General features: G+C 40.2%; 3 protein-coding genes and 1 long non-coding RNA gene across 5 annotated transcripts in view; 3 read left to right on the top strand and 1 right to left on the bottom strand.

The window, feature by feature from the left end:
- Nucleotides 1-10,932, top strand: part of LOC128615554 (probable ATP-dependent RNA helicase ddx6) — a 12,764-nt gene extending 1,832 nt beyond the window's left edge. The window contains exons 2-13 of the mRNA XM_053637742.1: nt 1-233; nt 348-411; nt 1,855-1,959; nt 2,042-2,171; nt 3,723-3,869; nt 4,925-5,019; nt 7,121-7,243; nt 7,345-7,473; nt 7,574-7,690; nt 7,812-7,875; nt 8,218-8,319; nt 8,427-10,932. The exon at nt 1-233 is cut by the window's left edge and continues 677 nt beyond it. Coding sequence (XP_053493717.1) covers nt 55-233; nt 348-411; nt 1,855-1,959; nt 2,042-2,171; nt 3,723-3,869; nt 4,925-5,019; nt 7,121-7,243; nt 7,345-7,473; nt 7,574-7,690; nt 7,812-7,875; nt 8,218-8,319; nt 8,427-8,620 — 1,449 coding nt within the window. The 5' untranslated portion in view covers nt 1-54 and the 3' untranslated portion in view covers nt 8,621-10,932. The remainder of the gene's footprint in view (nt 234-347; nt 412-1,854; nt 1,960-2,041; nt 2,172-3,722; nt 3,870-4,924; nt 5,020-7,120; nt 7,244-7,344; nt 7,474-7,573; nt 7,691-7,811; nt 7,876-8,217; nt 8,320-8,426) is intronic.
- A 7,072-nt stretch (nt 10,933-18,004) lies between these two features.
- Nucleotides 18,005-20,428, top strand: LOC128615997 (uncharacterized). 2 transcript variants are annotated; one of them, XR_008387331.1, is made up of 2 exons: nt 18,005-18,061; nt 18,184-20,428. It is a non-coding gene; the product is annotated as an uncharacterized LOC128615997 (long non-coding RNA). The 2 variants fall into 2 exon arrangements; XR_008387330.1 differs by lacking the exon at nt 18,005-18,061 and adding an exon at nt 18,087-18,115.
- Nucleotides 20,429-22,619: 2,191 nt separating this feature from the next.
- On the top strand, nt 22,620-32,209 carry tomm40l (translocase of outer mitochondrial membrane 40 homolog, like). Its single transcript, XM_053638708.1, has 10 exons — nt 22,620-23,232; nt 24,080-24,276; nt 25,018-25,085; nt 26,211-26,303; nt 27,750-27,851; nt 27,960-28,065; nt 28,258-28,380; nt 29,780-29,856; nt 29,989-30,091; nt 31,946-32,209. Exons 2-10 carry the CDS (start codon nt 24,081-24,083, stop codon nt 32,083-32,085), a joined length of 1,008 nt encoding a protein of 335 aa, XP_053494683.1. The 5' UTR covers nt 22,620-23,232; nt 24,080; the 3' UTR covers nt 32,086-32,209.
- Nucleotides 32,210-37,347: 5,138 nt separating this feature from the next.
- Nucleotides 37,348-70,575, bottom strand: cers2a (ceramide synthase 2a). The gene is made up of 11 exons (XM_053638496.1): nt 69,841-70,575; nt 53,587-53,760; nt 52,455-52,572; nt 50,455-50,573; nt 49,539-49,596; nt 49,401-49,451; nt 47,748-47,840; nt 45,032-45,160; nt 42,095-42,201; nt 41,752-41,905; nt 37,348-40,274 (listed from the first exon to the last, which is right to left on the bottom strand). The coding sequence occupies exons 2-11, from the start codon at nt 53,757-53,759 to the stop codon at nt 40,119-40,121; spliced, it is 1,158 nt and encodes a 385-aa protein (XP_053494471.1). The 5' UTR covers nt 53,760; nt 69,841-70,575; the 3' UTR covers nt 37,348-40,118.
- Nucleotides 70,576-71,314: the final 739 nt, after the last annotated feature.

Below are 71,314 nucleotides of genomic sequence, written 5' to 3'. Positions count from 1 at the left end.
AACTGGTGAACTTTTGATAAATTAAACAAAGAAGAAGACATTAGAGTAGACTTGATGGCTACTGCAAAGATGGAGAGCGTAGGTGCTGTTGCAATGGGGATCAGCAAGCAGAACGGACAGCTCCGAGGGCTGAGCTCTCAATCAGGACCCAGTGTTCAGAGCAATCCGTTTGCAAGAGTTTCTACTGGAGGCCAAAAACCCGCTGCAGACTCGCAGGAAGGACCTGGAATCCGGTGAGTCATATATCGTCCATTGAAAGTTTTAAGTGCCTCTGTGCATCTGTATAAGTAAAAACTAATTATAGACCTATCTGTTTTTGTCTTCCTGAACTGTTCATGCTGTCCCAGGTTTGGTGAAGACTGGAAAAAGAGCCTGCAGCTTCCACCCAAAGACAATAGAATGAAAACTTCAGTAAGTCCTACACAAGCTGCAGTATTCGAATTATGCAGTGATGCTTGAAAGTTTAGAGTTTTCACACAAGTCCTGAAAGTAGATAAAGGGAACCCTATTAAACAAATGAGACAAAAATATTATACTTGATCATTTATTTATTGAGGAAAATGATCCAATATTACATATCTGTGAGTGGCAAAAGTATGTGAACCTTTAATTTCAGTATCTGGTGTGACCCCCTTGTGCAGCAGTAACCGCAACTAAACGTTTGTGGTAACTGTTGATCAGTCCTGCACATCGGCTTGGAGGTATTTTAGCCCATTCCTCAGTATAGAACAGCTTCAACTCTGGGATGTTGGTGGGTTTGATTACATCAGGTGTTTCCACAACATTTCTATTAAGGTCAGGACTTTGACTTGACCATTCCTAAACATTAACTTTATTCTTCTTTAACCAATCTTTGGTAGAGTGACTTGTGTGCTTAGGGTCGTTGTCCTGCTGCATGTCCCACTTTCTCTTGAGATTCAGTTCATGGACAGATATCCTGACACATGTCCTAAACATTTTTCCAGTAGCCTTCTGGGTTGTCCACGTGATCTTTAGCAAACTGCAGACAGGCAGCAGTGTTCTTCTGGAGAGCAGTGGTTTTCTCCTTGCAACCCTTACATGCACACCATTGTTGTTCACTGTTCTCCTGATGGTGGACTCATGAACATTAACATTAGCCAATGTTCTAAGCCTTTAGTTGCTATGAAGTTACCCTGGGTTCCTTTGTGACCTTGCAGACTATTACACGTCTTGTTCTTGGAGTGATCTTTGTTGGTCTCCACTCCTGGAGAGGGTAACAATGGTCTTGATTTTCCATCATCTTTACACAATCTGTCTGACTGTGGATTGGTGGAGTCCGAACACTTTAGAGATGGTTTTGTAACCTTTTCCAGTCTGATGAGCATCAACAACTCTTTCTGACGTACTCAGAAATCTCCTTTATTCATGCCATGATGCTCTTCCACAAACATGTTATAAAGCTCAGACTTTGATAGAGCCCTGTTCTTTAAATAAAACAGGGTGCTCACTCACACCTGATTGTCATCCCATTGATTGAAAACACCTGACTCTAATTTCACCTTCAAATTAACTGCTAATCCTAGAGGTTCACATGCTTTTGCCACTTACAGATATGAAATATTGGATCATTTTCCTCAATAAATAAATGACAGAGTGTAACATTTTTGTCTCCTTTGTTTAATTGATTTAATTGATTTAATTGTCTCCTTTGTTTAATTATCTACTTTTAGGACTCGTGTGAAAATCTGATGATGTTTTAGGTCATTTTTATGCAGGAATATGGAAAATTCACAACCTTTCAAGCACCACTGTATATAAAACTGGGTCTGACTAGTGTCTTTATTTTCTCTCAGCATGTTTAACTGCAGTTAATTACTCTTTATATCTCTTAAGGATGTGACGGCCACAAAGGGAAATGAGTTTGAAGACTACTGCTTAAAGAGGGAGTTACTCATGGGGATCTTTGAAATGGGGTGGGAGAAACCTTCCCCAGTCCAGGTGAATATATTCATATTCTTTATTTACTGAAGTGTCTGAGACAGGGGTTTATTTAACAGTTTGTTCTTTTTCATGCTTTCAGGAGGAGAGCATCCCCATTGCCCTGTCTGGTCGTGACATCCTGGCTCGTGCCAAAAACGGAACAGGAAAGAGTGGAGCATACCTGATTCCCATGCTGGAGAGGATAGACCTGAAGAAAGATTATATCCAGGGTAAACTCATGCACTTCTGAACCAGCTCCAGTGTACCTAGAGTAGGAGTGGAAGTAATGGTTCCACTGGGGGGGGGTTTGAGAGGTGTCTGAGAGGTGTCTGTATTTCCTGTGACTGGGCTTATGAGATATATATAATTGCATAATTATATAAAATATTTTTCCCTGATTGTGATTTTCCATATTAAAAGATCATGATAATGTAATCGTTCTGAACCAATGGCCTAAAAAAAGAAAAGAAAAAATTTCAAGGAGTATTTTCACAATTTTAGGTTTTAGGAGACTATGGGACCATGTGGATTTTTAGGCAATACTGCAGTAATAAACAGAGTACACAAAAATCTAACAGTATGTAAAATTTTTCAGTATGGTAAATGCTCTGCACTTAGTCTCGTATCTTTTTAGTGCATTAAGTGATTTCGATGAAACTTCATCTGTATGTTTGGTACTGTGGGCTGAGCACATGGATATGGCTACTGTGAGTCACAGTCATAGCGCCACCAACTGGCAGCAGGAAGTGTGTGACTTACAGCAGATTTTGCAGTAATCCTCTTATCTTTACCTGAATCGCCTCAAACTTGGTCAGAATAATGTCGAGACACAGCTGATGTCGAGACACAGTAAAATTGCGAAAGTTGTCTTGATATTTTAAATAGTGTTGCTGTGGTAATGCATCAAATTGTGATACTTTTTCTTTGTATATTTAGGTGTTTATACATATGTGTCTATGTTTATGCTTTGGTTTTTATCATTTATTTTTTTAAGGTTGTTTTTTTTTGTTTGTTTTTTTGATTCGAAAATTGTTCAAAATTGTGTACTGTGGCCTACTGCATTCGATTCAGTACCTACTGCTCGGCCATTGATACAGTACATACTGATCAGTATAAGCATTTAGTATGACTACAATCTGGACATCCTACATCCGCCATGATGTCATTGTCATTTGACCTACAATTAAAAAGAGCCGACATGCTGCCTTGCGCCATTTGTGATTCTGACACCAGTCCCTTTGCCTCATGGGATAGTGAAGTGTGCGTTGGTTCCATACTGCAGAATCTCTGCTGAAGCAGTGGGTCATCCGGGAATTTTTAGCTTACTTTTTTATGTAGGATTATTTGTATTATTTCCTCAAATTATTATTATTATTATTATTATTATTAATTTTTTTTAAAAATCATTCTACATATTTTTCCACATTATTTATACTAGTAAGAAATAAAAATATTGACTACTGCACCGTTAACTGATGTTAAATATCTAATGTTAGCTAAGTGAAAGATACATTCGTAGATTTTATAGTAGATTCATATGAATGAGCTCGAATTATTCTCCGTTTGCGTTGACAGAAAGCGAGATTGCTCTTTTGGTGCATATAATATAACTGGAGTAAACTGCCTAATTATTATTCAGATCATTATTTTCATATTTACTCATAGCAGTATACAGGTTTATTGTTAAATCCTTAATGCAGAGCTCCTCAGTGAACATTTTTCTTAACTGGTTTATTTCTGATTTGGTTTATCTTTCTCTCTCTCTCTCTCTCTCTCTCTAGCCTTAGTAATGGTACCCACTCGTGAGCTTGCACTACAGGTCAGCCAGATCAGCATTCAGCTCAGTAAGCATCTCGGTGGAGTCAAAGTCATGGCCACCACTGGCGGAACAAACCTTCGAGACGACATCATGCGTCTGGATGAGATCGGTAATTATAGTTTATAGTGAATTAGGCACATGTGAACCAAGCTGTGTTAAAAATATTGTTGTTTTTCTTGCTTGTACAAACAATATGGAAAATTATATAGAACGTGATAAAAAAATGTATGGTTAAAGCAATGACTACAGAACAAGTAGGTTGTTTTTGGATGGGCCTCCCGTTAATCAGTTTTCTAGACACAACATAGTCACTGAAGATCCTGAGGGGTAGAGTTTCATGCATATACGCAGAATTGGGGTGGGATGAACTCGAGGATTAAAAAACTAATAATAATTCAAATGTCAACCCAACCTTCTTAATGTTTAGAGAACTACTCTTGAAAAAACATGACTAATCTTCCCTAATGCACCTTTTAATCTACACAACAAAAATCGCTCAGGTTAATGAGTAGTTCTCTATAAAAACATATTCAGGTAACACCAAGTTGGTTATGGTTAAAGGGTCGTGAGAACGGATAATTTAGGATACCAGACTAGGTAGTCTGACTAAAACAGAAATATGTAACAACTTCCTTTAGTTTAAAGGTGCTTTAAACCAAATGTTGTTCTTTCTTTTTTAAATAAAATATATATATTACATTAAATTAAAAAAAATAATAATCCTTGGGAGATTCCGCCCCCACCCCATTCCCGTTCCTGCACCATTCTCAAAGCTCTGCTCCCAGAATCTACAGTGGCCCGTGTCTATAAAATGACTGACAGGAGGTGCATCCAAACAAAAACAAGCATTCTGACCCAGAAAGCCAGTTCTCCTGTCAGGGTGTCTTGATCTTAGATTGTGTCTTAAACCATTATTTTGTTCATGTTTTCCATGTTATTTGTATAAGTAAGAAATTAAAAAATGTATTATTGCACCTTTTAATTTATTTAGTGATTAGCAAAGTAAAACAGTTTGAACAAGAATAAGTATTTACTCTGTAAAGCTAATTTGTCTGTAAAACCTGTTTATCCCACATTAAACCCAGATCTGTGTACATCCAGTCTGTAAAGATGAGCACAGTGTAACAGCGTGCTTGTCGTTGTGCTTTCTGTGTGTTCTTGTAGTGCATGTTGTCATAGCTACACCAGGAAGGATACTGGACTTGATCAAGAAGGGTGTAGCGAAAGTGGATAAAGTTCAGATTATGGTAATGGATGAGGTGAGTCATCATGATGCGCACTTTGGGTCATAATAATACAACTGGTTCATTATTTAACTTTTAATAGTCCTAATAGTTGTCTTGGTACAAATGTATGGTGGCCTGGGAAAACCCATCATGTTCTTTTGTTTATTAAAATGTCTAGTTTCTTCTCCTGGGGTAAATGGGAGTTAGGGTACTTGAACACAAGCCTTACCCATAACTTTATCCACAATCCTCTACATGATTGCCATTTCTTTGAAAACACACCACACTGTGACATTTCTCCCAGTTTTGGTAAGTGTGTGTGTGTGTGTGATGTGCTCACCACGTTTCATATTAAAGTCCACCGCAAGCTTGCGACATCTTCCCGATCCATCCATGAGAACGATTTTAATACATTCTTCTTTTGTCAAAGGCATTCTTAAAGGCTATCTGAAAAAATATGTATGATATATTTTGGAAGACATTTTGCTAAAATGTATAGTGCTGTGAAAAAGTTTCTGGTTTCTTTTGTTTTTGTGTACATCTCATACTAAATAGTGTTAGATCTTGAAACGAAAACAAAGGCAACCTGAGTAAACGCAATAGTTTTTATTTTTTTGTTTTTTTGTTTTTATTAAGCAAAAAAATTATCCAACACCTATCGACCATGTGAAAAACTAATTGCCCCCTTAAACTTAAAATCTGGTTGTGCCACCTTTTAGCAGCAATAACTGCAATCAAACGCTTCCGATAACTGGAGATCAGTCTTTCAGTTACTTCTAGGACTAGGACTTACTCCTATGCTTTGGATCATTGTCTTGCTGCATAATCCAGTTGTTCTTGAGGTTCAACTTGCGGATTGAAGTCTGGACATTCTCCTTCAGGATTTTCTGGTAGAGAGCAGAATTCAGGTTTCCATCAATTATTGCAAGTTTCCCAGGCCCTGAAGCAGCAAAGCATCCCCACACCATCACACTTCCACCACCATGCTTGACTGTAGGTATGATGGTCTTTTTGTAGAATTCTGTGTTTGGATTATGCCAGATCCCCTGTCTTCCAAACAGTTCCACTTTCGACTTATCAGTCCACAGAACATTCTCCCAAAAGGTTTGAGGATCATCAAGGTGTGTTTTGGCAAAATTCAGACGAGCCTTAATGTTCTTCTGGGTTAGCAGTGGTTTTAACCTCACCACTCTTCCATGGATGCCATTTTTGCCCAGTATCTTTCTGATAGCGGAGTCATGAACTTGCCTGTAGGTCCTTTGATGTTGTCCTTGGATCTTTTATGAATTCCTAGATTAGTCGTTGCTTTGCTCTTGGAGGAATTTTGGAAGGTCAGCTTCTTCTGGGAAGGTTCACTACTGTGCTGGGTTTTTCCATTTGGAGATAATGTCTCTCACTGTGGTCCTTTTGAGTCCCAGAGCCTTTGAAATAGCTTTGTAACCCTTCCCAGACTGATGTATTTCAATCACCTTCTTCCTCATCATTTATGGAATTTCTTTCAACTTTGGCATAGTGTGTTACTGGGTAAGACCTTTTAAACAACTTCATGCTGTTGAAAAAGTTCTATTTATGTGTTGATTTGATTGAACAGGGTTTGCACTAATCAGGCCTGGTTGCGTCTAGTCCAGCTGAACCCCATTATGAATGCAGTTTCATAGATTTGGGAATTAGTAACTATGGGAGAAAATACATTTTCACATTGTTGTATTGGATAACGTTTTTTGCTTCAATAAATAGCATTATCATTTAAATACTATATTTTGTGTTTATCAGGTTGCCTTTGTTTTATCTTGGATTTTATTTTCATTTCTTTAACTATTTATTGTGAAATATACACAAAAACAGAAGAAATCAGGATGGTGGCAAATACTTTTTCACAGCACTGTATGCTCTCTATGTATGGAGACTTTTGGGACACCCTGTATTTCTTGAAAAAGTTTTTTAAACGATTTGTAATGCTACAAGCTTTCTTTAGAAACTAAAGTTCGACCGATTGATGGTTTTTGCCCATAAATATTTAAATAAATTTAAGTAAAATTAAAATAAAATTTTAATTTTTATTTATTTATTTATTCATTTTTTTTATCCCTCTCCCCCTTCTCACTTCATTGTTTTAATCCTCTGTCTCTTGAAGGCTGATAAGCTGCTCTCCCAGGACTTTGTGGTGCTAATTGAGGATATCATCAGCTTTCTGGCCAAGAACAGGCAGATTTTGCTGTATTCCGCCACCTTTCCCGTCACTGTGCAGAAATTCATGGTAAATTAGAGTAAGCCACATACAAATGGCCGCCATTTAGCCGCGCTGCTCTGTGCTATGAGCTACAGCCGCTCGTGATTAACCTGCTTTCCTTTCTGCAGGCGAAGTATCTGAAGAAGCCCTATGAGATTAATCTGATGGAAGAGCTGACACTGAAGGGCATCACACAGTACTATGCCTATGTTACTGAGCGGCAGAAGGTGCACTGCCTCAACACACTCTTCTCCAGGGTAAACACACACACACACACACACACACACACACACACACGACCATAGTGTGTATACCATGTCCAGGTGTTCCTCCATGTTTTTCTTTCCATCTCCACAGCTGCAAATCAATCAGTCTATCATCTTCTGCAACTCGACTCAGAGAGTGGAACTGCTGGCCAAGAAGATCACACAACTTGGCTACTCCTGTTTTTACATCCATGCCAAGATGATGCAGGTGTGAATCTGTTCTTGGGAGTAAAACACATGAGCTGAGCATGATCTAATCTGAACAATTTACCTGGTTGTCTTTACTGCAAACATATATATATAAACGTTTTCTTTCTTTCTTTCCCCAGGAGTACCGAAACAGAGTTTTCCATGACTTCAGAAATGGGTTGTGCAGAAATCTGGTCTGCACAGGTACGTTTGTCTGTCCATATAATTCAACTGCCTGTTAATACTGCTGCGACGCATCCTTTAAATCTAAAGCAGAGGCCTACATGTATACAATTCAATTTACTTGAAATGTAAATCAGCTAGCATGTGCAAATTAGCCATTTAAATGTCATTTTAAATCAGCGATGTGTGAGACAAACCGAGAAAATAATGTGCCGCACAGTAGTCGATATATTGACGTTTTCTGATATCCCTGATGATCTTAGTGCTGTCTTTCCATCTTGCGGACGCTTTAGTCTGCACGACTCGATCGGTTTATATAAACTGGACTGAATACCTCATTTAATGATCGTATGTTCATAACAGATTTGTTCACGAGAGGCATCGACATCCAGGCAGTGAACGTGGTCATCAACTTCGACTTTCCGAAGAACGCAGAGACGTACCTGCACCGCATCGGGCGCTCAGGTGACAAAATAAATCTTGTGTTGGTTTTTATCTACAGAGTTGAGACACGGTACACTTATCTTTAGGGACCTGTACAAGTTGTCATGGAAACGTTGGTGTGTTTTTAGGGAGGTTTGGCCACCTTGGTCTGGCCATTAACCTGATCACAGCAGAGGATCGCTTCAACCTGAAAGCCATCGAGGACCAGTTGGTGACTGATATCAAGCCCATCCCGAGCAGCATCGATAAAAGTCTGTACGTGGCAGAGTTCCACTCTGCCAACGATGAGGCAGAGGAGCAGGAGACACCTGAAGAGCCCTAAAGTACCACCAGAACCGGACAGTCAGTGCCACAACGCAGCCGTGTGGAAATGGTGTTGAATGAATGAATGATGATGGATGGATTGATTTGTTTAGTGTGTGTGTGTGTGTGTGTGTGTGTGTGTGTGTGTGTGTGTGTGTGAGAGCATAGCTTAATATTGGTTAAGTATTTTACATTTTCAGTTGTATGTGTCTCTGCTCAACATTTTCTTTTCTTTCTTTTTTGCTCTTTTTTTTTTCTTTTTTTTTCCCCTCTTAGGGTCTAAACTTAAGATTATATATGCTCTCCTCTCCTCAGGACAAACCTGGCTTTGCACAAATATCAGCTTTTGCACACACACACGCACACACACACACACACACACACACACACACACACACACACACACACACACACACACCAGCATTTCGGCCCTGAATGTCCAGTGGTATCTTTGTGTTTACTTTTTATTTCTAAACTTTGTCAAGGATTGTATCACTGGCTGAGCTGAACATGTATTATGCTTTGCACCGGGGGGGAAAAAAAAGAAGAAATATAGAGAACAAAATACATTCCAGAGTTCAATTCAGACTTCAGACAGATGAGTAAAGATATGGTTAGGGCAAAGTCTGGAGTGGATAATTAGCATGACTATTAATTTGACTGGATGAAACAAGACAAGAATCTTTATGAATACTGCAAAATGCTGCATTTGCTAAGTTCGCTCAAGGAATTTAAGCCTAAAGGCCACGACTTGCCAGATACAGAAGCATTTTTATTTTGAACTCACTAAAGTGCCTTATTCCATTAGACACAACAATTTTTGTTTAAACCTATAGAGATCGAGTTAAAGCCGTAGTGGTGCTACTTTACAGTTAAAGATGCGTAGTTTCCACGTGTGATCCGTCACGCAAAGGGACATGATAAGGTGTTCGCGTCTTCCTAGGCTATAAAGTGGTAAGATGGTAGATCTCAAGAATTACACAAAAACGATTCGGTGCACAAATTGTTTGCGGAATATTGATGGTCTGTGGCGCTAAATTACCTTTCAAATTTATAAAAGGCTCTGAAGGAAACTCGTTCAGCGTTTTCATGTGTAGATCATCATTGCAATAAGTCATGGCAGCTAAAAACGCGTATGTGTGTTTGTGCTCGAGCCTTTTTTTTTTTAAATGGATCCTAATTTTTTTTGTTTAAATACAAACACTCCTAGCCTAAGTAGCTTAATACCATTTCTGTCTTTCTGCAGATCAAAGTTTAATCCCACGAATGAAAAAATATTATTAGTCTGGTCAATGGTAGGGGTCTAAAATATATATATCTCACACACACAGAGAGAGGGGTGTGTACACATTTGCAGGACAGTATTTTGAGGTTTATTCTCTTTTTTTTTTTTTTTTTTTTTTTTTTTTCTTTTTTTTGCCTGTTCGTTTTGTAATAGACGTCTGTGTGCAAAGCATAAAACCTTACTCTCACTTTTGTTTAAGGCTGTAGCCAGGTTGTTGTTGTTATTATTGTTGTTGTTTTTAAGAATAATAATAATAATAATAATAATCATGCGCTTTACTTTATCTGGGTATGTGTGAATGTATAAATGGGGGAAAAAATATATTTGTTATAAATGAGTCAGCAAATTAGTTTGAATGGCTCACCTAGATTTCGTTTTGAGCTTAGATTGAAGCGAATTTGTGGAATTTGAAAGCAAACTGTAGCATCGTTTTAATATTGTGGCAGCTGTGATAATTTCCCACTTCAGATCCTCTTTACTACCCCTGACAACCCCCTTGAGAATCTTGCTCAGAAAGATGTTGTAGTGTGTAGCGCTTGTATATCTTTTATATCTTTTTAATGCAGGAACCGGAGTTTGCTTTTGGTTCCAGCTCTTAACCCCCTAGCCTAGTCGGTGAAGCTGTTTTGTTATGAATGACAGTTACAGTTTTCAGAAGTTGATGTGAATTTGAATGCAGTTTCAAATTGCAGGGGGGGAAGCCTGGACAACTCTGATGTCATTTATTGTATATCAGAGTATTTAAAAAAAATAATAATAACAACAAAGAAACCTGGGATTAGATTTCTTCATGCTGATGTTTGTTTTTACTCTCAGTAGTAGTGTATCCTGTAACTGTAAGGATGGTGAGGGGGGATATTTTCCTTTCCTGTTGGATCTTTTAGTGTGCGTGTGTATGTGAGAGAGCGTTAATGTAAAATCTTGTTGTAGCTTACGGAAGAAAGAGTGTAAAAAATTGTCATGTCTTAGGGGATTTCTTTCAGCTGTGTGATAAAACTGCCTTTCAGGACTTTAGCTAAAGCATAACCAAAAAGTGAGATTGTGTGTGGGAGGGAGGGGAGGTGTGTGTGTGTGTGTGGGAGGGAGGGGAGGTGTGTGTGTGTGTGTGTGGGAGGGAGGGGAGGTGTGTGTGTGTGTGTGTGTGTGGGAGGGAGGGGAGGTGTGTGTGTGTGTGTGTGTGTGTGGGAGGGAGGGGAGGTGTGTGTGTGTGTGTGGGAGGGAGGGGAGGTGTGTGTGTGTGTGTGTGGGAGGGAGGGGAGGTGTGTGTGTGTGGGAGGGAGGGGAGGTGTGTGTGTGTGGGAGGGAGGGGAGGTGTGTGTGTGTGTGTGTGGGAGGGAGGGGAGGTGTGTGTGTGTGTGTGTGGGAGGGAGGGGAGGTGTGTGTGTGTGTGGGAGGGAGGGGAGGTGTGTGTGTGTGTGTGTGTGGGAGGGAGGGGAGGTGTGTGTGTGTGTGTGAGGGAGGGGAGGTGTGTGTGTGTGTGTGTGTGTGTGGGAGGGAGGGGAGGTGTGTGTGTGTGTGTGTGTGGGAGGGAGGGGAGGTGTGTGTGTGTGTGTGTGTGTGTGTGTGTGTGTGTGTGTGTGGGAGGGAGGGGAGGTGTGTGTGTGGGAGGGAGGGGAGGTGTGTGTGTGTGTGTGTGTGGGAGGGAGGGGAGGTGTGTGTGTGGGAGGGAGGGGAGGTGTGTGTGTGTGTGTGTGTGGGAGGGAGGGGAGGTGTGTGTGTGGGAGGGAGGGGAGGTGTGTGTGTGTGTGTGTGTGGGAGGGAGGGGAGGTGTGTGTGTGTGGGAGGGAGGGAGGGGAGGTGTGTGTGTGTGTGGGAGGGAGGGGAGGTGTGTGTGTGTGTGTGTGGGAGGGAGGGGAGGTGTGTGTGTGTGTGGGAGGGAGGGGAGGTGTGTGTGTGTGTGTGTGGGAGGGAGGGGAGGTGTGTGTGTGTGTGTGTGGGAGGGAGGGGAGGTGTGTGTGTGTGTGTGTGGGAGGGAGGGGAGGTGTGTGTGTGGGAGGGAGGGGAGGTGTGTGTGTGTGTGTGGGAGGGAGGGGAGGTGTGTGTGTGTGGGAGGGAGGGAGGGGAGGTGTGTGTGGGAAGGTGTGTGTATGGGTGAAGGTATGTATGTAAGTGTGTGTGTGTGTGTGTGTACAGGTGAAGTTGTGTATGTAAGTTTGTGTGTGGGTGAAGGTGTGTAAGTAAGTTTGTGTGTATGGGTGAAGGTGTGTGTGTGTACAGGTGAACGTGTGTATGGGTGAAAAAAAAGGTGTGTGTGTGGGGGGGAGGGGTGTGTGTGTGGGAGGGAGGGAGGGGTGTGTGTGGGAGGGAGGGAGGGGTGAGGGTGTGTGTGTGTATGGGACGGGGTGAGGGTGTGTGTGTGTATGGGACGGGGTGAGGGTGTGTGTGGGAAGGTGTGTGTATGGGTGAAGGTATGTATGTAAGTGTGTGTGTGTGTGTGTGTGTGTGTGTACAGGTGAAGGTGTGTATGTATGTCTGTGTGTGTGTACAGGTGAAGGTGTGTATGTAAGTGTGTATGGGTGAAGGGGTGTGTGTGTGTATGGGTGAAGGGGGTGTGTGTGTATGGGTGAAGGGGGGGGTGTGTGTGTATGGGTGAAGGTGTGTGTGTGTGTATGGGTGAAGGTGTGTGTGTGTGTGTATGGGTGAAGGTGTGTGTGTGTGTATGGGTGAAGGTGTGTGTGTGTGTGTATGGGTGAAGGTGTGTGTGTGTGTATGGGTGAAGGTGTGTGTGTGTGTGTATGGGTGAAGGTGTGTGTGTGTGTGTATGGGTGAAGGTGTGTGTGTGTGTGTATGGGTGAAGGTGTGTGTGTGTGTGTGTATGGGTGAAGGTGTGTGTGTGTGTATGGGTGAAGGTGTGTGTGTGTGTGTATGGGTGAAGGGGTGTGTGTGTATGGGTGAAGGTGTGTGTGTGTGTGTGTGTATGGGTGAAGGTGTGTGTGTGTGTGTATGGGTGAAGGTGTGTGTGTATGGGTGAAGGTGTGTGTGTGTGGTTGAAGGTGTGTGTGTATGGGTGAAGGTGTGTGTGTGTGTGTGTGTGTGTGTGTGTATGGGTGAAGGTGTGTGTGTGTGTATGGGTGAAGGTGTGTGTGTGTGTGTATGGGTGAAGGTGTGTGTGTGTGTGTATGGGTGAAGGTGTGTGTGTGTGTGTATGGGTGAAGGTGTGTGTGTGTGTGTATGGGTGAAGGTGTGTGTGTGTGTGTATGGGTGAAGGTGTGTGTGTGTGTGTATGGGTGAAGGTGTGTGTGTGTGTGTATGGGTGAAGGTGTGTGTGTGTGTGTATGGGTGAAGGTGTGTGTGTGTGTGTGTATGGGTGAAGGTGTGTGTGTGTGTGTATGGGTGAAGGTGTGTGTGTGTGTGTGTGTATGGGTGAAGGTGTGTGTGTGTGTGTATGGGTGAAGGTGTGTGTGTGTGTGTATGGGTGAAGGTGTGTGTGTGTGTGTGTGTATGGGTGAAGGTGTGTGTGTGTGTGTGTGTATGGGTGAAGGTGTGTGTGTGTGTGTGTGTATGGGTGAAGGTGTGTGTGTGTGTGTGTGTATGGGTGAAGGTGTGTGTGTGTGTGTGTGTGTGTATGGGTGAAGGTGTGTGTGTGTGTGTATGGGTGAAGGTGTGTATGGGTGAAGGTGTGTGTGGGTGAAGGTGTGTGTGGGTGAAGGTGTGTGTGGGTGAAGGTGTGTGTGTGTGTGTGTGTGTGTATGGGTGAAGGTGTGTGTGTGTGTGTGTGTATGGGTGAAGGTGTGTGTGTGTGTGTGTGTGTGTATGGGTGAAGGTGTGTGTGTGTGTGTATGGGTGAAGGTGTGTGTGGGTGAAGGTGTGTGTGGGTGAAGGTGTGTATGGGTGAGGGGGTGTGTGTGTATGGGTGAAGGGGGGGTGTGTGTATGGGTGAAGGTATGTATGTAAGTGTGTGTGTGTGTGTGTGTACAGGTGAAGGTGTGTATGTAAGTGTGTATGGGTGAAGGTGTGTGTGTGTGTGTGTGTGTGTATGGGTGAAGGTGTGTGTGTGTGTGTGTGTGTATGGGTGAAGGTGTGTGTGTGTGTGTATGGGTGAAGGTGTGTGTGTGTGTGTATGGGTGAAGGTGTGTGTGTGTGTGTATGGGTGAAGGTGTGTGTGTGTGTGTATGGGTGAAGGTGTGTGTGTGTAGGTGTGTGTGTGGGTGAAGGTGTGTGTGGGTGAAGGTGTGTGTGGGTGAAGGTGTGTATGGGTGAGGGGGTGTGTGTGTATGGGTGAAGGGGGGGGTGTGTGTATGGGTGAAGGTATGTATGTAAGTGTGTGTGTGTGTGTGTGTGTGTACAGGTGAAGGTGTGTATGTAAGTGTGTATGTGTGTGTGTGTGTGTACAGGTGAAGGTGTGTATGTAAGTGTGTATGGGTGAAGGGGTGTGTGTGTGTATGGGTGAAGGGGGTGTGTGTGTATGGGTGAAGGGGGGGGTGTGTGTGTGTATGGGTGAAGGTGTGTGTGTGTGTATGGGTGAAGGTGTGTGTGTGTGTGTATGGGTGAAGGTGTGTGTGTGTGTGTGTGTATGGGTGAAGGTGTGTGTATGGGTGAAGGTGTGTGTATGGGTGAAGGTGTGTGTATGGGTGAAGGTGTGTGTATGGGTGAAGGTGTGTGTATGGGTGAAGGTGTGTGTGTGTGTGTGTATGGGTGAAGGTGTGTGTATGGGTGAAGGTGTGTGTGTGTGTGTATGGGTGAAGGTGTGTGTGTGTATGGGTGAAGGTGTGTGTGTGTGTGTGTGTGTATGGGTGAAGGTGTGTGTGTGTGTGTGTGTGTATGGGTGAAGGTGTGTGTGTGTGTGTGTGTATGGGTGAAGGTGTGTGTGTGTGTGTGTATGGGTGAAGGTGTGTGTGTGTGTGTATGGGTGAAGGTGTGTGTGTGTGTGTATGGGTGAAGGTGTGTGTGTGTGTGTATGGGTGAAGGTGTGTGTGTATGGGTGAAGGTGTGTGTGTATGGGTGAAGGTGTGTGTGTGTGTGTATGGGTGAAGGTGTGTGTGTGTGTGTATGGGTGAAGGTGTGTGTGTGTGTGTATGGGTGAAGGTGTGTGTGTGTGTGTATGGGTGAAGGTGTGTGTGTGTGTGTATGGGTGAAGGTGTGTGTGTGTGTGTATGGGTGAAGGTGTGTGTGTGTGTGTGTGTGTATGGGTGAAGGTGTGTGTGTGTGTGTGTGTGTATGGGTGAAGGTGTGTGTGTGTGTGTGTGTATGGGTGAAGGTGTGTGTGTGTGTGTGTATGGGTGAAGGTGTGTGTGTGTGTGTATGGGTGAAGGTGTGTGTGTGTGTGTATGGGTGAAGGTGTGTGTGTATGGGTGAAGGTGTGTGTGTATGGGTGAAGGTGTGTGTGTGTGTGTATGGGTGAAGGTGTGTGTGTATGGGTGAAGGTGTGTGTGTATGGGTGAAGGTGTGTGTGTATGGGTGAAGGTGTGTGTGTATGGGTGAAGGTGTGTGTGTGTGTGTGTATGGGTGAAGGTGTGTGTGTGTGTGTATGGGTGAAGGTGTGTGTGTGTGTGTATGGGTGAAGGTGTGTGTGTGTGTGTATGGGTGAAGGTGTGTGTGTGTGTGTATGGGTGAAGGTGTGTGTGTGTGTGTATGGGTGAAGGTGTGTGTGTGTGTGTATGGGTGAAGGTGTGTGTGTGTGTGTATGGGTGAAGGTGTGTGTGTGTGTGTGTATGGGTGAAGGTGTGTGTGTGTATGGGTGAAGGTGTGTGTGTGTATGGGTGAAGGTGTGTGTGTGTATGGGTGAAGGTGTGTGTGTGTATGGGTGAAGGTGTGTGTATGGGTGAAGGTGTGTGTATGGGTGAAGGTGTGTGTATGGGTGAAGGTGTGTGTGTGTGTGTATGGGTGAAGGTGTGTGTGTGTGTGTATGGGTGAAGGTGTGTGTGTGTGTGTGTGTATGGGTGAAGGTGTGTGTGTGTGTGTATGGGTGAAGGTGTGTGTGTGTGTGTATGGGTGAAGGTGTGTGTGTGTGTGTATGGGTGAAGGTGTGTGTGTGTGTGTATGGGTGAAGGTGTGTGTGTGTGTGTATGGGTGAAGGTGTGTGTGTGTGTGTATGGGTGAAGGTGTGTGTGTGTGTGTGTGTGGGTGAAGGTGTGTGTGTGTAGGTGTGTGTGTGGGTGAAGGTGTGTGTGGGTGAAGGTGTGTATGGGTGAAGGTGTGTATGGGTGAGGGGGTGTGTGTGTATGGGTGAAGGGGGGGGTGTGTGTGTGTGTATGGGTGAAGGGGGGTGTGTGTGTATGGGTGAAGGTGTGTGTGTGTGTATGGGTGAAGGTGTGTGTGTGTGTGTGTATGGGTGAAGGTGTGTGTGTGTGTGTGTATGGGTGAAGGTGTGTGTGTGTGTGTGTATGGGTGAAGGTGTGTGTGTGTGTATGGGTGAAGGTGTGTGTGTGTGTATGGGTGAAGGTGTGTGTGTGTGTATGGGTGAAGGTGTGTGTGTGTGTGTGTGTGTGTATGGGTGAAGGTGTGTGTGTGTGTGTATGGGTGAAGGGGTGTGTATGGGTGAAGATGTGTGTATGGGTGAAGATGTGTGTATGGGTGAAGGTGTGTGTGTGGGTGAAGGGGTGTGTGTGTGTGTGTGTATGGGTGAAGGGGTGTGTGTGTGTGTGTGTGTATGGGTGAAGGGGTGTGTGTGTGTGTGTGTGTATGGGTGAAGGGGTGTGTGTGTGTGTGTGTATGGGTGAAGGGGTGTGTGTGTGTATGGGTGAAGGGGTGTGTGTGTGTGTGTGTGTGTGTGTATGGGTGAAGGGGTGTGTGTGTGTGTGTATGGGTGAAGGGGTGTGTGTGTGTGTGTGTATGGGTGAAGGGGTGTGTGTGTGTATGGGTGAAGGGGTGTGTGTGTGTGTGTGTGTATGGGTGAAGGGGTGTGTGTGTGTGTGTGTATGGGTGAAGATGTGTGTATGGGTGAAGATGTGTGTATGGGTGAAGATGTGTGTGTGTGTGTGTATGGGTGAAGGGGTATGTGTGTGTGTGTGTGTATGGGTGAAGGGGTGTGTGTGTGTGTGTGTGTGTATGGGTGAAGGGGTGTGTGTGTGTGTGTGTGTGTGTGTGTGTGTGTGTGTGTGTGTATGGGTGAAGATGTGTGTATGGGTGAAGGTGTGTGTGTGTGTGTGTGTGTGGGTGAAGGTGTGTGTGTGTGTGTGGGTGAAGGTGTGTGTGTGTGTGTGGGTGAAGGTGTGTGTGTGTGTGTGTGTATGGGTGAAGGGGTGTGTGTGTGTGTGTGTGTGTGTGTGTATGGGTGAAGATGTGTGTATGGGTGAAGGTATGTGTGTGTGTGTGGGTGAAGGTGTGTGTGTGTGTGTGTGTGGGTGAAGGTGTGTGTGTGTGTGTGTGTGTGTATGGGTGAAGGGGTGTGTGTGTGTGTGTATGGGTGAAGGGGTGTGTGTGTGTGTGTATGGGTGAAGGGGTGTGTGTGTGTGTGTATGGGTGAAGGTGTGTGTGTGTGTGTATGGGTGAAGGTGTGTGTGTATGGGTGAAGGGGTGTGTGTGTGTGTGTGTGTGTATGGGTGAAGGGGTGTGTGTGTGTGTGTGTGTGTGTGTATGGGTGAAGGGGTGTGTATGGGTGAAGGGGTGTGTATGGGTGAAGGGGTGTGTATGGGTGAAGATGTGTGTATGGGTGAAGGTGGGTGTGTGTGTGTATGGGTGAAGGTGTGTGTGTGTGTGTGTATGGGTGAAGGTGTGTGTGTGTGTGTGTATGGGTGAAGGTGTGTGTGTGTGTGTATGGGTGAAGGTGTGTGTGTATGGGTGAAGGTGTGTGTGTGTGTATGGGTGAAGGTGTGTGTGTGTGTGTATGGGTGAAGGTGTGTGTGTGTGTATGGGTGAAGGTGTGTGTGTGTATGGGTGAAGGTGTGTGTGTGTGTATGGGTGAAGGTGTGTGTGTGTGTGTATGGGTGAAGGTGTGTGTGTGTGTGTATGGGTGAAGGGGTGTGTGTGTGTGTGTGTGTATGGGTGAAGGGGTGTGTGTGTGTGTGTGTGTATGGGTGAAGGGGTGTGTGTGTGTGTGTGTGTGTATGGGTGAAGATGTGTGTATGGGTGAAGGTGTGTGTGTGTATGGGTGAAGGTGTGTGTGTGTATGGGTGAAGGTGTGTGTGTGTATGGGTGAAGGTGTGTGTGTGTATGGGTGAAGGTGTGTGTGTGTATGGGTGAAGGTGTGTGTGTGTGTGTATGGGTGAAGGTGTGTGTGTGTATGGGTGAAGGTGTGTGTGTGTGTGTGTATGGGTGAAGGTGTGTGTGTGTGTGTATGGGTGAAGGTGTGTGTGTGTATGGGTGAAGGGGTGTGTGTGTGTGTGTGTGTATGGGTGAAGGGGTGTGTATGGGTGAAGATGTGTGTATGGGTGAAGGTGTGTGTGTGTATGGGTGAAGGTGTGTGTGTGTATGGGTGTGTATGTTTTCGTGTGTAAAGTCCTTGGTGTACTTCTTGCAGAGGCTGAGTGTGAGGTTGAGTGTAGTTGTTGGCAGAATTAAGCTGTACACTTTGTGTGTGTGTGTAAGTGTGTGTTTTCATGTGTAAAGTCCTCGGTGTACTTCTCGCAGAGGTTGAGTGTAGTTGTGGGCAGAATGAAGCGGTACTAGCGGCTGTGTGTGTGTGTGTGTGTGTGTGTGAGAGATTGGAGCGTTCAGCCAAAACGAATCCAGCGAGAACATTCCAGCTTGTTGAAGTTATGTCTTCACACAGGAAGCTTTGCTGCGCTGAGTGTATACCGAGGCGTCGCGAGTTAAGTCCCAAATGATCGTATTCGCAGCAAACACAATTAACACTTTACACCAAGTCAAAATCTGAGCCAATAACTTCTAAATAAATCTGTGTGTTGCTGAGTATGCACCGTGACAATCGGGGAAGTGTTTCGAAAATGCTTTAGTTCTTAGTTTTGAGGCACGATAGAAAAGAACACTTCGTCTACAAAGTGAATCAAATAAACTCAGAATTCACTGGGAAAAAAACAATTTTCACTAATATACGATGGCATTTTAGGGCCACTGTTTAAAAAATAAATAAATAAACAGTATATTTTGAGAAAAGGTTGTAATTTTATTATTATTAGGAAAAACGGGGTGGGGGGGGCACATTTCAAGAATGACGTCATAATACTATGACAGAATGACACAGTGAAAATAAAGAAATGCTTCATCTTCTGGTGGATCAGCACCAGATAATTATTAATATTAGAGAATTATGAGACAACCCTGGAAGACATTTTTCATTTCACCACGAGAACCTGGAGGAACTGAAGGAGGAATCGCAGGCAGTATGGATATGACCCTCATGTGTTACGGCACATTAACTCATTATTAAGGTTAAGTTTATTGTACGAGGTGTACGCCATAAAGCGTTGGGCTTCAGGGTCGATCTTTCATCTACACGTCCTCGCTGAAGAGCACGCAGACGTAGTCATCAGTAGCGTTGTGGACGAACCCTGCCTGCGATTTCTCTTCCAGTAAGAGAGACTATAACGTCACCAAATCCTCATCCTCCCTCGTTTTAAACACAAACGCTTTATGAAGCATTGTGTCCTAACATTATGACTTTTTTTTTTTTTTTTTTCTCGTGAATCACAACTTTGTCTGTAGTATTCTGACTTTATTTTCCAAATATTATGAGTTTACTCTCAAGTTGGGGTTTTTTTGTTTTTGTTTTTTTCCTCACAATATTCAACTTCTATTCTCAAAATCTTACGTTTTTATTTTGGCCCTAAAACACACCTTTAAAAAAGAACTGCTCTATTTGTCTAAACCAATTGTTCTGTTCTAAACAATCTGAGCAGCATGTTTGTTTACTTTTCATTATTTCAATAATAAAAATAAAAGTTTTTTAGCGTGATTGGATGGGGTGGGGACGATTCTGGAGTTTGGTGGGTTCCTATTTTTTGTTCGAGCTCAGCTGTAGACATTGTATTGCAGATAAATTCCTTTTTTTTTTTTTCTTTTTCTTTTTCTAAACGACCTATCTGCAGCAGTAAAATAATCTTAGTGTTACTTTTATTTTTTACTTGTTTGTACACACATTGCAGCCCAGAATTTGTTGTTTGGGGGAAAAAAAAAAAAAAATTTCTCCAATGTTCTTTTCAAGCTGCCTCAGCAATGAGTGAGGGATGCTGAGCTTTGTTCACAGAAACTCGAGTCAGATAAAGGGGTGCTTTTTATTGTTTTAATCCACTGATGGAAAAATAGTTTGTGTCCAAAGCATGAATATCCTCAGAGCCAATTTTGCGAAGCATGAAAGATTCCTTGACCTAAACACTGAAATATTGGCATTGTTTCAGCGATGTATTCCAGGCAAATCTTGCATCTGATCTAGAGGAACGCATACGTCTATGGAGAAATCCCGTATTCGCTCAACATCACTGAAGTCTTGTGGCCCATGCAGAATACAACTGAAAACATGAATTTACTATGAGGACTTAAATAATGTTGATTTGGCTCAGAATTTGTGCACCACTGACCAACCAGGGTTCTTGTGAACACTGTCTCTCCCTCTCTCTCTCCTTCTCTGATTTGCTGTGTCTTAAAGTAAGCAAAACTCAAGCAGGGTATGTGTTTGGAAAAAAATAAACTATTACCTGCAACTCACTTCTTGTGTTCTCATTATTTCAGACCCCCCAATGTCTCCATGTCAAGCTCTGATCATGTGTTTTCATTTTATGAGTGGGTTACGGCATAGTTATACCTGCTGGATAGGTGAGTTTACGTTTGATTGTTTTATTCATAATGTGTGTAGAACTTTGGATAGAAGTATTGTTGTCCTAAAAATACCACGGCAAATACAAAAGCATTGTAACATTAAGAATAAGAAATTAAGCGGGAAAGATTACTTTTATTTAACAAGAACAACAAAAAAAAGAAATAAAATTATAACTTGGTACAGCTGTAAAGGTTTTGTTGTTACTTTATCAGTCCCTCCGGCATTTGACTATTTTGTGATCGGAGAAATAAACGCAAAATCAAGCAGACTCTGAAATATCTGGAGGAGCTTGCATTGCGTTTTTTAATTTATTTTATTTTAACTGGCGCTTTTCTGCAGATTTGGTTCGAGACACGTCATGTGACGTCATCACAACGTGCCAAAACCCTCTTCAATACACGTGTTGAACATGAGTACAGCTAATAAGTCTCATTCACCAACAAACATCACCGTGAAAGAGCGTGCACTACATTTTTGACTTTGCAATTGCAATTTTGCCAATTCAAGCAGTTTTTCACAAAAAAAACTCCCAAGTTGCATCGGAAATTTTGAAAAAAGCCACAGAAAATTACAATCGCAAAAAAAAACCCTTGCACTTACTCATTACAGGTAACATAATGTAATGTTTCTGTGATTTAGTTACAGCTACTACAGCTTTTCTTGCAGTTTAGTGTTAATCAAAATATTGACAATTACAAGCCTTATATAATTACTGGCACCCTTCGTTCTACTGAGCAACCATTGAAATATGAAAGTAATAACATGTAATATGTTATATTTTGAGCTCAAACATACATTCATTTTCATTGTATGATTTTCAAAATAAATTTAATTAAATGTTTTTATTTATTTATTTATTTATTTATTTATTTAAGTAGCGCAATTTCTTTCTACAAATTAACTAGTTTGAAAATTATGGCTGTGAAGAGAATAACGGCATGGAGTTTATTCCTGTAAGGTCTAACAAGGCTAAGCATTTCTGTGTTGATTTAGAAATATGTTTGACCTATTATCATCTCCTCAACCTTCTGGCAGAGGCAGCCAGGTTTTTGGCAGAAAATTCCTGGTAAGTAGCAGAATTCATGATGCCATCAGTTTCCACTCAGCCCTTGAGTGGTGCAACAGAAAAGTTGGCCCATTTTCCCACCATTTTCTTCCCATGAGATCAAAATTGGCCGTGCTCACTGGGTGGGAGGGATGTTATCCTTTCTCTACCCTGTCAATCACGGAGACACTAGCCAATTGTTGGCAGCAGTAAGCTCATGTAATGTGGAAAGGGATAGATAGTGCTTTCCTCAGCGTGTGTTCAGATGTCCTTTGACATAGCATGAGAAGCAGTTGAAAAGAAGTGGTGGCTGGTTATAAGTGTCTCCAAAGAAGCATGTGCTAGCCTTCACACTCGCTGGTTGATAGCTGGCATGTGATGGGTTGGGAATTTCCAAATACCCAAACTGCAAGAAAATGGACAGTGTTCTCATCATGTGTTCAATACCTGGTAAATTTCCAACAGTTTCTGGCATGTGAAATGGTTTTTTATGGCCCTAATTATGCCTAATGGTATTTTTTTAACATTTACATTTATGGCATTTCGCCCTTATCCAGTGCTTTGAAGTCTCATCACTGAATACATCCTGATACTGGTTCACTTGGTCACGGAATAAGAATACCATCAGTCTTAAAACTCTGGGAGGTAATATAGGTAATTTTTTAAAAATATGAAAAGTGCTAATTTAAGTACTTTAGGAAGAGGTAGGTCTTTAGTTTGAAGACCGCCAGTGACTCAGCTGTTCAGACATCTAGGTGCCAGAACAGAGAAGAGTCTTGATGCATGCCTTCTCTGTACCCTGATTAAAATTTCTCTGTTTTTTCCATGTCAATAGAGGACATTATAATATATAGTTTTTTGGAAATACTTCAACACATTCAAGCATCATAAACTGTTCAATAGTATCACTTTTTCACAGGAAAAAGGTTTTTTTTTTTTTAAATAATAAAAACCACATATCCACTTTAAACACTTCTGCCTTTAAACTGTAATGGTCACTGTGGGTCTCCACTGGTAATTTCTTGCCTTCTATTGGTGGCATGTTATGTCTAGTGGATACCATTAAGAACCACTAATGGTAATGGTTTTAATGGTTAACTGATGGTTTGTAATGGTATTTGTAGTGGAAACCATTAGAATTTCTGTGATGGTTTCTATTGTTTTTTTCAGCAGGGGTCAGTGACTTTGGCAAATACATTTTTTTTATTTTCTAATGAGTGTTTTTTTTTTTTGTTAGAACTAAGGTAAATAGTTTTTTGTTTGAGTCAACAATTTGAATTATTGTGTAATGTTTATTTTTTAGCTTGTTTTGAAGGGTGCCAATCATTCTGAAGGACAGTATACATCACCTGTGATTTTTGAAAAATCGTTTGTAAATAATAATAATAATAATAATAATAATAATAAATAGTAATAACTGTTTTAAAATAAAGCAGGTTAAAGTGGATTTTATCAGTATAGCCCCTATCTTTCTACACGCGTACACGCAGGAGCACACTAGCTTCCAATATGGCGGACTCGTACGTAATAGCGTTGAGATCCCTGCTGTCCAATCACAGAGCGCAATGTCGAAAGTAGGCAGAGCGCAGTCAGAACGCGTTGCGGTTTACTTCCGGGTGAGAACTCGTCCTCTGGGTGAAGTGCAACGTGAGTAGGGTTGACTTTAATATGAATTTGAATTAGCTTTATTAGGTTTTCTGTAGAGAGCGCTGGATAATAAACTCACCATTCACAAATGTTAAATAAAGCTGTTGAAATACCCGGATGTTCTGTGCTTTTAACGCGGCATGTCATTTCAATGGCGCGTGTGCATGTGATGCTAGCTAATTTTGTCAGTAGCTGTAGTCCTTGACAATATGTGTAAGATCATGTGACTTGCCTAGTAACTCCTAAAATATGGTTTTTGTATAACAGTCATGGAGTGTGTATTTCATACCTATTAATGTCCTGTTATTACACATTTTACACCCGATGTCCACTTTACTACACCTCTCTCTGTCTCTCTTTGTCTGTCTGTCTGTCTCTCTCTCTCTCTCTCTCTTTGTCTGTCTGTCTGTCTGTCTGTCTCTCTCTGTCTCTGTGTGTGTCTCTCACTCACTCTCTCTCTGCCTCTCTCACTCTCTCTCTCTGTCTGTCTGTCTGTCTGTCTCTCTCTGTGTCTCTCTGCCTCTCTCTCTATCTCTCACTTTTTCAGTTTTCATGTGCTTTATTGGCATGACAATTGTACATTTGTATTGCAAAAGCAAAGCAAGTACAAAGGAAGGCTAGTGTAAAAACAAGAGAAAAAGATCAAATTTAATAAAATACTAATAGATCAAATTTATACATATTTTATTAAATTGTATCTTTTTCTCTTGTTTTTACACTAGCCTTCCTTTGTACTTGCTTTATATATATATAATATATATATATATAATATAATATATGTATTAGTGCAAACAATGTACATAAATGTACAAATTAGTGACTCTCTCTCCCTGTCATGGATCCTCAGCATGGGTAATGTGTTGGCTGCCAGTTCTCCCAGTCCACCTCCACCAGTGCAAGCTGGGCCGGGGTTGCTTTCTGTGCCTGCTGGCTTCACCATGCCGGCTGTCTCCCCGATATCTCCTGCTTCTTCTGGGCAACAGGAGAGCGAGCCGCCTCTACCCAACCCAGGTGCTTTTGAGGAGTTCCACCGGAAATGTAAAGGTGAGCCAACCTCCTTCCATCATCTTCCTTTCTGTGTTGTAAAGGAGCTCAGTTTATATTCAGAATGGTTGAGTGTACCTAAAAACAATGAAAGGGCAGGACTTCGTCTTAGGGGAACCTTTCTTCAAAAAGCTTTACAGATATCTGGATAAAGATTTCGGTTTATCCCTAATGAGCAAGCTTGAGGCGATGGTGGCAATAAAAAACTCCCTAAGACACGAGGAACCCATCCTCTTCTGTGTGACACCAGATAGCAAGAATATAAATCACTCTCCTTCTATAACTGTATACTATGCAGTCAAGCAGTGCTGGAAAGATGTTCAGTATAATCATATCAGGGTCATTGTTGACTTTAGTAGAGTTTATAAGTCTATAATATCCAGATGAAGTTATTCCCTGTATAGTGAATCATTAGGCTCTCTGAGTGAGAACATCCACAGGAATTTTTAGGGTATCCATGGGGTGTGTGGTACCATCCACAGCAACCTCACTGCAAACTTTAGGTTATCCGCTTGGGCCATCCTCAGCAGCAGTGAGTGATCCTCATGTCATGGAAGCTCCCAGCAGAAGTAGAGCATCAGGATGGATCAGACTGTGCCGGAAAGCAGGCGTCTTAAAGCTAGCTGCATCACATCGCATTGAAGTTCCTAAGCGCAATGGCGAGGCCACCTTAATGAGAACGCATCAAAAACATCTCATTCATATTGTACAATGAAAATCCTTTTTTTGTTCACCTTGTAGAGGTGTTTCCCATGCAGATGGAAGGAGTTCGGCTAACAGTCAACAAGGGCCTCAGCAGCTGTTTCCAGGTTTGTCTGCTGTCTCATGTTTCTGTCCTGGAAAGTAAAGGCTTAGTCAAGATAAACATGTACAGTATATGCAACTACAATACAATGGTGCGTACAGCAACAGGTTAAGCATTAAATATCTAATGATGTGATAGCACAGAATGTGCTTCCCTGGCTAACATACTGCCATTCTTATGTCAAAACGTCCATCTTGGTAAAAGGGCACATCATTTAAGTGTCCCAATTTAACAGTCCCTTCACCGTACTACTGTATGTGTAGCTGTTCTGTGAGTTTTGCGTAATGTCTCTCGGATTAATATAATAGCAGCAAGCTCATGCTGAGATTAATTTTTTTTAAAGTCAAATTTAAACTCGCAACCAAAGAAGTCTATGACAGCAAAATTGGGCCAAAGATTTTACAGTGTAAAACCAGCTCAAAGGTGCTTTAGGTAAATCTGACCAATCAAAGCTTTATACAGATTACACTTACATTCCTGTCAACATGCATGCGACATCGCTAAGCTGCGTCCAGATTCATCCCCTTCACCATTAAAAATTACTCCATCATAGAAATCAAATGCCAATGTCCTAATTATTTTTTTGTTCACAGAAGAGTTATAAATGTCAGCCATATTTTTCCTTTCCAAACAGGCTGAGATGGAGGTGGAGTTTGGGGGGGTCGGGGTGGGAGGGGGGGGGGGGGTGTCTATTAAAATGACTGAGAAATGGTCTATGTAAACACTTTAAGGCTTAATCAGTGGTATTTTGGCCCACTAGGGGGCGATGCACTCTTTCTAGAAGAAATCTGCACTTGTAAGGACACAGCACAAGCCGGTTCTCTAGTTAGACAAATATGTCAACATTATGGAGAGGAAGAAGACCCAGAGGGTGGGAAAAAATTAGACAGGACATTAATGGTCATGCTGTAGTTACGAACCCGGTCTAGGTCGGGCCGCAACATACAAGGAGAAAAATAAATAAATAAATAAAAAGAAAAAGGGTTGGCGAGACCAAGATTGCGTTTGTTTTTTTTATATCTGTGTTTATTTACAGCACCCTCTGTGATCTGCCTTCTCGCAATGGGGTCTCGCACGCCTCGGGTGTTGTTCGTTGTTGTTGATGAAATTGTTTGCTGTTTCTTTGCAGGTCAATCACAACATCATGCTAAGCACCACGGGAGATTCCAGTTACAGATTTGGTGCTACATATGTAGGGACCAAGCAGACAGGACCTGCGGAGGTAAGATTGAAAGCAGTGTATGGTCTGTGTCAGAACAAGATCTTGGATTGTACACAAAGTTTACAGAGAAACATGGCATTTTGGACAAAAGTCCTTTATCAGCTATGCAAACAAAGCGCGTCTTATGCTGTAGACGGTTAATATTTTAGATTTTTATTCATTTGTCTTTATTTTGCAGCAAAAAATGACAACGATTCAACGAGATACTAAATGTAGGTCACGACAGTAATTTGTTCACATGATGGATTTTTTTTTCCCCCCTGTTCTCAATTTGCTATCGCACGTCCTCCAAATGAATTGCAATGACCATGTTTTGGTTAATTTGTTGGAATGGGATGCAGTGTTATGTACTAGATGTCGACCGATTGATGGATTTTGCCGATTAATCTGCACCGATAACTGATTGCTGGAACTATCAGCTATTGTCAAAAACTTCACACCGATAGTGTTTCCCGGTTGCAGGAGCGGCTGAGAAGGGTCCGCTGTCATTATACAGTACGAGAGCAACCTCTAGAAGCGAAATACAAACTATCACGACTCATTTTGTTGTGTTATTTGAAGTGTTCTTTAATTCATTTTGGTCGTCTCTATTTTTATTTGTTATTTGGAGTGTTACTTTTTGGTTCGGTTTGAATGTATATCTTTTATTTACTTTCATTATTAATAGTTAATATATATATTATTTATATATTTATTTTATTTAAGACAGTACATTTTCATGGTGCAATCAATACTGTTTATTGTGTAAAGTTCAGCTCATGTTTGAGTGTTATGTTTTCATTCAGTATCATTTTTAAAAACTATCAGTCGATTAATCGATTATCAGCAGGTCCTACCCAACTTAGTTATCGGTGTCAGTAAAATCCACTATCGCTCGACCTCTACTATGTCTCCTGGAGTTAGTGTAAGGTTACATTTTGTACATTTAAGATGTTATGAATTCATATGGATAAATTTACTTAAACCCTGTTTGTGTTGTTAGATGTTAGTTTTTTGACCTTGGTTTGCCACATTAAACTAAAGTGCACATGCATTTTACTAGTTTTACACAAAAAAGTCCCCCTTAACAAACATCCTCTTTAGCCAGTCATTGATATATCTGCCTTTTCCAGGCAACACGGATGCACACGTTTATCTCAAACGATTCTAATTCTGTTTGCATGAGCGTTTAGAGGACCCAGGGAACCTGTATGGGTTGGTAAATATGGAATACATCATTGTATTTTGTATTTGTTGAGAGATCTATGAATGTAAGTGTTTTAGTAGATCCTGGGCGTACACTGAAAGCTGTGATGATATGACGTTATGATACGTGATAAATCATAGCTTTCTCTGACAGTCTACTTTATGTGAAACTTCACTGAAAGTTTTACCTGACGCTTCCGTGAGAGCAGAGTAGATTGCTTGTTTTCTCTTTGACACATGCGAAATCTGTCTGTTCGCTAGGCATTTCCAGTTCTGGTGGGTGACATGGACAACAGTGGCAGCCTCAATGCGCAGATTATTCACCAAATAAGCGACAGAGTGCGCTCCAAGCTGGCCTTCCAGGTGAGTGGGTGATAAAATGACCACAATCTTTTATTCTCGCATAGATCGACTAATTCATTTAGCTCCTGTTGCTTGTGTAATTCCACCCATCCCCTCTTGTATAATCAGACGCAGCAACAAAAGTTTGTCAACTGGCAAGGAGATGTTGAGTTTAAAGGAGACGACTTCACTGCTACAATTACTGTAGGAAACCCAGACATGGTGGTAGGATCAGGTAGCGTACTCTACTATGTTACCTGATCATATACTTACATATTTATCATATTACTTTGCTATATATACACACAGTGTGTTTGTGTGTATGTTGGTGGATTTAAAGTTTACGACATTGTCAGATGTCACAGAGTTGTATGAACAGAACGCAGTATGAATGCTCACTCTATTATTTTCTTTCTTTATCTCTTAGGCATTGTTATAGCTCACTATCTCCAGTCGATCACGCCGTCCTTGGCACTGGGGGGAGAGCTGGTGTACCACCGCCGTCCTGGTGAAGAGGGAACAGTAATGTCGTTGGCAGGAAGATATACAGGTAGGTATATAAGATATCCAGAGAGACAGAAGTCAGCCAGTAAAAGGAACAAGTGCTGTACGATATCAAAAGCCCTGCACTGCTCACTGCATTTTAGCAATTGAAAGTATTTGAATATCGTCAAATTTATCTAGTATTTCCTATTATAAGATTACCATAAAGCAAATATGAGATTGTTAAACCTTTTTTTTTTTTTAAAACTAATTCCAAACTTGAACTAGTCTTGTTCTATTGGTAGATAATTTTGTTCTTTTTGAAGCATTTATTTCTAGAAAGATGCACAATGATCTGCCAATAGAATAAGAAAATGTCAGACTTGAAGCGCCGCTGTTATGTATGCTTTTTCAGATATGACCTTTCATGTAGTGTTACATTAGAGCTGTTTGCAAATGTAAAAAGTGCACTACAAAGTGCTTTAAGACGAGTAAAAATGTCTTCTTATGTTTGGTTTATTGTAATCTTATAATAGGAAATACTATTGATCACAAGACCTGGTAGTGCAAGTCTTGAATGCATCTCTGTTGATAACCTCTGATCGCATTTTGTCAGCGGGGTTCGAAAATCTGCCCAAAGCAACCACTTCTAAATAGAGGTCGAGCGATAGTGGATTTTACGGATCCTGACAACTAAAAATTGAACCTGCCGGTAACCGATTAAACAACCGATAGTTTTTAAAACTGATACTGAATGAAAACTCAATTTTACACTCAAAGTATTGCTTTATTACAAACTTTATAACAAAAATAAACAGTACTGACTGTACCATGAAAATGTACTGTACTTTTTTCAATGATATAAATATTAATATATGTTAACTATTAATAAATAGTAAGGTCGATAAAGGATATACATCCAAACCGAACAAAAAAGCAACACTCCAAATAACAAGTAAAAATAGAGACACTAAATTCACTTGAAATAACACAACAAAATTTGTCAGTGATGGTTTTTATTTCGCCTCTAGAGGCCGCTCTCGTACTGTATAATGACAGCGGACCCTTCTCAGCCGCTCCCGCAACCGGGAAACACTATCGGTGTGGGTTTTTGCAGATAGCCCGATAGTTCCAGTAGTCAGTTATCAGTGACGATTAATCGGCAAACAATAGTGTTCCTGTAACGCATTTAGACATTGTGTGTTTCTAGTACATGTCCAACTGAGAGCAGTTTCAGTGTTGTTATTTGCCTGCTTTCTGACCATTTGTGCATTTCTTTCCATATTATAATGTTTCCTTTTTAAAGTAACGTCAGCTATCGTAGTTTGTTGTTCTTAATGAAGCAGTAGGGCCTGTAAATTGCATTTGACTCAGTCCACACCTGTACTGAGTGTCATGATCCAACCGCCTGAGACGGATATGAACAGGTCCTAATCTGTGCATATCATTTTTCCTTCTTTCTCCAGGTTCTAATTTTATTGCCACTCTGACCCTCGGAGGTGCTGGTGCACATGCATCATATTATCACAAAGCCAACGAGCAGGTAAGATTACTTTCAGTACTCAGTATTTTCATTGCTTCTCCTGAAATTGCTTTGATTAGAAGCTCTGTGAAGATTATACCTGATATCGTGTACGCATTAACATAAAATCAAAGCTACTCTGGTGATGTGTAGCTGCAGATTGGGGTGGAGCTGGAAGCCAGGACTTGTATGCAGGAAACAAGTGTATTGTTTGGTTACCAGCTGGACATCCCCAAGGCCAATCTGCTCTTTAAAGGTAGGTAAAGCTTTATGCTTATGTTCTACCCATTTTACTCTTCACAAGAGGAAGAAAATCATTTCGGTTTCTAAACTATTAATGGAAAACACAAACGAGTCATGTACAGTAATTAATTAAACATGACGGGGCGGTGTGATGAAAGAACGATGCGCCTTGCGCTTTATCCCAATGTTTATAGTCACAAATATTGTCGTGGAACGTCTGCGAGACAAGTTCGTTCCTGTTCTCACTTACCTTAAAGCAGCTTTAAACTGTGAAGACTTTCCACTGGAGGAAGACTGAGTTCCAGCTTTACCTCTGACTAACACTGGAGACTCCTTCAATAATCGCCAAACAAACGTTTCCTTCCAAAAAGCTTCGCCTCATCAACGCTTACACGCGTTTTCTTTAAATCTCTTTATGCGCATCAACGATTCGATTAGCAGCCGAAAAGTCTGATCCGTGCTGTCATAGGAAATGTATCAACAGCGGTTTGATTATACCAAGAAACTAACTGAGAATGAACATTGTGAGATTCTGGAAGGTTCTGTCTTATGATTTGTAATAATTGCAAATCTTATTGTAAATCTGTGGCAATTTATATCATCATTCTGACAGTAAAATAGTACATAATAAAATGATAATTATGCAGTATCACCCGAGTAACAGCGCAGAGCAACAGCTTTTATACAGCAGTTCTATAAACAGGAAATTCATACAGAGCGACTGATATTTCAGGCACAGCACAGCCAAATGTTTTGACCGATGGCCTGTAGTAGGTGTAGTAACGGTTTCAGTGTAACAAACTGTTGCTAGAATTGCCATTTTATGTAGCAAAAAAGACTTTATCAGAGGTAAGAGTGTAAGGTATTTTGACTCGCGTCTACACCAATAAAAATTAATTTTAATTAACAGCATAGCAGTGCCTTAAAACGTGTATTCGCTGCTTGAGACACACCAGATCGGTTACTTATGAGTCAGCAGAAAACAGAACTGACTTTTATACCAGTATTTGATTCCATCCTCCTTTCCTACAGCTTCATTCTTGATGAAATCTTGAGTCTTGTGTCTTAATTTGTGGATTTGTTTGCTTACTTGCTTTTTTTTTCATATTTAATATTTCTTTGCTTAATGGCATTAATATGACAAGACTGGGTTTCACAAAATATTTATTAAATTTGTTTGTGTGTGTTAATCATGGTTTATATGATTTGAAGCCAGTCGAGGTTTACATTAGTTAGTGTTTTTTTGCGCAGATTTACACCCCCTCAAAAGCACGGGGAGGATACGAACGTTTTTCCAAAACGACTGGATTTTCATGAATACTTAAATTTCTTGTGTAAAGGCACCTGTGAATGATTTATGAATAAATCCGTAAATCCGAATAAATCAGCCAGCGTGCATCGTACATGATTTACCAGCACACATCACTGCGAAAACAGTTTCGGCAATTCAAGTAGTTTTCCACAGAAAACTTTTTTGAAAAAAGTAAAATCAAGCATTTTTGGCCGCAACGATCAGAAAAAACTCTGACTGCCCACTGAGCATAGCAAGAAAGGGCGACTATACTTATACATTGCACACACAGGATATAACTGCACAACAGTATTAGACAAAACAATAATGTAGAATAAATACTAGACAGTACCAACACGAAGATACACTCACTATGATCACGCTCTAAGTGCAAGCAGCATAAGGATCCTCTCTCCAAGTATGTGAAGTACTTCAGTAATTGAGTAGCTTAGCAGCAGTGACGTTGTTGTTGTTGTTGTCCTTGATTCAGAAACAAGACGTTATTGTACGGTAGTCCTGTTGTGTTAATATGGTGTGTTGAACATTGTATAATAAACACACCTTCATTTTCTGCAGGTTCTATAGACAGTAACTGGGTAGTAGGAGCAACGCTGGAAAAAAAGCTGCTGCCTCTTCCCCTGTCTTTGGCGCTTTGTTCTTTCCTCAACCATCGTAAAAACAAGTTCCAGTGTGGGTTCGGTGTGACCATTGGATGAGCCACCTGTTCCGAGTTGAAGTGAACAGGGGCTGAAATTCATACACTGATGTTTTAGGAATCAGCAACATCTGGACACTCATACAAAGTGCACCATCAATTTACCCTTTTTTTTTTTTAATATATATATATATATATATATATATATATATATATATATATATATATGAATGTTCCAGGAAGTAACTCCAGTGTAATTTTTTATATATATATATATATATATATATATATATATATATATTTCAGTGTTCATTTCATAAAGCATCATGCAAAACCTTGTCAATCAGCTGATTCCTGAATGAAGAAATGCTGGGTGAAGAGTCTGAATGGACAGACCATCTGCAATACAGCGAAATAATCAATACTGTCTTATTTTTTATTTGAAAAGTGATTGTAATCTTGTTTTTGTTAAGTTTCTCTCTCTATCTGTGTGTTTTTTTAACTGTATTTTGATCTAAATTAAACATTTATTTCTTTTGCTGTTAGCTCCGCCTTCATTTTTACCATTTCTTTTACTAAAGTTACATAGTATATTAAAATAAATCTACATAAATACAGTTTCCTATATAAAAGTGCTGTTAATAGTGTTGTTATTTAATCATGTGCGCTCAAGTCTTTGACGTTTCTGCGTGTGAATGTGTAAATGAGTAAAATGTGGTTTACTAGCATCCATACCAATAACATGAGGACATTAAGGACATTCTAATGTCTTGAAGGTTTTTTTTTTAACTTAATTAAAATTTACTTTCAATCTATATTTTTGGTTACATGGCACGATCTCAACAGTCAATATCACAATATTTATTTAAAAAATGAATGACAGAACTTTATTTATCGTCATCCTGTCATCTTCAGGAAGTTTCTTGATCTTCCTATAACTGCAATATTCCATATATTTGATAGGGGTGAATGTGTTCACTAAAATATGAATGAATTTTTTGTTGTAAGTTACTGTATAAATGGTGAGTCATGGGAAGGATATTTCAACATGAGATGTGAAATGAATGCAAAAATAAGACTTTTATAAATAAGTATTTTAATGTGTAAATTATGTATCTACATATACACATGGGTTGTTGTAAAGGACACTTAGCATATGCTTAAATGTTTGGGATTTTTTTTACGCTATAATGTAATTTACTCTATTTATACATTTAATATTGGGGAATCACAAAATAGGAGCCGAGGTCACTTTAGGTTTGGTCTGAATTCTTCAACACCAAATAATTTATGTTAGTATTGGACACCATTATATTCCAGTCCGTGTCATCATCGGTGAAAATGTCATCATAGACTGAAACAGCTGATATTGGGTTTTTGATATTGTGTTCTGGTTTGGTTTTATAGTGTTCCCTTATGTGTATTATCTGTCTGCAAGTCATTTCGGAGGTTTGCTTATTACCTTATTACCATTGTCCTGCTGGAAGACTCCTTTACAACCAAGTTTTAACTTTGATGATGTCTTGAGTTCAGAGTGCTGCTTCAGTATTTCTACATAATCTTCCTTCCTCATGATGCCATCTATTTTCTGAAATGCACCAGTCCCTTTTGCAGCAAAACACCTCCACAATATGATGCTGAAACCCCCGTGCTTCACAGTAGCAGGGTAGTGTTATTCAGCCTCACCATTTTATTCTTTGTACTACAGCGCTGATAATTATGTCCAAACAGTCTGATTTTTCTTTCCTCTCACAGGAGAATGCTCCAGCAAACTGCTGCTGATCAACTGAAACTGCAGTCTTTTTCTCTCAGGCTTTTTGATGCCAGGCTTGAAGTAGGGGCTTCTTCCGTCCATGAAACACTTTCAGGCCATGGTGAAAAGGAAATTCTTAATGGTGGGTGTACATACCTGATACCTCCAGGCCCTGCACCAGTTCCTGTTGTTCTTCTCTTGGGTTCAGTTGAACCTTTCAGACCTGGGAGTTTATTTGTGCCCTTTTACTGAATGATGTGTGGTCCCAAGATTTTTATATATGCATACAGTTGTTTGTACAAATGTTCATGGTACCTTTAGATGTTTGGATTCAGATTACTCCTAAGGTCTTGTTTATGTCCATTTTTTAAAATATTTTCTGGGGTCTTGCTTCGATGTTGCCAGATGTGCATTCCCAATTAACTCTGAATTATGACAGTTGGCCAATCAGATGTTTCTAAAAGTCAGTACATGAATTCATAGAATCTTCCAGACTGTTTAAAGAGACAGTCAACCCCGGTTCTACGGTCTTTACATTGGCTACCTGTTCTCTATATGATTGATTTTAAAGTGCTCTTACTGGTTTTTAAATCTCAAAACGGCTTATACCTCTCTGACCTGCTGATAGATCACCACCCAGTGAGAGCTCTTGGGTCTGCCGATCAAAGCCTTTTAGTTGTTCCAAAGTTCAAGTCTAGCGGTGATTAGGTATTGCCGTAACCGCTCCTAAACTGCCGGCCAATTCAAATTAAAACTGCCCCCACACTAAAGATTTTTAAATCCAAGCTAAAAACATTTCTATTTGATCTGATCTACAGTTTGTGATGTGATGCTTTACTGTATATGCTCTGTTTTTGTTTCATGTGTGACTTTGTGCCAGTCTTGATTGTATTTGATGGTAATTTATGCTTTAATGTAAAGCACATTGGACAATGGTAGTTGTTGCTTTATAAATAATACATTGAATAAGTTGAGCTTGGTGTATGCCACTAGACCAGAAGGGATTGGCAATAAGACAGTGGGGGCATCTAGTGGCTGGGCGGAGTACCTGTGGATCCCTCTAGTGGCTGGGCGGCATTCCTGTGAGGCCCTCTAGTGGCTGGGCGGAGCATCTGTGGCGCCCTCTAGTGGCTGGGCGGAGCACCTGTGAGGCCCTCGAGTGGCTGGGCGGAGTTCCTGTGAGGCCCTCTAGTGGCTGGGCACCATGTTGTCCACTCATATTTTGTATACATTCATTGGTTTGAATGGCCCTTTAATATTTTTAATTTGTAATCAATTAATTCCTTAGTTTTTGTGTTTTTAGTGGCCACTAGCTGGTGAGAAACAGTAATTAACCAATCAAGACCACGCATGTTTTCCCAATTTCTGTTTACAAGCCAATTTATTACAGTCTGAACTCAGGCATATCAAGGTGATGAGCAATGAAGTACCAAGGGGTTACTGTAGGTGGCAAAAAAGATCTGTTTCTGAGAGAAAATTCTCTCTCTTAAGTTTATTAAACAGGAACAATCCATTTTTATGTAAATATACAATACAAAATTAATAAATGACGATAATATAACTAGATGAAATTGCCAATTTATTTATGATATGAATTTGATTTAATATTATTAAAACATTTACTGCAACTAATGAACAATAAGAAATAGTGATAGGTCTTCAGCTTTAGGCCTGAATAAAAGCTAAAGTTTACATTCTATTGCAAATTGTGTTTTAGAGGGAGCTAAAACTATTTCGAATAGCATTTTCTTTACTTTTCCTCGCTTTTTTCCTCCTCACAGTAAACTTATTTCATATTAAAGAACAGAATAGACAATAGAGCTCTGACAACATCTGTTTGATCTAGTTATTGGAAACGATAGAACTGAGATATTCATGGTTTGTTGATCATAAAATGGATTTTTATGTTAAACAAGCCGGTGCAAAATTAAATTTCAATCCTACTAAAAAAGCTTTCACGTACAGTAATTCATAGGAAAGTGCTGTAAAACCCGGTATATAGGTGCTCTCTAATGACTTAATTGAAGTAAGTGTATTGAAGAGGGCGTCCAGGTGCAGAAACCGGAGACTATAAATGAGATTGCAAAGTTGTTGGTGAAGAACACCGACAAGCACGTCTATAGGCTCCAGTAAAAATAGTCGAGTGTTTCCTTAAAGTTCACCGATTATGTTTTTTTTAAAAAAATATTATCTTTCATGTAGAGTTTTATAGACCTGTTTGTGAATGTTAAAAAGTCTGCACAGTTTCAAAAAATCAAAACGCACAACAAATGGCGTTATTGACTCCCAAAAGAAGGAGCCGATTCTGAATAGCTGAAATGAGTCGTTAGTAATTCCAGACTTTACTTCCTGTAGTAACCTACATAGGTTTGTAACAAAAATTGTAACAAAAAGCCCCAACTCTGGTCTTCATCGACTGCTCGCGAACAGACTGAGCTGAAAATCGTTCAGATAGCGGGCGTTCAGATAGCAGTGTGCGCTCTCTGAAAGGAGGAGTTTAGAATGCATCCTTTAGAACAAATCATTTAACGAGTCGTTTTTGACATCGGGGCAAAAAAAGGTAATGCTGCAGTTTAAATTATGAGCACATTAAAGTGTTTTTTGTCCTTGGATGCATGTAAATTTTTGTATGAGATCTTTAAAACAAAATTAGGCTCATTTCAAAACCATAATAGGTGCACTTTAATTCACTTTACCACATTGTTTATGAAGTAAAGAAAAACATGTTTTTGTTTTGATAAGTAAGCTACTCGCCACACGTGAACCCGATTGTCTGGTAAATTTCCATCTTTTCAATCTTTCTACCCACTGACTGTGGGCAAGCCGTGGGCAAAAATGACCAAACAAAAACTAAGATGGTACAAATAGAGACTGAAAGTAACCAGGGCTGTTTTGACTGTAGAGTAACTGTAAAATATGTACAAATTTAAAAGAGAAAACATGACCTGAAAGAGTGGCATTACCCGTTTCAGAAGCTATGTTTAGGCAAACGTTACTAGTAAAACAGACATAAAGCCATACAGTGAAATCTATAGGTTGCTTGTCAACTGACACAGTGTTTTTAATGTTACAGATAGAGAAGACAGACAGACAGACATCAAGAAAGACATAAGAGGCACATCACCTCTACATCCCCTCAGACCTACCCGAGACGGCCAGACCCAGAGACAGCTGCTTCCTGGAGCCAGCCCACCTTCAAATTAACCGCTAATCCTAGAGCTTCACATACTTTTACCACCTCAATAAATAAATGAGCAAGTAGAATAGTTTTAGGTTCTCCTGGTCTACTTTTAGGACTGAAAATCTGATCATGTTTCAGGTCATATTAATGCAGAAATATAGAACATTCTAAAGGGTTCACAAACTTTCAAGCACCACTGTACGTGTAAACAGACTCACTAATGCGAACCTTGATTGATCAGATTCAAATCATATGATGGCTTATTTATTCCAACTCCACATGTTGTACATTTGGAATACCCGGTCGTTTCATATTAATAACATGAAGAAAAAAAAAGCACTACATAGTGAAACCTGTTGTTTGTTTTTTTGTTGTTGTTTACACCTGAAGTTATTTGTTTGTTTATAGAAGTTAGAAGATGATGATTTACTTTCTTTTCCCCCATGACTGTATATAAATGTACAATGGTGTTCTTTACTTTAAAATGTACAGACTATTACTGGTAAACTACAAATATTCAAAATCCACACACACACACACACACACATTCATTTTCTGTGTGTCTGATATTTCATAAAATCAAGGATGGACTCATATGATACAAATAGGTGTTGTATTTCTACTACTAAGCAGATTCAGATATAATGTCAGATAATAGGATCTTCCCTCTTCCCCAAACCACAACCACAGCGGAAACAAATACACAAAGCCCAAAGGTTTGGTTATCCACAGTCTTTTATCTTAAATTGCATAAACATGATACAAAATACAACATAAAAACACTGCCAGTTTTGACACTGATGATGTTTTTTGTGTGTGTATCAGGTATGTAGACAACAGATGGTGACATCTCATTTGGTCAGATTGGTTTGGACATTAGGATGTAAGGGGTGATTAATTTAGATAAGGAGGAGAGGCGAGAACAGAAAAGAGATGAACCAAAATGAAAAAGGGGGGCGGGCGGGAGAGAAGAGAGTAATTGCAGTCTAAAGTTTAATCTCATCATATCAGCGTCAGTAATGGTTTGCTTTTTAGATTCAGGGTGACATCATCTACACCGCATATAATTTTTTCCAATTACCGCGTGTAGTTAAATAAAACGTGGCTGCTTCAGAGTATTCGGGATGAAGCCAAGCCCACCATCATGAACGCTTTGTACCATAAAGGTAAAGGCTGCGAGCTTGGAGAACAAGACAAGAACGAGCAAGTACAAGCGAACACAATCGCAGTTTAGAAATAAAGCGCTTACAAGCAGTAAGAAAACAAGAAACGGATAAACAAAAAGAATTACAGTCAATAGCTGCAGTGTAATAAACAACAAGACCACGACATGTAAACCTTACGTATAATCTTATTCCTAGTCTCGTTTATTTTCTAATCTTTTACTTCTAACACTGGATTATAATGTAGAGTTCAGTGGGTTTGTGAGCCGTTGAGCTCTGAGACAGTTTACAGCGTTACAGGAGGACTTTACAGATGTTTAACTCTGAAACCCATAAACCTCCGGTGTCTATTTCAGCCTAGTTGAACTGTACGAGTTTTACACATGCACAATGTTTACAAACCGACTCGACTATAAAAGCACTTCAAACCTCCAGTTTAACTCTGGCTTTATTTCTACGCGCCACGTTTTATAAAGTGCATCTGAAGCCAGACGAGTGATGAATACTGACTCTTCATCGTATTAATACTACGACTGATACGAAAACCATTGGATAGGTAGATAGACTAGACTGTTACCTTCTAAGATCTTATTTGGTAAAACATCTCTTTGTTTTTCCTGTTTGTGAACAGGATTCTGAACAGAAATAAAAATTCCCCAACCCCCAACAGCTGACTCCATACAGAGCAGAAATCGTTCTTAATCCAATTTACTGAAACTTAGAATAATCGGTCACAACATATTGAACAACGAAAGCGCCCTCACTAAGAAATTTTGGTGGTGTTTTTCTTTAAAATAAAAAACAAAACCCTGGAACTTCTTGGAATCTTAACGAATAAATTTGGACCTCTAGTAAAATAATGAAATGAAAAACATAAAAAAATCAAAAACAACCCAAACATACAGTAAAATCATATTAATCTGAGTAATCCTTGTAAATAAAGACCGAGAAGAACATTCAAATAAAATAAGGAAGATTGAAATGTCACGAATTGATTTGGAGCACATCTTTAACTGAGAGGAGTTTTACGACACGCGCGTGTACTGAATTTGCCAATAACAACTAAAGCTGGATTCGACAGATTCTGATGCGAGACAATGAAGATATCGCTATGCTGGAGAAACATAAGGCACCAAACGAGGAATAATTCGACATTCAGCTTCATGATGGGGCGAGATGGGGGGGTAAAGAGATTGCCAGTTGTCCTGCACAGAACAGCGCGACTTAATAGAACGGTATCATCAGGTGTGTTTAAGCGGGATGTCGATCGGTTAGTTTGTGGCCCTCGAACAACACATTCTAGGAGATAATCTCTAAGGCAGTGGTAGTGCATAGCAAAACGATACGATAGTGCAACTGAAATGGGGGCAGTACACAGGAGGCCTGACGACAGTGCAGAGGGGTGTGTGTGTGTGTGTGTGTGTGTGTGTGTGTGTGTGTGTGTGTGTGCGTTCATACATACACTAGGAATGTGTTTGGAGACTTAACGAGAGTTCGATGTCAGGAAAATCTGTAAAGTTGCTTGCAAAATACAAAGCCAAAGATTGGTACCCTTCAAGCTTAGCAAATCTTCATGAGACGTATTTACACAGTGAGATCACGTGTGATGAGAAACACCAGCAGTAAGGCTAGAAAGAAAGATGAGTGAGGGTTTCACATTAACCAGGCAGTATGCAGGGTCATGCGCGAAGCGGGTCAAGGAAGATTCAATGCCTCGAGATCGAACAGAATTTAGTGCATTTACTGAAGTTGACCTTTATGATGATTTCATCTGGAACATAATTCTTTCTTGGTGATTAGTGTTTAAGAGTGAACCGAATACTTGGTCAAATGTAATGAAAACGTGTGACTGTATGATCTGTTTAAACCAATTTTCCAAACTAGCTGCTTCTATCACTGCCTCAATATATTAGTCTGTGTGTGTGTGTGTGTGTGTTTATGTATCTATCATAGTGGGCATGGGAGAACTACACCTCCGCTCATCCTCTTTCCCCTCATCACTCCATCTTGCGGTGGTTGTTGTTTGAGGCAGAGTAGCCATTCTGCAGCGGTCCATTTTTCGTCTTGGGCCGTCTCTCGCTCTCCTGCGCCTTGTCCTCGTCCTCAGAGTCGTCCGTCTCTTCTCTGTCGCTCCGCTCGTCTTCCACAATGTGCTGCATGACAAAGAATTCAGTGACATGTAGAGGGGGAAAAAACATAGAGGATGTATTACTAGTAATTGTCCTGTTGACGTAGTGATGGGTGTGGAACGATACGGTGTATATATATCTCTTATGGTGTGATACGTCTGCATGTTTAACATTTCACACGCTCAACACGCTGCGCAATAACGTTGGCAATGTGTCATTAAATATGGCTTACATTACGTGAGGTATAATAAACGAATAAATTTAATCAAACCCACGCAGCCTCGGAAAAAAACAACAATGTCCTCGTTCTCTGGAATCAGGAGATGCTTCAGACGTTAAAAAAAAAACAAAACACCACACCAGCAGGGTTGCCAGGATTGTCATTTATACGCACAATTGACAGAGTTTTGAAGTAAGGCTTTGAGCCGAAAAATGTAATTGAAGAAGAAGAAAAAAGTTCCGAATTGTTTGGGCTAATCTCAGGTCTATCTGTGCGGTTTTTGAGAAGCGGCCGAAGACCTGGAAACCCTGTGCACCGGAGAGCTACTGTTTAATCATTCACGTTTCATTTTATTGCATTCTAACGCACAGCTTTTATTTGGTTATACACTGCCAGTGCGTGATCGCATCACTACACAACAGCTTTCTGGACTTATTTGCCAGCACAAGGAGCCAATCTAATAAAGAGCAAAGTACTAGATATTCTGATAGCTATGCAAAAGTCCACCTATACTTCAATCAGTGCATTTATATGGATTTAATTAACCTGATAACAGGAAACTCTGAGTCGGTCTCTCAATTAGATTTTTATAAGTGTTATTAAAGGTTATTACAAGAAGCTGTTATCTTATCTACATTTTCTAGCAGCGGGGCGAGTCGGTCTCAACTTCTGAAATCTAGTAGCTAAAAAAAGTTTCCTCACTGACACACTGGAAATGTTTATAAGGATATATTTGTGATGTGCTTGTTTTTGGCCATATAGTGCATTTATTTATTTTATTTAAGGCATTGATCTGAACGTGTCAGTTGGTTAAGTTGCTTTATTTGTGGCTAATTATTGGGTGTTTTATTAGTAAAGGAGTAAGTAGTACAGCATGTACAGGGCAGACGGTGCTGTCCTCCCCAAAGCTGTCTCTATGTTGATCCAAAGATTAAGATGGAGCTCTTTCCCTCTAACCAAGTCTCCAGATAGGCTTGTCGATCAAATAAGCCCGTCCCTAGTTCACAGCTCACGTCACGGACGACGTTTTTGATGAAACGCTGGTTAAAACATTTCCGTTGACTAGTCTCAGACACGATTAATATAAATGATAAAGATTTTGAGCATGTTTTGTTATATTTTACACTACGTATGGCTAAATTATCAGTTCCGCAGAGAAATTCAGGTGTCGGTAAATAATCGTGTAAGATTTCAGCTCATCAGTGGAAGGGGATGAACTAAAGCTGCATGTTTTTAAAACATGGATAAAAGAAGTGTTGAGTGAGAGAGAGAAAGACTCACATTGCCTGGGAGGAACTTGATGGCCATGCGCAGAATGAGCGCAAACCAGAAGATGTGTAGGCACTGAAGCACCATCATAAGCCCGTTGAAGAAGTAATAACCAAAGAAGGGACGATAGATGGTCACTGGATAGACCCACGTACAGTGCATGATCCTGAAAGAGAAAAAGAGTAGATACGAAGTAAAACTAATGAACTGGATTCGTTGCACTAAAATAAAATCACAACGAATTAAATCTGGTTTGTCGATTAAAAATAAAATGGATAATGAAGTAACAAAAAAGAAAAAAACACCACATGTCTATCACAGCATGAGACATCTGACCAGTAAATGAATCTCTCACCAGAACGGTAAAATCACGAGTCTTGTGATGAAGAAGACGACAGCAAAGATGATGAAGATGTAGTTACACGTCTTCCTCCAGCCGGCGTAGTTAAACATTTTGGCCGACTAAAACAGGGCAGAGGAGGAGGGCGAGAGAGACAGAGACACGGTTATCTCCAGTGTCGTGTCTCTGAGATTACACCAGGAGTCAGAGCTAGATAGTTGTTGATTAAAAACTGCATTTTACTTCTTGTGATATTAAAACTAAAACAGATACAGATGAACACTGTCCTTACGATCTTGCAAACAAACTGGATTTGATTAAAATAACTTGAATTTCACATTTAACCCTAATGTATTATGTTTAGAATATTTTTGTTTCAGACTGATCTATCAGGGAACCATGTATATCTTAAAGTCTTGTTTAATGCTGAAATCCATTGTACTCCAAACACGGGAAGTTCCAGGACAATTTCCCCGCGGTTCGATTTAAACAAAAGTATCCCAAATTGATCCAGAGCAACGTCATATTTGTGCGGCTAGTCTCTGATTTCAATAAACATATTAAAAAGATCTACATGAATTTCTATTTCTGCCAAATGATATTGTTCTCCTTTGCTCCTAAAAATGATCTCTCACCACGGTATTAGTGCAGTAGAGCTGAAATCAACTGACTTATGTGACAAATCTAACCTTACAAAGCTGTTAAAACATGTTTTCACACGCACACAAAGTTTTACCAAGTAGTAAATGATGCAAAGGTAAATCTGTTTACTGTTGACCATTACGTTTCGACATCAAGTGTGTTCATGTCATAGAGAACTCGGGCAAGGTGAAATTCCGGGGTTGAATGACCGTCTCGTTGCAGTTTTTCCCGAGTCGGAGGTCAGGTTTTTTCCGAGATCAAAATCTACTGTGGCATAAGTTCTTGACACAAAACCCACAATAACCCGATATTATCGTTTGTATTAGCAGGGCTGTAACCACCACAGACACTGTCTAAAAATGAAAATTCTGTTATCAGTTAGCAGTATATACACAGTGGAAGTTTTGTAATTCATATTTGGTCTGCTCTACTGTTTGGAACATATTATTCACTATATGCGCGCATAATAACATGAAAGGCCTGCCTGGGGGTAGAGAGTGAGTACATCTGAAATATAATAAACCTAATGCCAGAGTTTATTATATAATAAACCTAATGCCATGTAATCGAACTTGTTTTTGTATTGAAATACACACTGACCTATTTTGGTCCTAAATATAAAGGACTTGCATTATATGAAAACACATTTGGGTCTTTATTACATCGAGAACTAAAAAGGATGATTACATTTGTGGCCCCACCCCCACCAAATGGTTTGGTCTGCCCCACTGATCAGGATGTGGTTATGGCCTTGTGAATTAGCAATACCATTACAATCACAAGTCAGTCCACACAGGATTTTGTGGGGTATTTTTTTGGTGACTGTTGGATTGTTGAGGCCAAAAATGCTCATTATTCCTGCAGCTTCTCTTTTCAAATTTTCTTTTATCCCCCCCCCCCAAAAGAATTGGCGAAATCACAACTGTACCAAATAGTTTTGCACGGCCTTTCGCGCCGTTTGTTGGTAAATGAGACCTATTAGCTGTACTCATGTTCGACACACAGGAATTGACGAGAGCTTTGACTGAATTCGCCTTGTGATGATGTCACATGGTTTCATCCCCAATCCACGGTAAAATTGTAAAATTGCAAGCTCCTCAAAATACTGCGGAGTTTGCTTGATTTTGCGTTCATTTCTGCGATCGTCAAATCCAGGAAGGACTGGTAAAAAAAAGTCGCTATTGTCATGACAGCAGCTTTCGTAAACATGCCTGCTCATATCTTACCATCTACAGCAAGACGTCCCGGTTCATATGTTCTAAAAACCTTCCCCTGATGACGCATGAGAGAAGTAAATTCTCCAATTTCCTTCCTAAATTCTTAAATTTCCAGTAAAAAAAAAAAATTGCAGTGAATAAGTGAATGCAAAGTTCTGCTTGCTGCCCTGCTCACACACTAATGCAGAAAGATGCACAATAAGCTCCTGCTAGGTGCTGCTAAGAGGAATTTTTCCCAGTGCACATCATTTTGTCTAGCCGTATTCTGAAAAACCTCTTTTGCTACGATCGGCTACTTATTCTTATTCACGAGTAGGGGTGGGCAATATAACGAAAATCTATCACAATCCTCGAGGAGGCATTTCTACGATACACGATATGTAACACAATATATAGGTTTGCTCACAAACTGCCAGCATTTTAAACATATTAGAAATAATCTAAAATTATTATTATTATTATTAATGAAGAAGTTTTTATGCAACTATTTAAATCATTTATATTAAAAAAAAATTGAACAACAGAAAACAGGTTTTTTTTTTCTTTCACAATTTTAAATATAATAAAATGATATCATGAGATCTAAAACAATTTATCACAATATCGATATCATTATATCACCCAGTCCTACTTAGTGCCACACTACTGATTATTTTCCCATTCTTTGCTGTGACTGTATGACATATTTACGTTATTTAGAACCAGACAGAGGATATGATGGATATGAACACAACGACAATGACAGAAATAGTGAATTCTGCCCCAATGCTCAGCTCTACAGAGTACTACATGAGAAAACTCTAGATTACTGCCTGTGGTGCAGCAGGTTGTGTTGCAGCCTCTCAGCTCCTGAGCTCAGGTTACAGTCTCTGCAGAGTTTTGCATGTTCTCCCTCATGTGTGTATGCGTGGTTCCACCAGATTCTCCAACTTCCTCCCATCCGGTAATTGGATTGGTTACGCTAAATTGAGCATTGAGTGTTGACCTGCAATAAACCGGCGTCCCACCCAGACTGTATTCCTGCCTCATGGGATCGGCTCTACCCCTGACCCCAACCCTGATCAAGTGATGGGTGATGAGATTGAGGTCATACCTCAAGCAGATAATCTGCGGCATCGTGCACTAGCATGATCAGAGTTCCTGCTCGAATGTAGTTCACACACCAGGAGAAACTGATCAAAATAATGGTGGCAACATGGTGAACAATCTGCTCCTTAAAGTCCTGAGAGAGAGAGAGAGAAAAAAAGAGAGAGAAAGAGAGAGAAAAAAAGAGAGAGAAAGAGAGAGAGAGAGAGAGAGAGAGAGAGAGAGAATGCATCATCAAAAGCAAATTATCTACCAAATGATCCACACTTGTTGACGTGCAGTGGTCATGCTTTTTAAAGCTCCATGGGAGTAGAAGACAATATATCTACTGAATAATTTGTACATATATAGTACTGGTGTTGTACTTTACTACTGTATTAAAAACAAAGCAAAGGTTATAAATTGTCATTTTCTGCACTTCAAATCAAGTTGAATCCAGCCGAAGCTGTGCTGAGAACTGAAGTCACCAAGTAGACAACTGGTGCATGTCAGAGATCCTGTGCCAGGAGTATGATCAGAGGAATTTACTCACGCTAATCATGTGCATCAATTTACATAACCTGGTTACATAACCATATTCAACCATTGATTGCTGCCCTGTCACAAACTGTTTTACTAACTTACACAGAATATGAACGTTCCTCTGCTCGCCTACGTTTGCGAGGCGCGAGACGAAACCAAAACTGCCAGCGGAGTGAAGTGCGCTGCTTGTTTTGCATTTTCAAATGCAGCTTTTCATTCTTGTAAAGGCTTTCCTGTTTGCACGACTGTCCAGCTGCACGATTTAAATTCTCATTTTAAATGAGGTTTGGTGTTAGTGTCGAATTAGAAAGTTCCAAAGTTCAGACAAGCTTCACAGCAGAGCTACAGAGTTAAACAATAACAAGTCTGAGTGCCAAAAGATTTTGTAGGAGAGATGATGTAAGATGGGAAACAGAAAAAGTTTTGTATTGAGCAGGACTACAGTTATTCCAGATATCAGGAGATGGCTTCCCAGTTGATGATGCACTTAGGGTTTATTTCATGAACAAACCAGTCAATATTTACTCAGCTTTACTTTAAACATTGAATTCTGCTCAACACAAAGGTCCAGCAATAAAACAATACTTATTACACACTAGAGCACGACCGATTGAGCGGTTTTGAAGATTAATCAGCACTGATAAACAATTGCTGAACCGATAAAGTTTTTCCCTAGTTTTTCCCTTTTGCGAAATAAAAACCATCACTGACAAACTTTGTTGTGTTATTTGAAGTGTTTTTGGATTCATTTTGGACGTCTATATTTTTATTTGTTTTTTGGAGTGTTGCTTTTTGGTTCCGTTTGGATGTATATCTTTTATTTACTCTAATATTTATTAATAGGCAATATATATAGCAATATTTATATTTTTATTTTTAAAAGTACAGTACATTTTCATGGTGCCATCAGTACTACTTATTTCTGTAATAAACTTCAGCAATATTTTACTTTGAATGTTGTGTTTTCATTCAGTGTCAATTTTAAAAACTATCGGTTAATTAATCGGTTATCGGCAGGTCCTGCCCAACTTACGTATTGGTAAAATCCACTATCGCTCGACCTCTACTATACACTACACAGCATCACATAAACCAATTAGAGCTCTGAGCAACAACAAAATAAACAAATACCTTTAATACTGTATTGCCTGCTCGAGATCAAGTGACTTCACAGCTATTGTGAATATTAGACTTCATGTTATGCCTGATTATAATAGCAGAACTACAGATACCAGTAACCATATAAATAATTTATTTTCCAACTTGCTACCTACATCAGAAAGGAAATATAAAACAAGGTTTTGTAATTTTGTATGTAGTCATTTGTCAAGGTGAGTTTCTAGCTTCTTGCAGAAAATTGTTCTGCTAAACTGCAGCTGTTCACCAGGCAAAGGGTGTGTCTAAGCAGCTAATTTGATAACCAAATACTTTTTAATACTTGTGTCTGACTGTCTGTAGCGAAACTGTCGTTCACAAAAAAAACCCCCCACACAACCCCAAGTAATCTTCCCCATCGCATTTAGTTTCGAGATGTATATGCCTTTATAAAAAATAAAAATAAAAAAGGCATATTTGAATAAAGGCTCTTAACCCTCAACTGCTCAGCTATTTAAATGAAATAAAACATTCTTTCATTTCTCTAGATAAGGCTGTCTGACAAATGCCATAAATGGAAGTGATGTTTTAAATAACATTTAAAAGTGTAATTTCTTGGCCAACTGGTTGTTACTAGTTAAGAGTTTAAGGCTGGAGTTTACACGATAGCTTCTGTGTTTTTGAATTATTATGATTATTTAAAAGATGCTAAGCTAAAAATAAATAAATAATGACCCATACCTAAACACACATTTGAGCTTTGTGCTATTCACCTATACTTCTAATATAATAACGTAATCTGTTTTTTCCTAAAAATACTGTGTGAGAGACGCTATACTATGATGAAAAATGTGTATGTGTATATATATATTGTTAACATTATGCAGAGGACATGTATCCAGGTCAGAGTAAAAAAACAAAGAAAAACTAAAAAAATTATCAAAAGAACATTCTGGTAACTTGCAGTTCGAACAACAAGCCTGGTGAAGAGCATCATAAACATTTCTTTAATTTAATGCCATCTTTAAAATGAAATGAAGAGGTGATGAAAACTTCTGAAAATGATTCTCTGTGGCAGATGTACACATCTACTGTAGGATACATACTTTTCGCTTCACGTCTGATGCCACACTGAAGAGGAGTGACATGTAGAAACCCAGCTCGATCATGTAATACCAGTACTGAGAAGGCAGCACATTCTGAGAGAGAGAGAGAGAGAGAGAGAGAGAGAGAGAGAGAGTGAGAGATTACATATTAAATCCACCATTATCAGTTAAAATCAGGATTAGATTTACTGGGGTAAATTCAGATCCCTCCCTTAAGAAAATTACCGAACAAACTATTATTTAACCAACTCTGCAATGGTCTGATTGACTGATACCTCTGTGATTTTGCAGGCTGATGCTACCTCACCTCTGGCATAGGCGAAAATGTGGTGTTTTTATTTTATTTTTTTACATTGCTATATTATATGGCCAAAAGTATGTGGGCACTTGACCATCACTTGAACATCTCATTCCAGATTTATTCCCCTTTTTCCTGTTATAATAAGCTCCACTCTTCTGGGAAGACTTTCCACTAGAATTTGGGGCATGGCTGTGAGGATTTGTGTTCATTCAGCTACAAGAGCATTAGTGATGTTGAGGTCAGGTACTGATGTTGGGATGTCGAGGAGGCTCCAGTTCCAGTTCATCCCAAAGGTGTTCAGTGGGGTTGAGGTCAGGACTCTGTGCAGGACACTCGAGTTCTTCCACCTTCTTCCAACCTTAAGACCATGAAGACACACCATGTCTTCATGGAGCTCGCTTTGTATACTTTGTGTCATGCTGGAACAGTTTTGGGTCTCAGTTCCAGTGAAGGGAAACTGTAATGCTACAAAGACATTCTATTCAATTGTGAGCTTCCAACTTTGCTGTGGTACCAGCTGTGGTAGAACCTTCATACAGGTGTGATGGACAGGTGTCCACATACTCTTGGACATATAGTGTACTCTGTGTATTTATTTGTGCCATATTCCTGAATCCAAAAATAGTGGGTTCCATGTTGATTTAATTGTCTGGATGCAAAAGTTTTATATATTAGTCACTGTCGAGCCTGCTAAAAAAAAAAAAAACCCTCTCATCTTGCAGTCCTGAAAATACTGCAATAACTGATCCTGAATACTAAATAAGAACCACAACACAGAAGTACTCATTAAGGTGGAAGAGACTGCTGTCTAAAGTGTCCTTTTAGTTGCTGGAATAACTGATTACTCCTGGAGACAAGGGTCATTTCCCTGCTCTACCAGACATGCTAAGCCTTTGAGCAAGGTAATCATCAAACTGTGCTGGACTTCGGCCCTCCAGAACTGCTACTTATGACTCGTAGCTTAAGCATTACGCGCTTACCCCATCACTGGGAGATTTCGAGTTCGAATCCTTGTGTGCTGTGTGTCTGAGAGTGAAGAACAGCAAAAGCGGTTCTGTTCTGGATGGGAAAGATGGCGTCCCTCTCTCTTGACACCAAACACAGCAATCTGTTAGCTCATTCCTATGAAACAGGGCAGTCAGCTCTATCTTACAACCACGTCTAGCACGTGCAGCTGACACACACGTCTCAAAGGAATCATGTGCTAGTCCTGACCATGTGATAGATGTGACTCAGATGTGGCTACAACTATACTGGGAGAATATTGGATTTTTAAAAAAAAAATAAGAAGCATAACAAAATAATTGATTCATGTCAACCCTCTGGACCAAATTGATGTTAGACAACATTACCAGTGTTGGGAATCCATTCCACACCTCCTCCATTTTGAAGAACCAGGGTTTCTGCGCACACAGATACACAGTGTTATACATTCACATACACGCATAATGCAGTTTCTCTGGGTTCAGGCCAAGTTCAGATGTACTCACGTCAATGAGAACAGCCAGTCCAGCAAAGAACGCAAGAAGGTAAAATGTAAATCTCCAACTGCAAGAAAACACAGATTCTCAGCAAATTCTCAGCCATGTTGTAGCTCGATCTTAAAATACCTTAATCTTACCAAATGCATAATAAAGCAAATCAGTTATTGTTACAAATAAGTGTTTACAAATTTCTGTTTAAAAAAAAAAGTATATCCCTACAATTTTGAAATGCTCATTTGTCTATGAAGTTATGTTCAAAATAAAACAACTGTAAAATATTTTCACTAAATTATTTTATATCATTAACCCTTTCTCGCAGTACACTGGACAACACACTGGACATTTCCAATCAGTATAAACAAATGAATTATGTTATTGCCGCAAGTCTGTTATAAGATTAGCCAGGACACTGTTGGGTTTCTGTGTGTAGAGTATCATGACTCTGTGGTGAGAAGGGCAATGAGAAAGGGGAGGGGTGTGAGCTCCGTGCTGGGCAAACAATTCACACTTCTACCCAATAACACTGGTGCAGAGATAAAACGGACAGCACAACTAAAGCTTTTGATGGTAAAACACCGTATACAACTGCCACAATACAATTAAAACATCTAAGTAAAATAAAAGAAATACTTATGAAAAAGTGGAAATTCTTAAAGCCTCAAGTGTCTACATTCATATGAGCCATTAACCACTACTGTGGTGTGCGACATCATTAATAAATTCAATGCTGAAATAATCACTACTGGAAGTTAAGTTTTGAGGAGGCTTTTTTTCCTGTCCTGAACGTAGATAAGCCAAAACTACGCTCCTGTCTGACGTACACTAGATATGAAAGGTCAAAGGCAGAAGATTCCAGGAGTCAGAGAGTTGTTAATGGCCATTTTCAACACCTGTATGTAAATACTGCATGTTTTGCATGTACCTTGCTTCCCTGAATTTCTTAAGCTGATTGGGTCGCTCCTGGTTGCGCCGTCTCCGGAACCACCTCTGCACCTGTTGCTGGGAATTCCCCGTCTGTTTACTTAAACTCTCCACCACACTCTGTACAGATACAGAAAACAGAGGGGGAGTAAAGGCATGAAACACAGTGCAAAAAAAATAATCACATCTTAGAAAGTGAAAATATCCACAATACAGTCAGATTTATCTCCCATTATAGATGACCAAAAACCAAATACAAGATTCTTTCGAGACATGTTTACTAATTTCACAGTTTACTTTTTCTGATTTCATTAGCAGGTGCATCTTTTTTGATTTTTAATGCCATGCCAGCTTCTATGGCTATTTCCATGGTGAGAAATGTCTAAGGGGCTCTATAAAAGGTTTTTAAAATCTATTTTTCCTAAAAAATTGCGTTAGGTTTGACTTTGTTAAATATTTCTTCCAGAGTGTTAACTGAATAAAAAAGCTTTCTCACAGGGTTAAGACTAGTACAGTCTAATAAAACATGTTGCAATGATAACGGATTCTGGCAGAAGGTACATGTTGGTGAGTCTTCTCCTAATATTAAAAACTTGTGTGTCATCCCAGAGTGATGTATTCGACAGCGGGTGTAGACCATCTGGTTCCAGCGATTTGAAAACAGAGAAACATTTCTTTTGCCAACAAAGGGCTGATTTCCTGGAGTTTGTTCATGGCACATTGGTCCCACTCAGCTTGCCATGTGTTGTTAATATACGAGTTTATTATGGGTTTTTGGTCAGTGGAAGGTATTGGAGGTACTGTTAGGTGATCATTTTATAGGGATAACATTGCTTGAAGACATGATTTTGAATCTGTAATTATCACAAAGTTTTTCTGTTGCATAGTCTTCATGAAGTCCAGTGCTAAGACAATAGCATTTGCCTCTGCTGTAAAAACTGAGCTGTGGTTGGGGATGGATATTCCTTTTTTGTTGGTGGTTGATCACGAATGCAGAAGATACATGGTCTTCAGATTTTGTTTTATCTGTATATTTAGGGGTGTGATGGATAGATTGCTCTAATGTAGAGTTGTTGTTGAAAGTCATTTGGGTGAGTTTCAGATTTTTTGTTTCTTGTTAGGTCTGAAATTACTTTTGTTTTTTTTAAAGTTCCCGGAGGGGATTATACATGGTTTGATCCATAGTCCAAAAGGTCGAATATGTCTTAGTTTTTGTTCGTATAGGCTTGAAGAAGGGGTTAAGAAAACAGGACGGTAAGCTGGGTTCTCTTTATTGGTCTTCAGCGTTGTTGTATATTGTACGGCTAGTTTGAGGCATCTGTTCTCCAGAGAAAGTTCATTTGCTTCTACATACAAACTTTGAGTTGGTGACGTTCTAAAGGTCCCTAATGCCAGCCTTGATGATGCACTGTGTCCAAGAGTCGGATATAGGATTTCCTGGCTGATCCATACACTATGCCTCCATAATCCAGGCGTGATCGAATTAGTGTTCAGTAGAGATTTAAAAGAACTGAACTTTCTGCACTCCATTTAAATATATGCTTAAAATGATCAAAACATATCTTCCAACAGACCATTTCAAGCTTTTAAATGTGTGAAAAACTGCCTAGAAATATGTTTAATAATTCTAAATCCAATGTTACAGGAAACTAATCAATGATGGGTTAGCATGCTGTAGCATGACATGTTCTGTTCCTCTTATACCACAGCAATTTATCAAAGTTCATCTTTGCTTAAAGATTTTAAAAATGCAGCTTGTCAAGTTACAAATAAACTACAAAACAAAAAGCCCCCCCTCTCTCTCTCCTGCATGGGAAAACCTAAAGGAAAAGCTTAAAATCGGATTGGTACAAAGTCCTGAGGCTGGAGACTCCTTCCATGAATGTTAAATAAACCTTGTGCTTTACATTATCAATGATTATACACTTTCTTGGTTAAATAACACCACACTGTATTCAACTCTTTATTGTTGTATTATGCAGAAGGTTATATATGTCATACCTGTGCTGGATGTTTACTCGTGGTGCAGAAGTACGACTCCAGAGTTGGATTAGGTGTTGCCCGCACTCTCACCTTCTCAGTCACTCCCATCGCCGAGGCCAGCCGAAGTGCCACTGTCCTACAAGTACACAATTCACAATTACTACAAAAATCTCTTATATGCGCAGTGGGCAGTGGTGGCTTGGCGGTTAAGGCACTGGGTTACAGATCGGAAGGGGTTCAAGCCCCAGCACTGCCAAGTTGCCACTGTTGGGCCCTTGAGCAAGGCCCTTAACCCTCTCTGCTCCAGGGGCGCCGTATCATGAGGGCGCTCTGACCCCAACTTCCTGACAGGCAGGGGTATGCGAAGAAAACAATTTCACTGTGCTCTACTGTATATGTGACCAATAAAGACTCATTATCATATTTTTCAAGGTTGTACAGGATTCTCATGTGGTAAGCAGAATGATCATATTCCTTCCTGAGCAAAACGCAGACTTAGAATTTGTTTTGTATTTTTTTATTGGTCAGCGTACGGTAGATTGGAAAAACCATCAGAATGAGACATGCGTTATCTCGGGAGTGTGTAAACGTAGCCTGCGCACAGGCAACTGCTTCCTGATTAGAATATTGTCTGTGATAATACTGAATATTATGTATTACCTAACCAAGTGTCTGCACACGCTTAGTACTTACATCCTCCAAACGTGCAAAAAATAATAATTTGCGACTAGTTATAATCTCGTAAAGCTGCATGCGCATTTGAAAACGTGATAACATTTCAATTTGCCCCTAATCCTTCAGGAATTTACCACATCGTTGTCTTTTCAAACAGCCAACGAGTTAAACGTGTGCGTCACGAAGTCTGGGCTTTCACTTTCATGACCCACACAGGTGTAGATGGATAGATATGAAGCTTGCTTGATAAATGTACGCTGTGTGCTGCGTTCCTTCATTCATATCCAGGAAATTCACCATCCTAGTCAGCACCATCGTGGTTTAAATGACTAATCTGCTTGCTCATGAGAGAATATTGCAAGTGGGTCAAAAACGGAATAAAAAAAAAAAAAAATTAATAATAATTTAAAAAAACCCACACACATTCATGCATACACCTCTACACTGATGCATAAAGATTTTAGTCTTGACAAACCTCTCAAATATCTGGCGTATGATAAGGAAGGCCAGGGCTATTGGAAGGGTAACCCAGAGGTCAGAGCCTTTGGGGTAGAAAAGACCATCGTGATTCTCTAGATCAGCCCATCCCAAACCCTCTGGAAACCACAGCCGCTCGTTCCAGAACCACTCGCTCAGCCAGGACAGCATCCTGATAGAGAGAGAGAGAGAGAGAGAGAAAGAGAGAGAGAGAGAGAGAGAGAGAGAACAGCCATATGATTATCACAGGACCAGGAGGGTTTCACACTTCTAGTAGTATCAGTGAATAAAACCTTTCTATTAACTGGGGCCTAGTTAGGAGAAAACTAAAACTCTTTATACAAATGTGCACATTAGAAGTAAAGAATAAAGAAGCAACATAGGAAAACCCTGACTAAAATGTCTCTCTGATGTTAAAACACTAAACGTAATCCGACAGATCATGTATTTTGTAAATTGGTAATTGTCTGTATTAAGTATTAACTCTAACTTTGTACAGATCACGAGATCGTTCCAACACACAAAAAAAGCATGTTTATTACAGACTTTACATGAACCCAGGGAAGCAGATTTTAGTATAACATTTGAAATGCTTTTCTCCCCGGCACTATACGGTGCTGTGCAAAAGTCTAGGCACCCTATTTTTTTTTTATTTAGCAAAAACTTTGTTTTAGATGTTTACTTGATGACTTCTACATTATCGAGTCAGTACAAAAAAACATTTTCCAAATGTTTGTATGTCAGTAACGCAGAAAGCAATGTATTATGTTTAACTTTTCATACACAAAAAAAAAAAAAAAAAAAAAAAAAAAAACACACAATGAAGGTTGCTGGGTTTTGCTGCAAAAATAAGAAGCGAGTGTGACAGTTCAAGTCTCCAGAAGAACCGTGTCTGGTTCTACAAGATGCTCAATAAAACTTACAGCTCATTTCCTTATAAAACTGTAGAAAGTGTACCTGAGACTACTAATTCTTTATTTTATTTTTTTTGGAAACGAGGATTCATCACACCAAATATTGACTCTGTTACAGTTATTACTGTGTACTGCTCTTTATAGTATTTCCTTTATGTAGAAACATTTAATGTCATTAATTTTGAAGCCGTCTTTCAATTAATGGCTTCAATAAGCTGCATGGAATGGAGGACGAGTGCTGAAAAGAAAGAAGACAAACAAACAAACAAACAAACACAAAGACTACACTATAGTGTGGTATTAATAGAGACATACTGGAGAGAGTAAATTATACATTCTGTAATCCTAAAGTAAAATACTGGCACATGAACTTTAAATTGAAAACATAGATTTGTAATGACAAAATCCTATCCTCCAAAATAATGTTTTAATTGTATTTATGTTTGTTTCATTATTTGTGTGTTTATGCTTTTAAGGGCAACAGAAAAGCATTCGCCAAATCGTCGGAAGTTTGTGAGGTCGAATCCCGATAATGCCACAGCCACGAGAGCGCGCATTACTCATTACTCTCTCTCTCCTGTCAATCACAGGGACACGAGCCGATCTCGGCCGTCTGTGAGCTCATATACATGGAAGAGGGTGGATAGCGCTTTCCTCTGAACGTGTTACACTGCCCTTTGATGCAGCATGAGCAGCAGCTCAAAAATTCATTTCAGAGGGAGCATGGATGGTGTTTTTCAAAGGCTTTTTTTTTTAAATTTCAGAACCATGAGCTTTGCTCCTCACAACAATTCTCAGTGATGGATTAGTTTGTTTTCTCTCAGCTAGTGCGAATGATGTGAATATGGTAGACGGATCAAATATTTAAGCACCAAGGGAACTCTTCTACACCCTGATCGATTGGCTGACGTGTTGGGACAGAGTAAGCTCACCAAGTAACATGATGTAAATTTCATCAACCTGTTGCGCAACACTGAATAATGAGGAAACTAACTCTTCTGAACTCTTTAAAGTCAAGGAGCTGGTCGGCTCTGGCTCGACACCCCAGTGGATGCAATCCGTACTCTCCTGATGGCTGGACCTCCATCACAGGCTTATTCAGAGAACACAGGAGAATGTCAGCTATTTACACAGACCTGTAATCCTTCAATTGAAACAAGCCAGTGTGGGCTCAGAACTAATCTAAGCAGCTTATCATACACGTAACAGCTTAATATCAAACATTAAGAAAGACCTCTAACAAACTCTGATCACTGACAGGTGAAAGAACCTGAACGTGATTCCTCTAGCGTGAACAATTTAATGGGTTCCTACTGTATTAAATATCTTTCTGGACTTTGTATGTATGGAAGTATAAATCAAGCATAGCAAAGTTAACGCTGTTCACGGCTGAAGCAATTGCTTAAGTAATTTTCAATCATTTCGTTCCATTCACCTTCTGATTTGATACGCCGGACTGAGAAGTCTGCGACTTGCCTCAGTGTCGGTTCACATACATCCTCCACGTAATTCAAAATCTCTTCCTCGCCACCAACAAGTCCAGGCCTTCTTGTCGTTACCAATTTCTGCACGCACCAGAAACACTTCAAACAGGAAAGAAGCTACTGAAGAAAAAGCTCTACCCAGAAAATCTAATCAGTTCAATCCTCTGATGGTTACGATGATAATTCCGTACACATCCTACAAAACGTTCAATCATGCGTTCTTGAGATACCGCTCGAACGAGAATCTCGGGTGGATGCATGGACAGATGCATGGACAAACAGAAAACCACTAAGTGGTGGAGGCATTATGTTTTCAATAAATAAATAAATAAATAAATAAGGATATCAGGTTGTCACAATAGCCGCAATATCTCAGAAAAGCACACTGTGACATAATTCATCTCCAGCGTGGAGTAATGTGAAGTGTGCAGTCTTCATTTTATCAAAACAAAGACACCATTCCAGGATTACTTCATTTATTTCATTCAGCATGAGCATTAACTATTTATTATCTGAGCATGTATATTTCAAATCACGTCTATCCATCCTGATTAAAGCAGCATTTAGGATTTGATATAATGCGACTAGAATTTGAAAAAGGTCGTCTCTTCGTCTATTTACAACGACACTGAGGACTCCTTATCTGCTCTGAAAATACGGTCAGTGTCCTCCCTTAACCTCACCTAGCTGTCTTTGGCTGGGGCACAAAAAGTGGCCAGGCTTTTAGAGAGCTGACATAGCAGATATTCTCAAATCTTAAAAGTGCCAACTCTGAGTACACACTGAGTGAAAACGCAGTCGACACTTCTATTCGCAAAGCATCTGAATAATAGGAGTTACAGTTACGGTCTGTGCCCAAGATAAGTGCGTGCTGCAATCGAGAACTGTGCGCAGGATAAGGTTTCCTCAAAATCAGGTACAGAAGAGGAACTAGGAAGAGAAGAGAAGGAGAAAAAAAAAAAGGGAAAAAAAGATGACTTTGCTCCTTAGCTGTTGATTCATTTGTAATCGCTTGCTAAACATGACGAACTTGCATGAGCTACACTTTGACCCCCATGCTGCGAGTAGATGCAAGTAGTGTGTGGTTAGGTGTGGGTTTATGGTTACAGCTAGACCAACAAAGAAAAACACATTACTCATAAATCACTCAGGATGATGCCAATGATAGATTCTGGTGTGACTACTTTATGACCATGTCTGCAATTCTTACTATTCAAACTGATCTCTGCCCTGGTATAGTGATTTTTGGGATCTCATTGCAGGGGATTTATCTCGGTACAACACAAAGCAATTAGATACTCTGGGCTTTACATCTTTAGTGGCTTAAAGACACCATGTCAATTTTAAAATTGGGGGGAAAAATGATACTCAATTAGAGGAAACTGAAAAACGTACCAGTAGATGGCCATCTTGTACTTTAACTCTAATCAGTGTCTACACCCTGATTGAACACCCCCCCACCAAGCCTTTTTTTTGTTCTGGTTTGGTTTCTTTTGTCTAAATTTATTAATTATTTTTCTTTCGCCTTTTTTCCCTTTCGTCCTCGTCTATACACACGCCAATTGTAACAAATGGGAGGGGTTTGGGTTGCTCTTTCTTTTTTCCTTGGTTTGCTGGTTGTGTTAAAAATAGCTGTAGTACCATGTTATGTTACCCAATTAAGACGATACTCTGATTAAGAAACTAGCATGTTAAAACAGTGGTTACTGATGACCTTAATCCGCCTAAAGTCATACTCGAAGTAAACACAAACTGAATTAAGACATGTGGAGTATTCCTGTTTTAGTCGCATTATAGAAGTGCATTACAGACATGTAAACACCTTAATCACATTATTAACATCGTGTGGGAGTTTTCCCCGCATTTTGTGACCGGACACGTACACACATGGCAGTGCTCAACTGTCTGATGGCAAACAAGCGAGCACGGCTGCGTCCCAATCCACGTACTTACCTGCTATATAGTAAGTGAAATACATGCATCTCGACTACTATCTAGTAGGCAAGTACAATGTTTGGGACGCAGCCCACGGTTTCAATCAGTCGTCTATTTGCATGTACAGCATGACAAATAATTAACCGCACTTGGAGCTTTCGTAAAATTAAACACCCAAAACTGTATACGGTACCATAACGAAGATGAACTGTATGTCGATACGTGAAATTCTGGAGGGAACGTCGGACGGCGTGGCGTGGGGACGTAATGACGTGTGCCATTAATCGACCTATGTTCTATAACATGTAAAACCTGAAAGGAATATTCTAAAAGCGACTCATGTAAACACCTTAATCACAATATTGTCTTATTCAGAATAAGGTCAGTAATTAGATTACTGCTGTCCATGTAAACGTAGTCATTGTGGAAATGCATTTGTACTGATGTCTGTGTAGTCTGTACTGAGTTATTAAACCACACAGAAATCTACATTACACAACATTACACAGCAGGCATGAACCTGAACTTTCACCCATTAACGCTATGCTGTGATTGACTCACACACCGGCAACACAAACAATTATTACTACATTTAAGGAACAGGTCTGGATAGCTTACACAACACAACGATGGAGCTGTTCACACACGCAGCATTAAAAAAAATAAATAAAATGTGCCATAAATGTTGATGACGAGGTTCATTCAGTGATCTCCTAAACAACCTGGTTGTCTTTTTATACCTATATTTTAACAAGAAATTGTAAATTCATGAAAATAAAAAACACAACATGCTTTTAAGCTGTATTATACACTATTATGATCATTTTTACAAACTAGTTGGTGATTGGCAATGTTAGAAGCTAAATGTATAGATAAATGTACAGATGTAGAGGCTCATGATAGCCTCAGATTCCTGTTATTATCTAACAGGAGTGGAACCTGATGTGGTCTTCTGCTGTTGGAGCTCATCCACCTCAAGGTTTGAGGTGTTGTACATTGTGAGTTTCTTTTCTGCTCACCACGATTGTAAAGAGTGATTGTACGAGTTACTATAGACTTCCTGTCAGCTCAGACCAGTCTGGTCATTCTCCTCTGATCTCTCTCATCAACAAGCCGTTTCAGCCTGCAGACCCTTCACTCAGGATGTTTTCTGTTTTTCGCACCATTCGAAATAAACTCTACAGACTGTTGCGTGTGAAAATCCCAGGAGAATCTGAAATACTCAAACCAGCCCATCTAGTGCCGACATCCATACCACGGTTAAAGTCAGAATTTAGAGATCACACTTTCTTCATTCTGATATTTGATGTGAACATTAACTGAAGCTCTTGACCTGTATCTGCATAACTGTTTGCATTGTGTTGCTGCTACATGACTGGCTGATTGAATAACTGCTTAAATAAGCATAGCGTGGACAGTGAGTGTATGAAGTAGTAAAGTGTAAATTGTCAGTAGTGGAATGAAATACGCTTAGAGCGCACAAAACCGCTTTCTGGGTTTAAAATGTGTGGTAAAATGGTGCTGGTTATAGCACTTGAATGAACTTTTCATTTCTTTTCAGCGCTCCACAGGGAGAACGTGGGTGTGATGATAGGGAAGAGGGACGCTTTTTAAAAGGTCAGTGCTGATCCGAAGGAAGTTCAGCTTGCTAACGCCCACTATAACGAGATGCACCAGAAGGATCACTTGATTTCCGGTCGTCCTCACACCGGCAGCAGCACAGACCAACGGGACACCAGCACGGCTTCAGACCTCAACTCTCAATGGAGTCATTCTGTGAGTCACCATGATGGCATGGCCACCGTCACTGGCTACTGCAGCACAATACCAGCACTGTTACCTGCGACAATCAGCACTGCCGAGAGAGAGAGAGAGAGAGAGGCCTAACCCCGACTGAATCAGAAATTAAATGTCTTCTCTCTGCAGACGATCTGATCATGCTGCTTGACGTCATGGAGACATTCAGTCAGACATGGGCTCTTAAAATGAACCTTAAAATAAAATAAAACCCCAGAATAATGACCAAATACAGACTCAGCAATCACATTCTGACCCACTGGCCACAGAGTGCTGCAGGGGTGATGTATTTTTGTAGGACAACCCGAACGTTAGCATCGCCCTGGTGCCCTCGACGAAAAACCAATAGGATTTTTCCACTTGCTTTTGGATTATTATTGCAGCAAATAAACTCTGTGACCAACAACTTTATGATTCTTATACGTTTTTTTATTAACATAATTTTCACAAATAAGCACAACTTTTATGGATTTTGAAACCTAAATACAATCACTAGAAGTAAAAACTTGGGACTATAAACGAGCAACAACATGGTCCCATGACTTCGACTTCGCATGACTTCACAACCGCTACAACTCTTTCAATCTTTTTTTTTTTTTTTTTTTTAAAAGAAAAAAAAAAAAACCCACTACAATTGGAAAATACTATAAACTAAAATCTTCAAGTTGGAAAGTTGTTGGAGTTGGAATCGTTTGCAAGAGCGCGAGTATAAACAAAACAAGGCTGTAGTAGAGTTTTCCTATTCGGCGTGATGACGTTCATCCTCCCCGACAACCTTTCTAGTCAAATTTAGCTATCCAAATGATGGTGGCTAGCAACCATCTGCTACAGTTTGACCATTACCAAAACATTCGATCGGTCTACTCCCACATTTTAAGATCAAAAATACCACATTTCCAGGTACTATCAAAACAAGAAAACACTCTGACACTCTTCTACCTCCAGCCTCACTGCCTACTTCGCAGACATATCCGCTTGTTTATTTCCTGATCGGCCAATATGAGCTGGAACCAGGCAGAAGATGACGCTAAAGGATTGATGCTATAAGTGGTCCACTTTAGTGAAGACACAATCTACCAAAGGATGTTCCGGTTTTAAAAGTTTCCATGGCTTGGATTTTGGTAAGGGAGATAGGACAGAGAGAGACAGGACGGGAGGCAAAGAAACAAACACAGAGAGAGAGAGCGAGAGACACGGACACCCACGTTCTGAAATGACATGGACAAAGGTCAGTGAAACGTGAGTGTCTGCGTGAGCAGTGCGTGATGAACTCGGACAGGAGTAAAGGGTCAGGAGAGCTGAGGACACACAGTCCTGTCAATAGCAGGTAGAGTCAATAAACCAAACAGCACATGTGGAAATGTTTTCATCCACAACCTCTCCAAGTCTTCACATAACTTCTGTTCTTCCTCATATACAGAGTTCCACTTACAGAGCTGCTAATTCTGATCACCAAATTTACATTTGTAAAATTCACATCTACGGTGTTATTTGTCAAATCTTAATCCCGCTGGTGAAAACATGTGACGAAACTCCTCCTACTAGATCATTCAGCGATACACCACATACACACATTACTGACCTTACAAAGCTGCGTTTTCTTCCTCGTCTTCTCTTAATCTCTAAAGATAAGCTACGTCTCTTTCACGGTCCGGCCGAGCGGACTTTGTTCGCTCGAACAGCAAACTAGCTCAGCAGAGTTCAGGTAACAGATAACACAGTAGCTAGATCTCAGACCAATTTAGTGCTCCAGGTTATAAATGCTAGTATCTCACACTACAAGGGCTGAAGGCTGCTCAATCTTCCACATGTACATTCAGTAAGGATCATTACGTCCAATCGTGCTCAGAGATAAGGACAATCGGAATACCACGATATTGATAATGCTTTCAACTTAGTATTGTTACTTATAATTGTTTATTTGGAAATCATTCGCAGGAGTATTTACACAAGAAATATGCCATTCATAAAAATCCACTTAGTAATGTAGATAAGTCCTGAGTTTGTGTTCATTTGCGTATACCTAGACAGATCTACTTCAGATAGTAAAGTGGATATAAAAACTTTACACACCCGCATTAAAATCGAAGGTTTCTGTGAGGAAAAATAAATAAATCAAGATAATTCACCTCTTTTTCCACCTTTAATGCATTATAGCAACTGACAATTCAGGTGAATAACATACAGAAGCATTTTTGGGAGGGGGGCATAAGCATGCGACTGTGTTGAGAGTGAACCAGTCTCATGCTCAATGAGACTGAACCAATCTCATGCTCAAAAGTAATTATCAAACACCTGTCATCAATGAGGTGATTCTGATTAACCCCAAATGAACATCAGCCTTTTCTCTTGGATTTTCTCAAGACATCTTTTTGACTGCTGAAGACAAAGAGCTTACATAGCATCTCACTGTCGAAAAATATCGATCAGGAGAGGGTATAAAAGAATTTAGAAATCATTACATGTACCATGGAACACCATGATCAACAGGTGGAGAAAATTGAGCACCACAATGACATCACCAAGAACTGTACATCCTTCTAAAATTTATAAAAGGGACAAGATAAAATTTACCAGGGAGGCTGCCGAGAGACCTGCGGCAACATTAAAGGAGCTGCAGGAACATCTGGTAAGTACTGCTCATTCCCTGCATGTGACAATCTCTCGTATTCTTCACATGGCTGCGCTGTGAGTTTCTCATATTTAAAAACAACAAAGCAACAACATCAACATCCAGACCCACCAAAATCATCCCAAAGCATGTGGCAAAATGTGTTATGGTCTGATGTGAGCAAGGTAGAAACAAGGAAGAACCTTGCTCTGACGAGAGCAAGGAAGATGATATGTTTGGCTGCTCATCACCCAAAGAACACAATGAACATACCCAAACATACTCATGGTGAAGCATGGTGTTGGAATCATCATGCTATAGGGCTGCTTCTCTTCAGCTGGGGCTCAAGTCAATTTAGAGGAAATCACCGATAACTCCAACTCTATTCTGGCACACAACCAGCAGGCCTCTGGTAGACAGTTGAAGATAAAGAAAATGTTCATACTCCAGCACTATATCGACCCAACGCACAAAACCAAGTCAACAAAGCAACGGCTTCAGAAGATCAACATTTTACGTCTAAGACCAGCCATTCAACAAAGACAAAAGGAACAGCACTCTATAGAAAGAGCTCGTTCGTGTGAGTCACTAATAGTTAGTTAGTATCTCCTGTGGCTCTGAGATGAGAAAAAGGGGGCCTGGCCATACATACATTTACCAGGGCCTAAATAACAACTGAGTAGTCCTCACCAACTTCTATAAACAAACAAATAATGTCATGTAGCAACATAAAAACACAACAGACCCCCCCAAAAAAGGAAACCAACAACAGAAACCAGCTGGGGAAATAATAAGTACACCCTTCCTATTTCCACAATCCTTAAGAGAATAATTAGCAGCCAGGTGTTACTAAGTTACTAATGAAACTGAAACATTTGTCCATCTGGCTGGAATTTCAAGTTTGATCCGGCCAACAAAGAGCATTTACACACAATTTTAAATCAACAGAAGATTGAATCAAACCAGTCCAGAGGCAAAGGTGATGAATAATTTAGCAAATGACAGAATTTTAAAGTGGGGTCATGCGAACAGGATTTTCCAAGTAAATGTGTGCCGTCATGTAAAGCGGTCCTTTAATTAGTCCTTTAATTTCCCTGATTACTTGTGATTTGAAGGGAAATCTGGCCGTTACACTACCTTGTCTCGCATTTCACAGCAGAATGAAAGCAGAAGAGGAAGAAGAAGCAGCGAATCACCACAATTTATTTCTTGGTTCTACAAAATCACAGAGATGCAGGTCATCTTAACTACCCATCATCTTAGCTTTCTAACCAATGTAAATTGAAACACTTTTTTCAGTGATGTAATCTACAGATTACATTATTATACACTATATACACATCTCTTTAAACATACACTGGATGTTTCAGCTCCTGCAGCCTCAGAAGCACTTTGCCTATGACCGCTGAAAGACCTTCGTGTGAAACGCCCGCAGTCTCATGGCTGACCCTGCGCTCCGACCCCAACTTCCTAAACACGCTGGGATATGCGAAGAAAACAATTTCACTGTGCTGTAATGTATATGTGACAAATAAAAGACTTCTTCCGTTTCGTCTACATATTTATATATTAGCGAAGTAATGCAAGGACACCGCTTCTGTTTTTAGTTCTACGATATCTGTATTTGGATTTAAACCTGATGTGTTTTAGGAATTAAATATGAACCCTACCCTGAAAAACACTGTGGAAAAACCCCCAGAGGTAGAAATGCCAGCATGGTGTGTGGATTCTGGCTCGGACAGCCTCAACCCCAGCTACGTCACTCGAGTTTATACTGTAGTTGGTCATATCTTGATGATAATCTAAGCACTTGGTGATTTCTGTATTAAGCATTTGTCGTGGTCATGGAAAAAAATTTATATTTAGAGAGCGGATCCATTTTTTTTTTTTTTGGTACATTATTATTCTACATTGAGCAAGTGCTCATTGCAAGTGTTCATCATTTTCTTATCTGATAATTACAGAAACAGGATTGTATGCGAGCTCCTCAGCATGTGTGCGGCAGGTAAGAGTGGGATAAAGGACAGCTATGCTTGGTCATGCTTGATATTGTGTTGCAACTCAGCATTACATCCACCTTTTTCTACAAGAGAACTCTTATTTTGTTAACTCGGGCAGGCAAAAACTTCTGCTTTAGACAGCAATTGCTCCAGCAACGATGACACAACTGCCTACAAAATGTACAAGTGCAAGACAAGGAAGTTACAGTTTACACAAGAGTGCTACTAGTATTATAGTATTCATGAGAAGTTTAGTGTCCAGTTTTACCTTTCTAAAAAAATTTTTAGGGAATATTCGGAGAAAAAAAATGCAATCCCCTATAGGGTGACAGAGCTGGATACGTACTCGTTCAACTCGTTTGTTCATTGTTCTGAGTGAGATATGGCAATGGATGGTCCGGAGAACACGACGGCTGTTTTGTCCAAAAACTATTTGAAATGTCGACTCGTCGGACACAAAACATGATTCTACTGTCAATCTCAGATGAGACTGAGCCCAGAGAAATCGGCAGCGCTTCTGGACAGTGTTGATGTATGGCTTCTGCTTTGCATTGTAAACCATTAACTTGCATCTACGGATGCAGTGGCAAATGGTGTTGACTTTTAAAGGATTACGAAAGTATTCCCGAGCCCATGTCAGGATATCAATCACAGACTCATGACGGTTTTTAAGACAGTGACGTCTGAGGGATCGAAGCTCACATGCATTCAGACGTTGTTTTCGGCCTTGCCCTTTACGCACTGAGATTTAACCGGATTCCTTGAATCTTTTAATTATATTGTGCACTGTAGAAGGTGAAATGCCCAAAATCCTACCAATTTGTCTTTGGGGAACGTTGATCTCAAGGTGTTTCATTATTCTCTGACGCATCTGTTGGCAGATTGGCGAGCCTCAACCCATCCTTGCTTTTGAAGGACTAGGCTTTTTTTTTTGGAGGCTCCTTATATACCATGATTAGACGACTGCCTCATCTGTTTCACATCACCTTCTTATTTCAGCCTGTCACATCGCTATTAGTTCTAAATTACCCCGGTCACAACTTTTTTGGAATGTGTTACATGTATCAGTTTCAAAATAAACATTTACCTTAAAAAATCTATGTAGCTGGTTAGGTAAAATGTCAAATAACCTGTCTTTATATGATTTTTGTTTAAATACAAGTCAAAGTACATTTACAAATCGCTCCTGTTTGTTTTTATTTTCATTTTCCATACTGTCCCATCTTTTTCGGAATCGGAGTTGTATAATTCTATTCCAAATCCAATCTTCACTGTTTTTGCAGGATGTACGTCCCCCCAGTGATATCCAATCCACCAGTTTTTTTGATGTTATCGGGTCAATACAAAAGCTAGGTATCAGATCGGTGCCATCTCTTGTTTCGTTCGTGCGAGTGTCCTGTGCCCAGAACGAGTGCCCAGATCCCTCTAGAAAAAAAAAAAAACCTATTCAATTCTAATTTATGTTTCACATTTAAGGTATTCTCATAGACTTTAGGATTTACCATCAAAATAAAACAGTGGATAAACACAAAATAAATACGCCTTTTTTGTGAAGATGTTTTGCTTATAGATAGATCATTCCCTTAACTGGAACCTAATTTCAGGCCTAGGCTTACTTTAGCCAACAGCAACTATAACCAACATTATCTTCATCATTTGCCAAATGGATTAAAACCTAACTACTGTCCTTCCACAGCCACTGACAAACTGCCTCCAACATCAAAACCCATCATTCCCATTCCTCATTTGTAAGTCGCTTTGGATAAAAGCGTCTGCTAATGAATAAATGTAAATGTAAATGTAAATGTAAATCACACCAAAGGACCAAGGTTTCATTCCAATCAAGCAGATGCCACAACTAGTAATGAAACCCTACACCCACACCAACCTTTTGGTGGACAAGATTGGACTCCCCTGCTTTAGGGTGAACCTGAGACCATGTAGACACTGGACCCTGGCTATGAGGATGTCTATACGCCAGCTCAGGCTTTGTTGAAGGTCATCCAAGAAGGCAGAGCTCACTCTGTCTCCAAGAAGGATGCCTTATGGCTTGGCCAGTTTTAGTAATGGTGTGGGTGAGAAGTGGAGAAGAAGAGCGTACTGAACTGCACCATACTGCAAAATGAGGAAACCACAAACACTAGCTAGCTACATTAGCTGTGAGCTGAGCAAGCCACGGCAATTGTCCCACACCTCTGAAAACAACCCGTTAATGCTGCATTCGACTAAAAATTTTTAGAAAGAAAACACCCCCTTAACTCGGAATTCCTACTTCTCCTCAGGATGGTCTCCTCAACCCAGGGTTCAGCAAGTGATGTCAAATCACTGGGTGGCTGTGTCTCAGGTGGTAGAGCGGGTTGTCCACTAATCGTAGGGTTGGCGGTTCGACTCCCGGCCCACATGACTCCACATACCAAAGTGTCCTTGGGCAAGACACTGAACCCCAAATTGCCCCCGATGGCAAGTTAGCACCTTGCATGGCAGCTCTGCTACCATTGGTGTGAGAGTGTGTGTGAATGGGTGAATGAGACACAGTGTAAAGCCCTGTGGATAAAAGCGCTATGTAAGTTGACCAAATCAACATGGTCGCTCAGAGCATGACAGTAAAATGCAGCAGCACTTCTTACCATTAAATTATTTATCATCTCAAGTATTTTTACTTTTTGTACCAGAACTGTTCTTGTTGGAGTTAGCAAACAGAGAAGGATTTTCTTTTTGTTCTACCAACCCCCCCCCTCCCCCCCTCCCCCCCTCCATATTAATGATGTTGTTCAATTGGAGGCACAAAAAAAGAGAAATTTTTAGGGAAAAAAGTTAGGTTTTTTGGGGTTTTTTTTAAAAAACTGCTTCCTTGTTAACAGGTTGGCCTTAAGGTGGAAAAGGTTCAGAAACCCTGCTTTACATCAATCAACATACAGAGATTTGATTGTTAAATCTATAGTGCTTTGAAAAGTATTTCCATTTAAATTTACATTTACGGCATTTGGCAGACGCTCTTATCCAGACAGACTTAGATTTATCTCATTTTATACAACTGAACAGTTGAAGGTTAAAGGCCTTGCTCAAGGACCCAGCAGTGGCAGGATGGTAGCGCTGGGATTTGAACTCATGACCTTCCGATCAGAAATCCAACATCTTTACCACTGAGCTACTACTGACCACTACCACTGTATTTGCAACCTGAGTAAACAGAAAATACAGTTTTTAAATGATAATGTTGTTTATTGAAGCAAAAATTTATCCAATACCAACTGAGCCTGTGTGAAAACGTATTTGCCCCCACAGTTACTAATTCCCCAAATGTATGAAACTGCATTCATAATGGGGTTCAGCTGGACTAAAGAAATGAGAACAATTATTTTCAAATGGAGAAACTTGGCACAGTAGTGAACCTTCTCAGAAGTGGCTGACCTTCCAAAATTCCACCAAGAGCAATGGCTCATCTAGCAAGTCACAAAAGGAGGTCCTTTGATGTTGTCCTTGGCTCTTTTGTGACTTCCTGGATGAGTCATTGCTGTGCTCTTGGAGGAATTTTGATGTCACTTACATCAATAAAGGTCACTGTTCATGACTCCACTATCAGAAAGACACTGGGCAAAAATGGCATCCATGGAAGAGTGGTGAGGTGAAAACCACTGCTAACCCAGAAGAACATTAAGGCTCGTCTGAATTTTGCCAAAACACCTTGATGATCCTCAGAACATTCTCCCAAAAGGTTTGTGGACTGATGAGTTGAAAGTGGAACTGTTTGGAAGACAGGTGTCCCGTTACATCTGTCATAAATCAAACACAGAATTCAATAAAAAGAGCATCATACCTACAGTCAAGCATGGTGGTGGCAGTGTGATGGTGCGGGGATGTTTTGCTGCTTCAGGGCCTGCGCAACTTGCAGTAATTGAGGGTAACATGAATTCTGCTCTGTACCAGAAAATCCTAAAGGGGAATGTCCCGTCTTCAGTCCATAAATTGAAACTCAAGCGCAACTGGATTAAGCAGCAAGACAGTGGCTACGTTTACATGGACAGCAATAATCTAATTATTCACGTCATTACGTCTCCATGCCACACTGTCTGATGTTCCCTCCAGAATTTCACGTATAGACATACAGTTTGTGTTCGTTATGGTACCATATATAGTTCTGGTTTTTTCATTTTTAATTTTACGAAAGCTTCAAGTGCAGTTAATTATTTGTCATGCTGTACGTGCAAACAGATAACTGCTTGAAGCCGTGGGCTGTGTCTGAAACTGCAAAACTTAGATACTAGATAGTAGCCGAAACACATGTATTTCTCCTACTATATAGTAGGTAGGGACGCGGTTTCGGACGCAGCCGTGCTCTCTTGTTTGCCGTCAAACAGTAGGAGCACTGCCGTGTGTGTACATGTCCTGCCGCAAAATTCTGCGAAAACTCCCACACGATGTTATTATATTAAGGTGTCTACATGTCTGTAACACACTTCGATAATGCAACTAAAACAGGAATACTCCACATGTCTTAATTCAATTTGTGTTTACTTCGAGTATGACTTTAATCGGATTAAGGCAATCAATAGTCACTGTTTACATGCTAGTTTCTTAATCAGAGTATCGTCTTAATCGGTTAATATCGGAATATTGTTGTCCATGTAAACGTACTGAATGATCCAAAGCATAGGAGTAAGTCCTAGTAATAAGGGAGAGATGTTTGGTTGTAGTTATTGCTGCTAAAGTTGGCATAACCAGATTTTAAGTTTAAGGGGGCAATTAGTTTTTCACATGGGTGATGGATAACTTTTTTTGCTTCAATAAATATAATAATAAAAAAAACTGTATTGTGTGTTTACTCAAGTTGCCTTTGTTTTATGTTGTATTTCATTTGAAGATCCAAAACCATTTAGTAGGAGATGTACACAAAAACAGAAGAAATACTTTTTCACAGTACTGTATAACACTGAGTTCATCAAATTTAATGTCAAGTTTTGGGTGTGTAGCCCAATATATTCCTCCAGGTGCACCACATCCTCGGGCAGGATGAAGCACTTACTCAAAGTGGGTGCTAAAAGCTCTATTAAACGGCATACCCCCTCTGATAAATATGATGCTGAAGCGTAGCTGAGGTTTAAACCTGGTTTGCGTCGCAACTAAGTTGCCATAGTAACTGACCTAAAGTCAGTTGTGAGCTCAGATCTCGGTTTGTCCGTGTCAACAGATCGGGGTTTGTTGAATAGTGGGATTAATCAGCAGGGGGATGAATCAACGCAACAGACAGGTCAGCACAAGCTAGTACCGGAAGTAGAGCAAACGCTCAATCTGAACTCTGTCTCTTTAAACAGGCCCTGAACGCGCGCGCGGTAACTCACGGTTATAACTAGGTGTGTAGCCATTGTGTGAGTATATATACGTATGTATGTGTGTGTACAGAGACTTTATAACACAAAACACGACCTTCTACTGTTACAAAAAAGCTCGGAAATGGAGACAACTACTTCGTATGTGTGTATGTGTGTGTGTGTATTGTATAACGGTACTCACTTCCGCCAAACGCAGGTACAAGGCACAAAAAGGGTGTGAACTCAAGACCAAACTATTTCCCCCCAAAAAACTGCAATATATATAAAACAAAAACAAAGTACAAAGTCCAGAATTGTTCAAGGCCACTCGAGCTGTATAGTCCGCGCTCCGTAATCCTGAGTCATTTTCTCTGAAAGTTCTGAAGAAAACTTTAAAACCAGGAGTGTTTATGTCCGGAGCTGCGCCTCCTCCACGTCGGCTGCTGCTGCTGCTTCCGCCGCCGCCTCGGGTTCATTCGGCAGGGTTTCTAAGCGAACGCACTTCTTTTAAAAACAAAAAATAGTAATTATAATAAACTACACCAGTCTCGGCTGTTTTTCAGATGGTAATAGGTGACGTAAGGTTAGCAGTTTTCCACCTTTCCGAGCGTTACTCGCTAAATACCTCCGGCCGGATTTGGTTTGAAGCCTGAAGCCAGTCAGCAGACTCACATTCAGCCAGACTGAAGAGGGAGGAGGGTTCAATAACGAGTGGGCGGGGCTAACATGTCATGACGTTTTCTTCGACCGCCGCCATTTTTGTTGTTTTCCTACATCAGAGCGTTCGAGTGACAAAGTGGGGACGGAAGAAACAACTAAACAATTTACCTCTTCGGAACAGAACAGCGAGCAGTATAGTCAGTGTTACAGATTTAACATGTTAACATGTCTGCATGGCGATGAATCTAAAGCTAATACTTGCATATACAGTGTAACTCATTTAATCCTACTGTTTACTCTCCGTGCTGTGAGCGGCCATGTTGATTTGACGTCACTTGCTGAACTCAGAGTTGACTTGGGGGTTTCTTTGGGGTTTTTTTTTTCTTTCGACCTGCAGATAGTTCACAGTCACTGCAAAACTTTCATTTAGCCAACGCACTTTTTTTTAAAAAAAAGGAGAGAAGTTTTTAGTTGAGTTGCACATTTGTAAAATGATCTGGTATTTCACGTATGAATTAATTACAACATAGGAGATTTTTGCATTTGCATTTTGATGACTAGTTAAAAAGAAAATGAATCGAAGAGGGTTTTGGTTGAACGCGTGTCGTGATAACATCACGATACCTCTCGGCCCAAGTCTGCGGAAATGTTTGAAAAATTGTGAGCTCCGCCGAATATCGCAAGAGTTTGCTCGATTTTGTGTTAATTTCTGCAATCGTTAAATCTTTGAGGGACTAATTAAAACTAACAATAACCAAATGACTAAAATGTGGCTATATCTCTCTATTTTTATTAGTGATGGGGAGATCAGATCATTTCATTGACCTGGATCTTTGAATGTCGTTCAGCAGTACGAATGAATTTGAGCAGAACTAAATTAAAATGTTACATTTTCAATAGTCAAATTCCCCCAAACACATCTACTTACTTTGATCATATTCAGAATAAGGAAAAAAATGATGATGCAGCCAAGGACAAATAATGAGAAACAGAAATGACTAATTCACCATTCAACT

This window comes from Ictalurus furcatus, chromosome 12, assembly GCF_023375685.1.
Source record: "Ictalurus furcatus strain D&B chromosome 12, Billie_1.0, whole genome shotgun sequence".
Lineage (NCBI taxonomy): Eukaryota > Metazoa > Chordata > Actinopteri > Siluriformes > Ictaluridae > Ictalurus > Ictalurus furcatus.
The sequence above is the reverse complement of the archived record's forward strand: the minus strand, read 5'-3'. Positions and strand labels throughout refer to the sequence as shown.

What these genes read in the sequence shown, in the direction of transcription:
- tomm40l (XM_053638708.1), top strand. Translation starts at nt 24,081, where the DNA reads ATGGGTAATGTGTTGGCTGCCAGTTCTCCCAGTCCACCTCCACCAGTG. An exon ending in GTTCCACCGGAAATGTAAAG is followed by an intron (nt 24,277 to 25,017) that starts GTGAGCCAACCT and finishes TTCACCTTGTAG; the next exon opens with AGGTGTTTCCCATGCAGATG. An exon ending in GCCTCAGCAGCTGTTTCCAG is followed by an intron (nt 25,086 to 26,210) that starts GTTTGTCTGCTG and finishes GTTTCTTTGCAG; the next exon opens with GTCAATCACAACATCATGCT.
- cers2a (XM_053638496.1), bottom strand. Translation starts at nt 53,759, where the DNA reads ATGCTGTCCTGGCTGAGCGAGTGGTTCTGGAACGAGCGGCTGTGGTTT. An exon ending in ATACGCCAGATATTTGAGAG is followed by an intron (nt 52,573 to 53,586) that starts GTTTGTCAAGAC and finishes GTGTACTTGTAG; the next exon opens with GACAGTGGCACTTCGGCTGG. An exon ending in CATCAGACGTGAAGCGAAAA is followed by an intron (nt 45,161 to 47,747) that starts GTATGTATCCTA and finishes TCTCTCTCTCAG; the next exon opens with GACTTTAAGGAGCAGATTGT.